This window comes from Chiloscyllium plagiosum, chromosome 2, assembly GCF_004010195.1.
Source record: "Chiloscyllium plagiosum isolate BGI_BamShark_2017 chromosome 2, ASM401019v2, whole genome shotgun sequence".
In the NCBI taxonomy this organism is placed as follows: Eukaryota; Metazoa; Chordata; class Chondrichthyes; order Orectolobiformes; family Hemiscylliidae; genus Chiloscyllium; species Chiloscyllium plagiosum.
The window spans coordinates 136,026,749-136,098,837 of NC_057711.1; positions in this window are offsets into that span (position 1 = coordinate 136,026,749).

Genomic DNA, 72,089 nt, shown 5'->3' on the forward strand with positions numbered 1-72,089 from the left:
ATCCATAGAATCTGGGGGTGTTGTTGCTTTCCGGTTTCATTCTTTGTAGGTCAGCTCTGGTTATCTGTCCGTTTTTTTGTAGATTCCTTAGTGTGTTGTTTATCCTATTATCACTACTCTTTGTTTCCTGTCAACCAACCAATTTTCAATCCATGTCAGTATTTTGCCCCTAATACCATGTGCCCTAATTTTGCTCACTAACCTTCTATGTGGGATTTTATCAAAGGCATTTCCTGCCTAATATAAATTCCCTTCAGTTCAGGTCCTTCAGCCACTATTACATCTGGGAGATTGCTCGTGTCTTCCCCAGTGAAGACAGATCTAAAGTACCAATTCAACTCTTCTGCCATTTCTTTGTTCCCCATAATAAATTCACCCAGTTCTGTCTTCAAGGGCCCAATTTTAGTCTTAACCATTTTTTTTTCTTTTTACATACCTAAAAAAGCCTTCACTATCCTCCTTTATTTTTTTGGCCAGTTTACCTTCGTACCTTATTTTTTCTTTGCGTATTTCTTTCTTAGTAATTCTCTGTTGTTCTTTAAAAGCTTCCCAATCCTCCGATTTCCCACTCATCTTTGCTATGTTATACTTTTCCCTTTTATCTTTATATGGTCCTTAACTTCCCTTGTCAGCCACGGCCACCCCTGCCTCCCTTAGGATCTTTCTTCCTTTTTGGAATGAACTGATCCTGCATCTTCTGCATTATACCCAGAAATATCTGCCATTGTTGTTCCACTGCCATCCCTGCTAGGGTATTGCACCATTGAACTTTGGCCAGCTCCTCCCTCATAGCTCCATAGTTCCCCTTATTCAACTGAAATATTGTCACTTCCGATTCTACCCTCTCCCTTTCAAACTGCAGATTAAAGCTTATTGTATTGTGGTCACTACCTCCTAGTGGCTCCTATACTTCGAGGTCCCTGATCAAATCCGGTTCGTTGCACAACACCAGATCCAGAATTGCCTTCTCCCTGGTAGGCTCCAGCACAAACTGTTTTAAGAATCCATCTCGGAGGCACTGCACAAACTCCCTTTCTTGGGGTCCAGTACCATCCTGATTCTCCCAGTCTACCTGCATGTTGAAGTCCCCCATAACAATTGTAGTAATATCTTTGTGACAGGCCTATTTCAGCTCCTTATTCAAGTTACACACTACATCTAGGCTACTGTTTGGGAGCCTGTAGATAATTCCCATTAGGGTCTTTCTACCCATAGAATTTCTCAGCTCTATCCATACTGACTCTACATCCCCTGATTTTAGGTCCCCCTACGCAAGGGACTGAATATCATTCCTTACCAACATGGCCACCCCACCCCCTCTGCCAGTCAGTCTGTCCTTACGATAGCACGTATAGACTTGAATATTCATTTCCCAGGCCCTGTCCACTTGAAGCCACATCTCAGTTATCCCCACAACATCGTAACTGCCAATTTCCAAATGAGCCTCAAGCTCATCCATCTTATTTCTAATGCTTCGTGCATTCATGTATAGTATTTTTAATTTGTTACTCCCCTCACCCTTCCCATTAATCCCTATTTCACTTATGACATGATCCTTTTTTGAGTTTTCTGCTCCATTGATTCCCTTGTCTTTCTTGACTTCCCTTGTTCTAACTTTCCCTTTAACTTCCTTCTTAAACTTCCAGTTTGTCCTCTCCCCCCCACTATTTAGTTTAAACGCAGCTGTGTTGCAGTGGCAAACCTACCTGCCAGAATGCTGGTCCCCCACCTATTAAGGTGCAACCCGTCCCTCTTGTATAATTTATCCTTACCGCTAAACATACCCCAGTGATCCAAGAATTTAAATCCTTGCTTCCTGCACCAGTTCCCCAGCCACACATTCAAGTCCATTATCTCCCTGTTCCTGTCCTCTCCTGTCCGATGAACTGGAAGCAAACCGGAAGCTAACCACCTTGGATGTCCTGCTTTTCAGCCTTCTTCCAAGTTCTCTGAAGTCCCGCGTAGAATGTCCCTCCTCTTCTTCCCCACGTCATTTGTGCCGACTTGCACCACCACATCTGGCTCTTCACCATCGCCCTCGAGGATTTCCTGCACTCTGTCTGTGATGTCCTTAATCCTGGCACCAGGAAGGCAACACACCTTCCTCAAATCCCGCCTGTTGCCACAGAAACCCCATTCAGTTCCTCTCACTATGGAGTCCCCTATTACCACGGCTCTGTGTGATGTCTGACTCCTCGGCTCTGCCTCCACGCCAATTTCTGATTGGCAAACCTGACCACCTCTCAGACTGGCAGTGATGTCTGTCTCTACGGTTTCCAAGAGATTCAACCTGTTCCTGACAGGTACTTCCCCCGGGGTCATTTGCACTTGTCTCATCTCTGCCTTCCTCATCGTTGTCTCCCTTCTACTCTCTTCTGGTATGCTCAGTGTAATAACCTCGCTGAAGGTCCTGTCCAGAAAGATCTTGTTCTCTCGGATGAGCCTGAGGTCATCTAGTTCTTTCTTCAGTGATGCAATATGCTCTGTCAGAAGCTGAACGAGTACACACTTTCCACAGTTATACAAGCCAGCTACACCAGAGTCCCTGACCTCCCACATCATGCACGCAGTATACTGAATCAGCTTGGCAGTCATGTCTTCACCCTCTTCCACTGTGGCGTAATCACACCTACTTAAATAACACTCACCCACCTTCCCAACAGCCTCTGAGCTCCGACTTCACTTCCGCCCAGCTCCCGCCGCTCTCTGCTGCAGCTTAACTGCTCACTAATATTTGAGTATAATAGCTAGCTACAATAAATATTTGCTGGATTCTTAAATATCCACATCCAGTTTCTTTTGTTACGAAGGATACTTTGCTGTATGACTTTTCACTTGACCATGTAGAAAATTGCGCAGGTATGTCCTGTATAGCAAAAATCAGGACAAATCCAACCAGGTCAATAACTGACTCATCAGTCTAATCTCGAACATTAGTAAATTGAAAGTTACTAGGAGATAACGAGGACTGCAGATGCTGGAAAAGTCAGTGTCATTAAAGCGTGGCTCTGGAAAAAGCAGGTCAGGCAGCATCCAAGGACCAATGAGTTGACATTTCAGACATCAACAGTGCTCATAAGTAATACTTGTTTAGCAATAACCTGATCACTGATGCCCAGTTTGGACTCCACCAGGGCCACACACCTTCTGATCTCATTTCCTCACCTGAATCCTTGGTTCAAACATGGAAACAAGAGCTTAATTCCAGACATGAGGCAAGAGACACACAGCCTTTGGTTTTGGTTGAACCATCAATGAGTCCTTGCAAAACTGGAATCATTGGGAATCAGGGCAAAAACTCTCTGCTGGTCAGTGTCACACCTGCACAAAGGAAGATGGTTGTGGTTGTTTGAGGTCAGTCAGCTTATCTCCATGACATCTCTGCAGGAGCTCATCAAAGTAACGTCCTAGGTCCAACCATCTTCAGCTGCTTCATCAATGATCTTCCCTCCATCATAATGTCAGAAGTGGGGATGTTTGTTGATGACTGCACAATGTTCAGCACCATTCACAACTCCTCAGATAATGAAGCAATTCATATTCAAATACAACAGCTTATGGACAATATCCAGACTTTTATTGAACAGTGATAAGTAATATTTGCTTGAAGCAAGTTCCAGGTTCTGATTATCTCCAGAAATAAAAATATCTAATGATTTCCCTTTGACATTGAATGGAATTACCATCACCGAACCTCTCACTATTAACGTTCTGAGGGTTGCTATTGACCAGAAACTGAAGTGGACTAGCTATATAAATACTGTAACATATCTTTGCAGCCAACATGAAAATTGGTGGAGTTGGCAATAGTGGGGAAGGTTGTCAAAGGATGCAGCAGGATGCAGATCAGTTGGAAAATTGAACAGAAATGGCAGATGGAGTTTTAAAGAAGGGTCACACGACCTGCAACATTAACTCTGATTTCTGTCACAGATGCTGCCAGGCCTGCTGAGGTTTTCCAGCAATTTCTATTTTTGTCAAGTGTGAGGTGATGTATTTTGAGAGGTCAAACGCATGAAGAAAGTATACAGAGCATTGCTATATGGAGGGATCTTGTGGTGTGAGTCCATAGCTCCCTGAAAGTGACAACAAAAGTTGCTAGTAAAGAAGGCGTACGGCATGCTTGCCTTGATTGGTTGGGGCACTGAGTATAAAAGTTGACAAGTCATGTTGCAGCTGTATAAAACGTCAGTCAGGCCACGTTTGGAAAATTGTGTGCAGTTCTGGTCGTTACATTCTAAGGAGGATATGCAGGCTTTTGTAGATGGTGCAAAAGAGGTTTACCAGGATGTTGCCTGGATTGGATGCAGAAGCTACAATGACAGGTTGGACAATCTTGGATTATTTTGGCTCGAGTGTTGGAGACTGAGGGGTGGCCTGATAGAAACATATAAAATTATGGGAGGCAGCAATAGGGTGGATGCTCAGAGTCAGTTTTCCAGGGTGGAAATATCAAATACTGGGGGCATAACTTTAAGGTGAGAGGGAGAAAGTTTAAAGGAGATGTGCGTAGGAAGTTTTTTTTATATATGGTGTGGTGATTGCCTGGAACATGCTGCCAGGGGAGGTGGTAGAAGTAGTTACAATAGCAATATGTAAGAGGCGTTTAGACAGGAAATAGAGGGATATGGACCATCTGTAGGTAGATGGGATCAGTTTAGAATTAAATCATGGTGCACACAGACATGGAGGGCCAATGGGCTTATTCCTGTGCTGCACCGTACTATGTTCCATGATGTAATACTTGCCACTTGCCTGGATGTGTGCTGTGTAATACATTGGTTTAGCCACAGTTTGGGTGCAACTCTGGAATCCACACGATAGGAGGGTTGTAAGCATACTGGAGAGGGGCAGAGAAAATTTACCGGGATGTTGCCTCTGCGAGAGAGTTTCAGTTAGGAAGAGTGATTGGATAGACTGGGGTTGTTTACTTTGGAGCAGAGACTGGATGAGGGGGATGTGATAGAGATATATAAAATTATGAGTGGCTGGGTAGACAGGAAGGAACTTTTCTCCTTGGTGAATTTATGTGTAGGAGCATATATTTAAAGTAAAGGGCAGGAAGTTTAGCTAGGGTGGTGGGAATCTGGAACTCATTGCCTCTGGGGTAATAGAGGCAGAAATCCTCATAACATTGAAGAAAAATTTAGATATGCCCCTGTAATGCTTGGGTGTGCAAGGCTATGGGCCAATTGCTGGGGAATAGGATTAGAGTTGCTAGATGGTTATTTTTGACTGGCACAGACTTGATGGGTTGAAGGGCCTTTTTCTGGCGCTGGGGACCACTCTGAGACTCTGTGACTCTGGGCAGTTAAGATTACTATTAACATCCCACACAGCCACCTCTGGGTTCTCAGAAGGCAAAGGATAGGAAGGGCAAGACTCGTGAACTGTGGATGACAGGAGAAATTGTACGACTAGCCAAGAGGAAAAGGGAAGCGTACATGAGGTCGAGGCAGCTAAGAACAGAACAGGCCCTGGAAGAATATCAGGAGAGTAGGACAAGTCTTAAACAAGGAATCAAGTGGACTAAAAGGGGTCATGAAATAGCTTTAGCAAGTGGAATTAAGGAGAGTCCCAAAGCATTTTATTCTTATATAAGAAGCTAACAGGTAACTAGAGAAAGGATTGGTCCAATAAAGGATAATGAAGGAAGGCTGTGTGTCGAACCTGAGAGAATGGGTGAGATCCTAAATGATTACTTTGCATCAGTGTTCACTGAGGAGAGGAACATGGTGAATGTTGAGATTAGGGATAGAAGTTTGATTAGTCTGGATCACGTTGACATAAGTAGGGAAGATGTGTTCGGTATGCTAGAGGTTATTAAGGTGGATAAATCCCCAGGACCGGATGGGATCTATCCCAGGTTGCTGAGGGAGGGGAGAGAGGATAGATATCTTTGACAGATATCTTTGTGGCATTCTTAAACACAGGTGAGGTGCCGGAGGACTGGAAAGTTGCTCATGTTGTCCCCCTGTACAAGAAGGGTAGTAGGGATATTCTGGGTAACTACAGACCAGTGAGCCTGACGTCGGTGGTGGGAAAGTTGCTGGAGAAGGTACTGAGGGATAGGATCTATTTATATTTAGAGAAGAATGGGCTTATCAGTGATAGGCAACATGGTTTTGTGCATGGGAGATTGTGCCTTACCAACTTATTAGAGTTCTTCGAGGAAGTTACCAAGCTGATAGATGAAGGAAGGGCTGTTGATATTTTATACATGGACTTTAGTAAGGCGTTTGGCAAGGTTCCCCATGGTAGACTAATAGAGAAAGTGAAGTCACATGGTGTGCAGGGTGTTCTAGCTAGGTGGATAAAGAACTGGTTGAGCAACAGGAGACAGAGAGTAGTAGTTCAAGGCAGTTTCTCGAAATGGAGAAAGGTGACCAGTGGTGTTCCACAGGGATCAGTGTTAGGGCCACTGTTGTTTGTGATATACATAAATGATCTGGAAGACGGCACTGTTGGTATGATCAGCAAGTTTGCAGATGACACGAAGATTGGTGGAGTAGCAGAAAGCATAAGGGACTGTCAAAGAATACAAGAGAATATAGATAGACTGGAGAGTTGGGCGGAAAAGTGGCAGGTGGTTTTCAATCCAGACAAATGTGAGGTGATGCATTTAGGCAAGACTAATTCTAGAGTGAATTATACAATGAACGGAAGAGCCTTGGGAAAAGTTGGTGGGCAGAGAGATCTGGGAGTGCAGGTCCATTGTACCCTGAAGGTTGCTGCACAGGTGGATAGAGTGGACAAGAAGGCATATAGTATGCTTGCCTGCATTGGATGGGATATAGAGTTTAAGAGCTGGCAAGTCATGTTAAAGTTGTACAAGACATTGGTTCGGCCGCATTTAGAATACCGTGTACAGTTCTGGTCGCTACATTACCAAAAGGATGTGGATGCTTTGGAGAGGGTGCAGAGAAGGTTTACGAGAATATTGCATGGTATGGAAGGTGCTAGCTATGAAGAGAGGTTGAGTAGGTTAGATTTATTTTCATTAGAAAAAAGGAGATTTAGGGGGGACCTGATTGAGGTTTAAAAGAATCATGAAGGATATGGATAGGGTGGATAGAGACAAGCTTTTTCCCAGGGTGAAGGATTCAATAACGAGAGGTCACATTTTCAAGGTGAGAAGTGGAAAGTTTAAGGGGGATACACGCGGCAAGTACTTCACACAGAGGGTGGTGGGCGTTTGGAACGTGTTGCCGGCAGAGATGGTAGAGGCAGGCACGGTGGATTCAGTTAAGATGCATCTGGAAAGATGCATGCGTAGGTGGGGAGCAGAGGGATACAGATGCTTAGGAATTGACCGACAGGTTTAGACAGTAGATTTGGATTGGCTTAGGCTTGGAGAGCCGAAGGGCCTGTTCCTGGGCTGTAAATTTTCTTTGTTCTTTGTACTGCAACTAAAGTAAATGTCTGGATCACAACCTAACTGGGAAAGTTCATTCCAGATGATCTGTACTGAGTAAATTGGGACTGACCCTTCCAAACCATACTTCCCACTTTTTTGTTTTCATTTATACTCAGAGATTATATGGTTTTAAGGGCTTAGATGGAGAGGAAATTGTTAAGTGTGTTCTAGAGAATTTTCTTCATTGTATCAACTAGAAAAGGAGCAAAACTTGACTTTCTCTTGGGAAATTAGGCAGGCCAACTAACTGAGGCATAGCAGGAGAGGACATTAGGACCAATGATCACAATTCTATTGGTTTTAAAACAATATTGGAAAAGGATAGGCCTTGTATAAAAGCTAAATTTCCAAATTGTAGGAAAGCTAATTTGGTGGTATTAGACAATAGCTTTCAAAATTTGTTTAGGGTAAGCTGATCACGGGTAAAGGAATGTTGAGGGAGTGGGAGGCTTTCAAACGTGAGGTAATGAGAGTTCAGAATCAGTATGTTCCTGTTAGAGTCAAAGGCAAGGCGTGTAGGAGTAGAGAATACTGGATAACTGGAGATATTGAGGCTTTAGTCAAGCAAAAAAAGGAGGGATGTGCCAGGTATAGCCAGCTGGGATCAATTTAATCTCTTAAGGAATGTAAGGGAGTAGGGGCATGGAAATCAGGAGGGCAAAAAAGGAGGTATATGAGATAGCTTTGGCAGATGAGGTGAAGGAGAATCCAAAGAGATTGTAAGTATATTAAGGGCAACAGAGTACTTAGGAAGAGAACGGGGCCCCTTAAAGATCAATGAAGACAGCTGGATGTGGAATCACAGAAGCTCGGGTGGATAATAAATGAATATTTTACAACAGTAATTACTGTGGAGAAGAATATGGAAGCTAAGGATCTTGGGGAAATAAACAGTGATATCTTGAAAAAGGATTCACATTACGAAAGAGGATATGCTAAAAGTCTTAAATTGCTTAAAAGTAGATAAATCCCTGGACCTGATCAAATGTATACTCGCACATTATGGGAAGCTAGGGAAGAAATTGAGGAGTCCCTAGAAGAGGTATTTAGGTCATTTACAGCCACAGGTGAGGTGCTGGAAAACTGGCAAGTGCCTTTATTTAAGAGAAGCCTGGGGACAATAGACTAGTTAGGTTGACATTGGTGGAGGATAAGTTGTTCGAGGGGATTCAGAGGGTTGGGACTTATATGCATTTGGAGAGGCAAAGACTGATTAGGGATAGTCAGCATGTTTTGTGCATAGGTTATCATGTCTCAAATTTGATTGAATATTTTGATGTTGTTACCAAGAAGATAGATGAAGGTAGAGTGGACAGCAATCTTTAGACTTTAGCAAGGCCTTCGGCAAGGTTCAGCATAATAGACTGGTTAATAAAGTTAGATCACTGGGATCCAGGGAGAGCGAGCCAATTGAATACAAAATTTGCTTGATGGTAGGAGACAGAGGGTGGTGGTAGAGGTTTATTTTTCAGACCAGAGGCCTGTGACCAGTGGTGTGCAGCAAGGATCAGTGCTAGATCCACTGTTGTTTATCATTTACATAAACAACTTGGATGAGAATATAGGAGGTTTAGTTAGTAAGTTTGCAGATGACATCAAAATTGGTGGTATAGTGGACAATGAAGAAGGTTATGGATCAGTGGTGCTGGAAGAGCACAGCAATTCAGGCAGCATCCGAGGACAGGCAAAATCGACGTTTCGGGCAAAAGCCCTTCATCAGGAATAAAGGCAGAGAGCCTGAAGCGTGGAGAGATAAGCTAGATGAGGTCAGGATTGGTCCGCTGGCTTGATGGTGAGGTCAGGATTGGAGCAGAGGGATTGGAGGGCTCCGCTGGCTTGATGGTGAGGTCAGGATTGGTCCGCTGGCTTGATGGTGAGGTCAGGATTGGGTTTATTAGAGTACAATGGGATCTTGGCCAAGTGGACTAATGGGCTGAGGAGTGGCAGGTGGAGTTTAATTTAGTGAATTGGGAGGCGCTGCACTTTGGTAAGGCAAATTGGGCAGGACTTATACACTTAATAGTAAGGTCCTGGGGAAGGTTGTTGAACTTAACAACACTTGGGGTTTAGGTACATAGCTCCTTGAAAGTGGCATCACAGGTAGTTAGAGTGGTAAAGAAGGCATTTGGCACGCTTGCCTTCATTGGTCAGAGCACATTGAGTATAGGATTTTGGACATCATTTTGATGTTATACAGGACATCGGTGAGGTCATTTTTGGAGCACTGGGAACAGTTCTGGTCACACTGTTATAAAAATGATATTACTAAATTGTGAAAGGAACAAAAAAGATTTAAAAGGATGTTAGCAGGACTGGCGAGTTTGAGTTAGAAAGAGAGGCTGGATAGGCTGGGACTTTTTTCCCTGAAGCACAGGAGGTTGCAGGGTGATCTTATAGAGGTTTATAAAATCACGAGGGGCATAGATAAAGTGAATAGCAAAGATCTTTTCCCACGGGTAGTGGAGTCCAAAACTAGAAGCTACAGGTTTAAGGTGAGAGGGGAAAAATTTCAAAGTGACCTGAGGGGCAAGTATTTTACACAGAGGGTGGTTTACATCTGGAATGAACTGACAGAGGAAGTGGTGGATGCAGGAACAATTTGATTTAAAATACACTTGGGGACAGATACATGAATAGGGAGGGTTTGGAGGGTAATGGGCAAAACAGAGACAAATAGGATGTGTTTTAGTTGGGGAAATGTGGTCAGCATGGATTAGTTGGACTGAATGGTCTGCTGACATGCTGTATGACTCTATGACGACTGAATGCATACAAGCTGTATGACCTGTGTTCAGTTTTCTCTTATGTTCTTTCTGTGTAATATACTGATATCTCATCCTTTTGAACATCTCCAGCTACATCTGTTGATTTAATGCCTTCTTCAAAAGAAAGCAACTGAGAATAAAGTTCAACTAATTTGCATGTTTCCCTCTAACTGATGTTTATAAAGCACTTATCAAGTAAAACCACCTTTAATCTATGGACTGTATTAAAGATACATCACATTTGAGTACGAGCAAATTGTGGACTGCAGACAAAAATTACTCCCAAACAATTTGCTCAATTTCTCTCATTAGCACACACTTTTGACTGAACTTACATTTAACCTGAATATGCTTTCTTGTTCACAAACAGTATATTAACCTGAGAATAAACTAATCTTCTTATTTTCAGTTATTTGATACTCTACCTTTGATCAGATTTTGAGGCCATGAACTTTAATGTGAATTTAAATAAATTGAATTAGCTTTATTAGAACATAGAACACAAAACATAGAATAATGCAGTGCAGAACAGACCCTTCGGCCCTCAATGTTGCGCCAATCTGTGAACTATTCTAAGCTGATCCCCCTACACTATCCCAAAATCATCCATGTGCTTATCCAAGGACTATTTAAATGCCCCTACTGTAGCTGAGTTAACTACATTGGCAGACAGGACATTCCACGCCCTTACCACTCTCTGAGTAAAGAACCTGCCTCTGACATTTGTCTTAAATCTGTCACCCCTCAATTTGTAGTTATGCCCCCTTGTACAAGCTGACGTCTTCATCCTAGGAAAAAGACTTTCACTGTCTACCCTATCAATCCTCTGAATATCTTGTATGTCTCTATCAAATCCCCTCCTAGCCTTCTTCTTTCCAATGAGAACAGACTCAAGTTCCTCAGCCTTTCCTCATAATACCTTCACTCCAGGCAACATCCTGGTAAATGTCCTCTGCACCTTTTCCAATGCTTCCACATCCTTCCTAAATATGGCAACCAGAACTGTACACAGTACTCCAAGTACAGCCGCAATAGCGTTTTGTATAGTTGCAGCATGAGATTGCGGCTCCGGAACTCAATCCCTCTACCAATAAAACCTAACACACCGTATGCCTTCTTAACAACACTATCAACCTGGGTGGCAACTTTCAGGGATCCCTCTGCATATCCACACTACCAAGAATCTTTCCATTGACCAAGTACTCTGACTTCCTGTTTTTCTTCCCAAAGTGAATCACCTCACATTTAGCTGCATTGAACTCCATTTGCCACCTCTTTCACTACCTGCCTCAGGAAAGAGTGGAGGGCTCCGAAAGCTTGCTGTTTCAAATAAACCTGTTGGACTATAATCTGCTTTCGTGTGAATTTTGACTTTGTCCAAGTGAAAAGGTTCAATAAAAAGAACTGTGGATACTGTAAATCAGAAACAGAAACAGAAATTGCTGGAAAAGCTCAGCAGGTCTTGCAGCATCTGGGAAGAGAATTCAGCATTAATGTTTCAGGTCTGAGGACCCTTCCAGTTCTGAGGGAGGATCACCAAACCCAAACATTAACTTTGATTTTGCCTTCACAGAAGCTGCTGAGCTTTTCCAGTAATTCCTGTTTTTGTTCCAGATTTACAGCATCCGTAGTTCTTCCAGTTTTTTGTCTAGAATTTTTTTTATTCTTGTTTGACAGATTGTGGGGTTCACTAGCACGATCAGCATTTGCTGCTTATCTCTCCTGGAGAAGGTGATAGTGAAGTACCTTCAAGAACTGTTTTACTCTGCATGGAATGGGTACAAGCACATGGCTGTTATGAAAGAAGTTCAAGGATATTATGCTGGTGACAGTGAAATAGGATACTTTGAATACTAGAAATCTGAAATCGAGATAAAGTTGGTATAGTTCCAATTCAAAATGATGTGTGGCTTTGAGGGAAATTTGCAAATAATGCTGACCTTGTCCTTCGAGGTGATAGAAATTGTGAGTCTTAGAGGTTCTGAAAAAGAATGCTTTGTGAGTTACTGAAGTGCATCTTTTGATAGTACATACTGCTGCCATGGTACTTCATTGGTGAAGGACGAGAACATGAAAGAGAACATGGACAGAGCACCAGTCAAGTGGAGTGCATTATCCAAATGGTGTCAAGTGCCTTGAATATTGTTGGGGCTGCATTTACACAGGCAAGTGGAGAATAAGGTATCACTTGTCTGGTTAGCATGCAAAACCTTTTAGCGCATTTTGGTACACGCGACAATAATAAATCAAATCGAATCAAAATCAAATCTGCATTGCATCACATTCCTGTGTTGTGTCTTGTCAATGGTGGATGGGTTCTGCGGAGTATGGAGATGTGTTCCTTGCCAATGAAATGCCAGTTTCTGACCTGCTCTTGTTAGTCACAGTATTTATATGACTGTTCCAATTCCTTGTCTGGTCCTGGGGTGGGGAACCTGCAGCCTTAAGGCCGCATCCGGCCTTCTAGGACATTGTGTGTGGCCTTTTGAATGAATCCAAATTTTGCAGAACAAATCTTTTATTTGTTATTAATATGTTTTTTTTCATCCTTTATTATTTTTATTTTAATCTGCAGGAATGTAGATTTGAGGTTACAAATAGGTCAGCCATCTAGAGGATTAGCTAAAACTGCAGATCTCCATGCTGCAACCAAATATTCAAATACTTTCCTACAAAAAGCAGGTAAAAACAATGACTGCAGATGCTGGAAACCAGTGTCTAGATTAGAGTGGTGCTGGAAAAACACAGCAGTTCAGGCAGCATCCAAAGAGCAGTAAAATCGACGTTTCGGGCAAAGGCCCTTCATGTATTCCGGATGAAAGGCTTTTGCCCCAAAACATCGATTTTACTGCTCCTCGGATGCTGCCTGAACTGCTGTGCTTTTCCAGCACCACTCTAATCTACAAAAAGCAGTCACAACAAAGTCATTAAAAGGTTAGTTAACTTTAGAATTAATATTTTTTTTCTTTATTTTAGTTAGTACATAGTAGTTAGACTTTTACAAAATAATGTGAATCTTGAAGAATATATAATTGAAGTTTTTTTGGATGCAGCCTTATTAGATTACAACTAACATAATGCGGCCTTCCAACATGCAAAGGTTCTCCACCTCTGGTCTAGTCATTTATAATCCCAAGGTGTTCATATCGTGGGAGGTTTAGAAAGTCAAGGGGAGATGGAGACTTTCACGTTTGTTGGAGACACTCATTTCCTGGCACTTTTGCGATGTAAATATTACTGGCCTCTCATCAGTTCAAATCTGAGTGTTGTCTAAGTGGTCTTCTTAAGGACACTGACTGCCTCAGCAGCTGAAGAATCTGTGATCTTCATGGTACTAAGATCTGGTATTATCATTCACACATGAGAACTTTCACACATCTGACCGTATGATTGCACTGAATGTCATTGTTGAAGACAGGGTGTTTCAGTATAGTTCAGCATAAGTTAATAGAACAGCATCCCATTTATTTTGGAAGATGTGGGTTACTTTCAGCACTGACAGCACACTTTCACTTACTTTGAATGAGGAGTCTGGTGGAGTAGAAGAAAGAACAAAGGGAACCTCCTTACTGTTCTGAGATCATGGGTAAGGAGTGAGGACAGACGTGTGGGAATTGAGTTGGGTACAGCTATGGGCTCCAAGAGCATGGTGGGGGAGGTAATGCTTGGGTTGCAGAGAAAGGAGAACATGTTGAAGGAACCCTGGACGAAAGTGGGTTTCATCGGAACAGGTGGGACAGAGAAAGTGGAAAAAAATGGAACAAAGTCCTTGCATAAAGCACGGTGTGAGAAAGCCCAGTGGAGGCTTGGTTTTTGTCATCTGGCAGGAGTTTAATGCCATGTTAGAAGATAGCCAAGTGGCAATGGAAGACCTATTTCAATAGCTAAATGTACTTGTGAATTGGAAGGGATTCCATTGCTTCAATGTATAGCTTGTATGCACAATGGGATACTCCATGTATCTTCAGAGTTCCCATTGACCTGCCATGTCACAGTCATCATTCATCATTCAGAGGTTTCACAACTCTCCTCTCAGACAACCTGTGTGCTTGGTTCCTGCAGGAGATGGAGTATCCACTCAAGACCTCATTGTTGACCTCAGTGTACCACAAAGAACATAGTAGAGGTACAATCACAGTCACTTTACAACCATTGGCACAACCTTAAATGATCTGGGGTACCCTTCAATACGAACCAGTAAATATCTATCAGATAGTGGTGGTGCACAGTGCCCTGCATAACTCCATTAAAATGCTGCAGAAGGCACCAGGACTGGCACCACCGGAAATGCCAGTATCCTTGGATGAGGAGGATGAAGAGGCGAAAAGACTGACATAAAATGTCCATTCCTGCTGCTATAGAACTACATATCAGAGAAGTCTATGAGGCATGAGGACAATGAGAGAAATAGGTCGAGCCCATTAGCATCTAATGTGGCAACATGTATGTGGAATTGAAACGCATAGCTGAGATTTCAAATGAGAACTTTACATCTTTATTCTCTATAGAGAAGGGGGATATAGATACAGAAATCAGGGCAAGAATTGTCATATAGTTGAACAAATTATAATTAAAAAGGGGGAATGTTGCCGGGCTGGAGTGATTCTGAACTGGGAAGAGAGACAAAGTGTAGCCTGGGGTTGTTTTCCTTAGAGCTGAGACAATCAAGAGAGCATCTGATCAGGTTTACAAAATTAGGACACTATAGAATGGCTAGATAGAGTGGACCATTTACCTACTACAGGGGGCAATGGCCAGATGGCATCAATTTAAAGTAAGAATAAGAAGCTTAGATGTGTTTGGAGAAAAATATTTTTCACTTTGAATATTGGATGGGGGTTATTGGAAACATATTTCCTGAAAGGGAGATAGTGGCAGGAACTCTCATAACATTTAGGAAGGGCTTGAATAATTAATTGAAATGCCATAACATGCAAAACCTCTGGCCAAGTGCTGGAAAATGGAATAGAATAGATAGGAGCTTGATAACCTGAATGAACATAATGGGTCAAAAGACTCATTGACTCTATCTTCTTTCAGAAAGATTTCCACTGATCAAGTTCATGATAGCTGTACCATCAGATGTCTATGGTGGATAATATTGCCGTATCCATTACTCCCTCTTAACAAACTGCTAAATATTGATGCCCATTACATTTTGGCGATGTATCAGTATAGAAGAGTCTCATACCACTCTCTCTGGTAAATGTGGAATCATATAGAAACAGCATTAAGATATTTACCATGGGACAAAAACACGTACCTCATTGAAATGTATATTATCATTGTGACATTCACATTGAAATGGGCAAATGATTCTTTGGCTCATTAAGACCACTTCTTTGTCCTCTTTCACTCACTTTTGCACGGCTTTCCCCTATGACTTCAACAGAGCTGGAACCCAGGTTGATCAGACCCCTGCTCTGACAGATGAAATATCTGTGACAGATGTCCTTTGGGTTCTGGAGCCTGTGCAAGTCCAACCAAAGATTACCCAAGTGGACCTGCGCAGAGATCTCCTCAGTAATGCAAGTAGGATACAGCATGGGTAAGGACTATGAAGCACTGGCACCTTCAGAAGAGTTCCCACTGTCACCAGTCTTACTTCCTTTTTCCCCGATCAAGTCCTACCTGTGTTACTTTGCTAAGTAAGAGAGAGCGAGCACTGGGTTGCATCTGAGTGTAATGCTTAGATATTTTATGGGGACTGGTCAGTACTTTGCGTATTCACTGCCACTGTGTGAAGGCCATTGCTGTAAGTCTGCAGTCGCATATTATGCTGCGCAAATGACTGTTTATGATGTTGGCGACTTTGAGCCCACAAAAAAATCCTGCAGATTATGTAATGCCATCATGGAAGAAACCTGTCCTTTGAAAATTATGTGAAGTCTGAGAGACTACTGGAGAATAAACAATGATAATTTAAATAAAAAGCAGTTCCATATTTGTGGGCATGTTCCTGTATACTCGTCTCATGAATTTTCAATACCCTCCTGAGAAAACCAAAAAATACCCAATGGTCTATTGGCCTTAGGCTACTCTCCTCTCACGCAGACTACTGATGCCTTGATTGTTCGGCCAGACAAAATTAATCTTTATTTCCCTATCCGTAGCTCAAAGGAGAAATGGCACGGCAGCATATAACAGAATCTCTAAAACATACAGGAAAATATGAAAACTGTGTGAAGGAGAAGTTAAAAATGAGAAATTATGCAGCAACTTCATTTGATCGTTTTAATGTTTAAGCTATGGAAATGTTTTTGGTTTATAAAAAGAGTGATTCATTATTCTTCAAGGCCTGATAGTAGTTGGCATAAAATATCAATAATTCGTATAACATTAGAATTGCTCAGTATTATTTTGTTATTTCTATTCAGGACGCATTAGCAATAGTAAGGATAAAATATTCATAATGACAAATAAAACTTTGTGAATAAGGCTCTGGCAAATAATAAGAAAATAGAGTTATTTTCTTCAGTGGACAACAAACCATTTTACTTTAATTACAATTACCAGCATTGTAAATGTATTCCGGCATAAAATGCTATTACACAAAAATACAATTTCAATCTGATAGAAAAACTTAAATTCACTGAAATGATTACAGGAATAAAAGTTATAATTGGAAGAATTGGTTTTATTTTCATGCAAATGGACGTTGGTAGAATATCCATTAAATCAACTCATCAGTATAGTTAAGAAGTTCAAAATCAAGAGACTTGCTCAACATGACAAACATACACTCTCTCCCTTAGTTGCACACATTATATGACGGAGCCCAGAAAGCTTAACTAAAACACGGTAGAGCCAAGTGTGAGCAGCCAAAAGTGAATGAATGAATGATTTATTTATGAATGATTTATTTGTTGTTACATATATCGAGGGAGATATAGTGAAAAGTGTTCTGTCATCGCAGTCCACCACCCCAAATATGTAAAGGGATTTGTTGAAATTTAACCAACTAAAATGAACTGCTTCGTTACACTTTCTATGTTCTCCCTCAGCTTCGTCTGGTTTGCAAAATTGATGTCCTTTGGATTGAAACGTCAGTAGTTATAAGGTTCTGATTGTGGCTAAGACAGAAAGCAGTGAGTGGTTATAAAGGTGCAATACACTGGAAATTGTGTATAGTGTTGGAGTCACAATGTGTTAGATTCAAGTCTAACTCCGGGATGGAGCACGAAGCTCAAGGCTGACACTCCAGTGCGGTACTGAGGGAGCACTGCACCACCGGATCAGCTAATATTTGAATGGTATCCAGACTGCCCTTTCAGGTTGATGTAAAAAATCCTACAGTAATAAGAAAGGCAAAGGAAGCATCCAAGATGCTGCAGTCCATATTTTTCCTATCCATTAAAATTACAAATGCAGATTATGTGGTTGTCATCACATTGTTCTTCATGGAGTCTTCTCGTTTTCAAGTTTAAAGTCATCATAATTCCACTTGTGGCTCCCACATTCTTCAACTCAGTCATGGGAGATAATGGCCTAATGGTATGATGAACCAGATACCCAACTAATGCTCTTAGGACCTGAATTTAAATCCCACCACGGCAAATGGTTGAATTTGAATTCAATTTTAAAAAAAATCAAAATCTACTATGAAGAGTCTAACAATGATTGTTATTGACTGCTGAAAAAGCCTATCTGGTTCACTAATGTTCCTCAGGGAAGGAAACTGCCAGCCTTACCTGGTCTGGACTAAATGCGACTCCAGATCCACAGCAATGTGATTGACTCCGTCTAAGATAGGCAATACGTGATGGCCTAGCCAGTGACAACCTTATCCTGTAAATGAAGTTTTCAAAAAGTAGCATCTTAAATAGATAATTATATCCACAATGTGTGATGGGAAACAAAACAAAATTGAATTGTACACACTTCTTCAGTTTACTAATGAAACCAATGGATGTTAACCCTGGGTAGCTGAAAACAGGCTGAAAACAGGCTGAAAACAGACCTGGTGTTGTTACATTCCTACCTGATGAAGCAGGTTAAAATTAACCATCTGTCCACCTCTCAAGCCTCATGTGATTATTAATATGTAGATATTTTCACAATTCTTAACGTTACTGTAGTTTAGACATAACATTGGTTGCTCTGACGTTTTTCTAAGCACATTGTGTGCAATATATCCCCTGCAGAGAATGTGAACAAACGATGGAAAACAGACATTAATTCTAGTCAGCAGCAAGGCAGTTCAGTTCTATAGAATTGTGGCTGAATCCCCAAAATAAACAGGTCCTTATTTGACAGAATGCATTGTGCATTATGCTTTATTGTGTTTATCAGAATAAAACAATTAACAGACTACAGTAATTGTGGTTCATAAGTTACAAGATAGTAATATGATTGGGGCAAATTGAGGACACAAATGAAATCATCTGACATTGTGTGAGTCAATCAGGGAGCAATATATATTTCATGTTAAATATGAAATATCATATTTCATACTGATTCCTCCAGAAAGTTGCTGTGAAAGGCCTTTAAGAAATTAATAGTACCTAGTTGTAGTGGGTAGGTCCTTTCAGGACAATCAAATGTGAACATTGACAACTATAAAAAGACTAGGCCAGATAGCAAGAATGATAACAAAGACTGGAGTACAGTGAGAAGTATGATCAAATTACTTACAGTGTGGAAACAGGCCCTTCAGCCCAACAAATCCACACCAACCCTCCGAAGAGCAACCCACCCAGACCCATTCTCCAACATTTACCCCTTCATCTAACACTACGGGTAATTTAGCATGACCAATTCACCTGACCTGGACATCTTTGGACTGTGGGAGGAAACCGGAGCATCCCCTGGAGGAAACCTACGCAGACAAGGGGAGAATGTGTAAACCCCACACAGACAGTTACCTGAGGCAGGAATTGAACCAAGGTCTCTGGCACTGTGAGGCAGCAGTGTTAACCACTGTGCCACTGTGTCACCTGTAAGTAATAAGAAATAAGAGGAGACAGTTTTCCACTTCCTAGTTCAGGAGTGTGACCCATGATGGTGCATTGATCTTGCATGTCATTTTGCAAGTTGTGTATCAGCTCAGACAAATTCTTGCTCATTCATATCCATAGGCTTAAGATGTCAGCTGTGGTTCACTGGGTGAGCCTAAGTCCAAAGGTTATGGATTGAGGCTTGACTCCAGAGATGTGGATTGCCATGGGAAATTGCCCCATAGTGTCCAAGGATGTGCAAGCTAGGTGGCTTAGCCATGAGAAATGCAGGGTTACAAGAACGGGGTATCGGGTGAGTCTGGGTTGGATGACAGTGGAGGGTCAGAATAGACTTGATGGGCCAAATCGTCTGTTTCCACATTGTTGGGATTCTATGATTCTAACTGGTAGCCATTGTAGAGACATGGATGTAGGATAACACAGATTGACACCTGAATCATGAAGGACACAAGACATTTAGGAAGGAAAAGAAACTAGAAAATTGTGCTCTGTTAGTTAATGATTAGCACAGTTAGTGTACTAGCACAATCGAAGGGAATAACCTAAATTCAGGAAACCAAAAATGGAAACGTTTTGGTTAGAGATTAGAAATGATATTGCCAAGAAGTCATTTTTCGAAGTAGTGTACAAGTTCCCCTACAATAGGAACATAGCAGAATGGAGCATCATGGAGATAATTATGAATGCTTTCCAGAAAGGCATGGTGGTAATCATGGGAGATTTTGACTTGCACATTGACTGCACAATTCATGCAAAAAAGCCAGCCCAGATAAGAAGATCATAGAATCTTTTTTGAGATAATTTCCTAGAACAGCAGTTCGGGAGCTGACCAGAGAGCAAGCTGTGGTAGATCAGCTATTGTGCAAGGTTATGCTTTTTAAATTTAATTAAAAGGAATTGTGTGGGCATGAAACAGAACGGGTTAAAGTGGATTGGCAAATTAAGATAAGCCAATCGATGCACAGTGGCAAGCATTTAAGGGTATATTTCAGAATACGGATTGCAAATGCAAGAAAAACATTTTTTGGGATGGTCCGTGATTTGTTAGAAATGTTAAATTTAGCATCAAACTAAAAGAAAAAAACAAAGAAAGTGTGCAAAGACTGGGCAAAATAAGTAAAAGGAACAAAAAGTGACAAAGAAAATTAATGAGTGAGAAAAAGAGTATAAGAGGAAGCTAGCAAGAAATATACAAATGGATAGTAGGATTTTCTGAAGAGACATCAAGATCTACAGCATAGAAAAATGCCTTCAGCCCATCATGTCCGCACTGGTCAAAAACCCAACCAATTAACTATTTAATTCTAAATAATCGTAAATATTTAATAAAAGAGGAGTTAATGAATGGGTGTTAGTTATAGAGTCATAAAGATATAAAGCATGGAAACAGACCCTTCGGTCCAACTCATCCATGCCGACTAGATATTCTAACTTAATCTAGTCCCATTTGTCAGCATTTGGCCCATATCCCTCTAAACCCTTCTTATTCATATACCCATCCAGATGCCTTTTATATGTTGTAATTGTATCAGCCTCCACCACTTCCTCTGCCTGCTCATTCCACACATACACCACCCTTTGTATGAAAAGACTGCTCTTAGGTCCCTTATAAATCTTTCCCCTCTCACCCTAAACCTACGTCCCCCAGTTCTGGACTCCCCCATCCCAAGGAAAAGAAATTGTCAGTTCATCCTACCCATGCCTCTCATGATTTTATAAATTTCTATAATGTCTTCCCTCAGCCTCTAACATTCCAGGGAAAATAACTCTCCCTATAGCTCAAACCCTCCAACCCCGGTAACATATTTGGTCAGTTAGTCTTATGAAAGATGAGACTAGAGAATTACTAATGGAAACTAAGGAGAGGACAGATGAATTGAACTTGCATTATTTCTCAAAATAGAAGATGCAAGTGTTATCCTAGAAGTAGCAATAAATCAGGAAATGGAAGAGACAAAGAAATTCCTGAGATTCACAAGCATTAAAGAAGTTGTACTGCGGAGATTGATGGAGCTGCAGGCTGACCAGTTCTGGAATCTTCATAGACTTTGCCCCAGAGTCTTAAAGGAATTGACCAATGAAATAATTGATGCATTGGTTTTAATTTTCCACAACTCCCTTTTTTTCAGGGATATTGTAGGTAGATTGGAAGATCATGACTGTCCAAAAAGCAAGGGAGACAGAAATCAGGAATCTAGAGGCCAGCTAGCTTAACATCTCTCCAAGGGAATCTGTTAGAAGTTTTTATGAAATAATTTATAGTGGAGTGTCCAGGAATCTGGCAGACACCACGTGGTTTTGTGAAACAGAGATCATAGTTGACTGATGTATTAGAGTCATTTGTGGAGGTAATACATACTGCAAATAAAGGGGAAACAGTGAATGTGAAGGGTAAGTCATGCCTCACAAACCTTATTGTGTTCTTTGAGAAGGTGACCAAACAGGTAGATGAGGATAAAGCGGTTGATGTGGTGTATATGGATTTCAGTAAAACATTTGATAAAGTTCCCCACAGTAGGCTATTGCACACATTACGGAGGCATGGGATTGAGGGTGTTTTAGTGGTTTAGATCAGAAATTGTCTAGCTGAAAGAAGACAGAGGGTGGTGGTTGATGGGAAATGTTCACCTTGGAGTTCAGTTACTAATAGTGTACCGCAAGGATCTATTTGGGTCCACTGTTGTTTGTCATTTATATAAATGACCGGAATGAGGATATAGAAGGATGGGTTAGTAAATTTGCAGATGACACTAAGGTTGGTAAAGTTGTGGATAGTGACGAAGGATGTTGTAGGTGAGAGAGAGACATCTTTCAGAACCATGAGATCATGCTGCAGCTGTACAAAACTCTGGTGCGCCACATTTGGAGTATTGCGTACAGTTCTGGTCACTACATTAGATGAAGGATGTGGAAGCTTTGGAAAGGGTTCAGAGGAGATTTACTTGGATGTTGTCTGCTATGGAGGGAAGGTCTTATGAGGAAAGGCTGAGGGGCTTGAGGCTATTTTCGTTAGAGAGAAGAAGGTTGAGAGGTGACTTAAATGAGACATACAAGATAATCAGAGGATTAGATAAGTTGGACAGTGAGAGCCTTTTTTTCTTGGATGGTGATGGCTAGCATGAGGGGACATAGCTTTAAATTGAGGGGTGATAGATATAGGAAAGATGTCAGAGGTAGTTTCTTTACTCAGAGAGTAATAGGAGCATGGAATGCCAACTTTAGTAGTAGACTTGCCAACTTTAAGAGCATTTAAATGGTCATTGGATAGGCATATGGACGAGAATGGAATAGGGAAGGTTAGATGGGCTTCAGATTGTTTTCACAGGTCGGCGCAACATCGAGGGCCAAAGGGCCTGTACTGCGCTGTAATGTTCTATGTTCTGTGTTCTATGTACTATATGTAGATTTCCAGAAGGCATTTCATTAGGTGCCACATCAAAAGTTATTGCAGGAAATAAAAGCTCCTTGTTTTGGGGAAGGGGTGGGGGCAAGGGTAGCATATTATCATGGGCAAAAGATTGGTGGCTTAACAGGAAGCAATGAGCAGGATTAAATGTGTCTTTTTCAGGTTGGCAAGATGTACAGAGTGGAAAAAGTAAGGACTGCAGATGCTGGAGACCAGAGTTGAAAAGTGTGGTGCTAAAAAAGCACAGCAGGCCAGGCAGCATCCGAGGAGCAGGAGAATCGACGTTTCGGGCATAAGCCCTTCTTCAGGAATGAGGTTGGTGTGCCAAGCAGGCTGAGATAAAAGGTAGGGGGAGGGAATTTACGGAAGGGGCACTGGGAAAACGATAGGGGAAAGGAGGTGAGGGTGAGGCTGATAGGCCTGAGAGGGGGTGGGGGCGGAGAGGTCAGGAAGAAGATTGCAGGTCAAGAGGGCGGTGCTGAATCCGGGGGTTAAAGTGTTGGGCTACGGGGTGGTTGGGTTGGTTGGTCCGGATGTCCCAGAGGTGTTCTCTGAAACGTTCCGCAAATAGGTGGCCTGTCTCCCAATATAGTGGAGGCCACATCGGGTGCAGCGGATGCAATAGATGATGTGTGTGGAGGTGCAGGTGAATATTTGGCGGATATGGAAGTGTCCCGTGGGGCCTTGGAGTGAAGTAAGTGGGGAGGTGTGGGCGCAAGTTTTGCATTTCTTGCGGTTGCAGGGAAAGGTGCTGAGAGTGGAGGTTGGGTTGGTGGGGGGTGTGGAATTGACGAGGGAGTCACGGAGGGGGTGGTCTCTCCGGAACGCTGATAGGGGTGGGGAGCGAAAAGATGTACAGAGTTGCATGCTGCAGGGAGCTGTGCGAGGATGACTGCTATGTGTCTAATTGTTTTAGATTTGATTTGTTGTTGTCACATGTACCTAAGTACAATGAAAAGTCTTGTTTTCTGTGTAGTATATAACATACAAGGACAAATGATTTGTTTGAAGGGATGGAAAATATTATTGACAAATTTGCTTATGACACAAAGACCTGTCGGAAGGTAAATTTTGAAAGGGACATTAGGAAGCGTGTGAGTGAGCAAATCAAGTAAAATCCATCTCTGTGGGAAAATATAAAATTGTCTATTCTGGCGTGAAGAATAATAAGAAAACATTTTCCAAATAGTGAAAGATTGCAAAGTTTTGAGAGAGAGAGATTTGGGTGTCCCCATGCATATATCACAAAATGTCACTGTGTACGTATGGTGAGAACTTAGGAAAGTTAATAGAATTTCAAATTTATCATGAACAGAACTGAATATAAAAATAAGAACGTTATGCTTCAGTTATACAGGGCACTATTGAGACTCTATCTGGAGTGCTGTGCATAGTCCTGTTCACCTTATTTAAAGAAAAATGTAAATGCTTTGGAAGCAGTACAGAGAAGACTTACTAAGGAAGTACTTGGAATGGAAGGGTTATCTTCTGAGGAAAGGCTGGACAGATTCCGTTTGTATCTGGTGGAATTTGGAAGAGCAAGAGATGACTTAGAGTCATACAGCACAAAAGCAGACCCTTTGGCCCAGCGTGTTCATGCCCAACCACATTGATTGAAACACATCTGATCTGAGCAATCTTGACAAAGTGGATGTAGAAAACACGTTTCCACTTGTGGGAGAATCTGGAAGTAAGGATCACTGATTAAAAGTGTAAAAACAGATGAGGTGATGCCTGTTTTTCTCAGAAGGTCATAAGCCTTTGAAATTCTCTGCCTGAAAATGATGGTGGAAACTGAGACTTTGAATGTTTTTTTTAATGCAGAGCAATTTAGATTCTTGTTAGGCAAGGGGTGGTGGGGGTGGCGGTGATATGTACCATAGGTTGGAGGGAATATGATTTTGAGCTTAAAATCAGATCATCTATGGAGGAGCTGACTTGAAGAGCTGAATTCTTTATTCCTGCTCTGAAGTCATACTTATGTATGTTTGTCTGTCAGTGGTACCTGATGCGCCAGGAGGACAGGTTAAATCGAACCACATAATTTTCCTTTACCTTCAAACAAAATAGGCAATCCAGCAACAGCAGAATTGGAGTAACGTCCTTCTCATAACCATGTAATTATAATATTATATATTTTATAAAGGTTAATTTGGACCCGGGTTCGATTCCAGTCTCGGGTGACTGTCTGTATGGAGTTTGCACATCCGCCCCATGTCTGTGTGGGTTTTCTCCAGGTCTCTGGTTTCCTTCCACAGTCCAAAGATGTGCGGGTTAGGTGAATTGGTCATGCTAAATTGCCCATAGAGTTAGGTGCATTAGTTAAGGGGAATGGGTCTGGATGGGTTACTCTTTGGGGGGTCGGTGTGGACTAGTTGGGCTGAAGGGCCTGTTTCCACACTGTAGGGAATCTAATCCAATCTAATCTAAATAATAGACACAGCATATAAAAATGGCTGTCAGAAGGAATATTCTTGTTATAGAATTAGTAAAAGACCAGTATACTGTGGGTTTTTGAACCATTAGATAAAACTTGCTGTGACACCAGTAATATGGGCCCTGCCATCAGTAAAACTGTTCTTCTATTTTTCCAATCAACCTGTTCAGAGATGTTATAACATACTCCTGGAGCTGTTGGGACTTTAACTTGGTCCTTCCAATTCAGGGGGAGAGACACTACACCACATCACAAGATATGCACCAGTTATATTGGTCTTGCAGCCAGTACTGATAATGGGACCACTAAATACTGGAGAAAGCAAACAGACCTCAATATCTCAATAGCAAACACAAAGGAATCATTTTACCCCTTTGGACATTACAGTGGGTCCTTAAACATGTGATAATTCAGAGGGACCTAAGAGATTAGAAGAAATTTCCAGAGGGAATTCCAACATAACTGCTTTTCAAAGCAAAGGTTTGTGAAAAGTAAACCCAGGAGCCACCTCAGGCTTGGTTTGTTAAAGCTGTAAGATACCATTTTAAACAGAACGCTTAAGGAAGATCTGAGGAAACATCTCAGCAGAGGAGAAAGATTTGAATCAGAACTGAACCATAGCTCTGCCAGAGGAGCCAATGCAATCAGCAAATGCGATAATTGCAGAACTAATTCAAGAAACACCTCACTCTCTTTCTCTCTCTCAAAGCTTGCCTTATTTAGCAAGTCTACCTGCAGAAACAATCACCAACTATTCCACAACACAAGCCATTCCAGTTGATGAATTCTGACATTAACGTTTTAATCTCTTTACCACAGTAAGAAAAATCTTTGTATACGTGATCGACCTGCACCATTAATAAGATGAACTGACTTTAATCCTTGTAAGTATCTTTTTATGCATTTCTACTTTTAATCTCTGAATCCATATTTTATCTAATAATTGTATCACATTTTTCCTTAGGAATTTTCAGCAATAGTTATGAAGTAAAGAAATTGTATTTAGAGCTTACGCTTTGCTGCAGGCAATTTTAAAATTGGAACAGTGAAAACACTAAAAGGGGATATTAAATAAGCTATGTAATTTATAGTTCACAGATTAAACTTAGACATGCCTGGTAGTTGTGACAACATGCCATAATTTTGGAATACCGCATTCAGTTCTGGTCTCCCTGCTATAGGGAATATATTATTAATCTTGAAAGGGTGCAGAAAAGATTTACAAAGATGTTAGAGTGTTACAGGGAAAAGCTGAATAGGCTGGGGTCATTTTCCATGCAGTATCGGAGGCTGAGTGGTGATCTTATAGAGGCTTATAAAGTCATGAGGGGCATGGATAGGGTGAATAGTCAAGGTCTTTTTCCCAGAGTAGGGGAGTTCACAACAAGAAGGCACAGGTTTAAGATGAGTGGGAAAAGATAGAAAAGGGACCTAAGGGGCAACATTTTCACACAGAGGGTGATGCATCTATGCAATAAGCTGCCAGAGAAAGTCATACAATTACAACATTTAAAAGGCATCTTGATGGGTGCATGAATAGGAAGTGTTTTGAGGGATATGGGCCAAATATTGGCAAATGGGACTAAATTATCTGGTTGGCATGAATGAGTTGGATAGAAGGGTCTGTTTCCATGCTGTACATTTCTATGACACTACGACTCTAATTATGATCATGAATATGTGGCAAAGTTAAGGGGTTAGATCAAGCAGAAACCCTATCTTACTAAAACAACCTAAACAAGATGAAAATGAGATCTGCTCATTTAAAATAAATCGATCACATTTACCATTATGTCACTTAAATTATTTATCTTAGCATATAATGTTTTAGTGATGTCAACTGTGGCATCTCCCAGAAGGTGATAGGTAGCACAGTGGCTCAGTGGTTAGCACTGCTGCCTCACAGCTTCAGAGACCCAGGTTCGATTCCAGCCTTGGGTGACTGTCTGTGTTGGAGTTTGTACATTCTCCCTGTGTCTGTTTGGGTTTCCTCCCAAAGATGTGCAGGTTAGGTGAATTGTTCATGCTAAATTTCCCCATAGTGTTCAGGGATGTGTAGGTTAGGTGCATTAGTCAGGGGTAAATAAAATAATAGGTTACTCTTCAGAGGGTTAGTATGGACTTGTTGGGCTGAAGGGCCTTTTTCCACCCTGTAGGGATTCTATGAAGGTGGTGGAAATCCTGAACTCACTGCCTGTAAAGCCTCATGACATTTAAGAAGTGTGATGTCAAGGCATCCAAGTGTTGGGGCAAGTGTTGGAAAAGGGACTAGATTAATTAAGTGTTGTTTTTGACCAGCATAGAATGATGGGCCAAAGGGCTGTTATATGTGCTGTAGATCTCTATGAGTCCATGAGTCTGATTCATCATCAAGAAGGCTAACGGACCTTTCACCTTTGCCTCAAGGGAACAGGAAAACAAGAAGGAAAATGTCATGCTTCACATACTCAAAGATTCGGTCAGACTCCATCTTAAATATAGTGTTCAACTTCCGACAGCAGATCTCAGGATAGATATATTAACCTTTGAAATGATACAGCACAGATTATTCTATCAAGGCATAGAAGGGGTAGTGTAGGTTGCTTAAAGCTGGATTGTAATTCCTTGAATCAAAAGATTGAGAGATGAATGAGTCACTGTCTTTAAAACAAAGAATGGGGTTCGCTGCTTTAGAGACATAGCAAACATTTCTTCTGACATGGGAATCGAAAATGACTCTTAAAAAACATAGCCAGGCCGTTTTGGAGAAAGGGATACTTTTTCACAGAGGGTAGTGGATATCTGGAAGTCTGTTTCCTAAATCTCTGTTGAGTGCTGGGTTAACTGAAATTTTCAACATTCAGATCATAAGAGCATATGAAATCCTGAAGGTCAAAATTAAACTTTACAGGAAGAACCCAAGCTGTATTAATAGGAAATAGTTTGAGACAGTAACTAGAACATCAGGTTGACCAATGCTTAAAAAAATGACTGGAATCAAGAAAATTGGAGAACAGTTAAAGTGTTTTCAAAATAATATTAAAAATATCAGAACTGTTGCAATGTTACAACACTGAGGAGTATAAAGTGCTTTTTCATGAAAATAATAAGAAAGGAAGAGCAAACATAAAAAGACTAACAAACAGTCTGATAAACAGTAAAGTTGTTTCAGTACAATTCATACAGTATTTTAAAAAAAAACAGTGCATGTGTATTTATACACAGGTTTATAGTTCCTTGAAAGTAGAGTCCCAGAAAGACAGGTTAGTGAAGTCAGTGTTTGGCATGCTTGCTTTCATTGGTTGGTGAATTGAGTGTAGGAGTTGTAAGGACATGTAATAGCTGTACAGGACATTGGTTAGGCCATTTTTGAATAACTGCACTCAGTTCTGGTCTCCCTGCTATAAGAAAGCTGCTGTGAAACTTGAAAGTGTTCAGAAAATATTGACAATGATGTTGCTGGGTTTGGAGTGTTTGCGCTTGAGGGACAGGCTGACTAGGTTAGGGCTAATTTCCCTGGAGGGGAAAATACAAAATCATGAGGGGCATGGATAGGCTAAATAGTCAAGGTCTTTTCACTGATGTAGGGGAGTTCAAAACTAGAGGACATAGGTTTAAGGTGAGAGGGGCAAGTTTTAAAAGGGACCTTAGGGGCAATTTTTTCACACTGAGGGTGGTGCATGTGTGGAATGAACTGCCAGAGGAAATGGTGGAGGCTGATACAATAACAACATTTAAAAGACATCTTGATGGGTACATGAACAGGAACAGTTTAGAGGGATATGGGCCAAATGTTAGCAAATGGGATTAGATTAATTAAGGACATTTGGTCAGCATGGCCGAGTTGGACCAAAGTGTCTGTTTCTGTGTTGTACATCCCTATGACTCTATGTATTACAGTATTGTAAACATTGTGATCGAATTCTTTCTTTCAAGTTGTTAAAGATTATTCATTTTAATCAGTAATTTCTTATTGCACCAATGGAAGATGCTGTGCTTTTTTAAGAAGTTGAGATTAATAAACTGGAAATAATTGTGTCGGCATAAAAACTATAATAAGACTTTCATTTTAACAATTTGCATTTTCATCTCAATGAATTGGAAAAAAAATCACAATTCTAAATCAGATAAGGAGATATTTGTTCAAACAAACCCAAACGTCATCAAACTGTTTAAACCCTGAGATAAAAACATACAATGCTGGAAATTCAGTGCAAATCTATTCAAAATCTGTAAAGTGAAAAGATTGGTTGCTGCAGGAATGTTTTGCAGGAGCTTGATACATAAAAGGATTGAACACAAAGCTAGTACAAACTAGTACAACTTTATTGTCTCAGAATAGTAGATCACGGCTTCACCAGCAGTTTCTACGAACAGATCTCTGTCCCAAGTGATCTGCTCTCATCATGACATGACTCTCTATGCATATGTTATGTAGCTATTAATAGAATATGCAAACTGCTAACCTTTTACTCCATATGTTAAAGGCATTGTGGATCTACCTACAGCCTGTGCATGGAGCGATTTAAGAAAGTAGCTCACCATCACCTTCTCAAGAGCAACGAGAGACAGGCAAGAAATGCTGGCCAGTCTCATCCACATCCCATGAATGAATGAAAGAAAAAATACCCCAAACTCTTTATTGGATTTTTAAAATCACCATTCACTATTTACATTTCCTCTGCTCCTTCTTCAAAAGATTTTACTATGACAGGGATAATATTCTGGGTGGTTTCACCAATCTTCCCAAATATATAAGAAGTTCCTTTAGTGGTTGCATATGGTCTGTGTGTTCCATACTCATTCTTTGTGTATCTTCATTACTAGTCTTGAATGTTAACAGTTGTTTGGTGATGGTTTCCTCCTGAGGGATTCTGCTGTAGTGAATCAAGGCACTCCTGTTACTTTGGATGATGCTATTTCCTGTTTGGACAAGGTAGAATCTTGGTTATTGCAGACTCGCAATCACAGTATTCTCTCATTGATGGTCCCATCATTTCTCTGCCTTCCCAATATGACGAGGTTGTGAGCCCTCTGGTTTTGGTTGAAGATGTGGGGGCTTGACATGTTCAGTAACATTCTTCCTTCTGTTGCACCTCTTTGTGAAGCTGTCTGGTCCATTCGGTGTCACAAAAGCTGAAGTTGTCATTGTTCCTTTGGATAAAGCTATTTGCCAGTATCCTCTAATAAGTCCAACGTAGAGTTGCTTGTCCCACCTTCTCAATACAGTTTTCCAAATATGGAATCAATATGCTTCGGACTTTATGACTGCAATGACTTTGCGATAGCCCACACATATTTGTTGAGTATCATCTAGTTTTGCCACCATTACAATGGGTGAGCTCCAGTCACTGCAACTCACTTCAATTGTGTTGTTTTTAAGCATGCGTTCAATCTCTTATTGAATGTGCGTCAACTTTGGAGGGTTATATCAATAAGAATGTTGCTTAATTGGAACAGCATTTCCTATCCAGTTGGTTCTGATATAATGTGTGTTTCTTCAACACGAATTAGCTTTAATGTGACTGAAGATCTAGACTGTTATTTGTAGAACACAAACTTTCCTTACCTGTATTGGCTATAATGTGATTCCGGTCCCATTAGTTTAAATTGTACGAGAATGGAACTATCATGTTTTATCAGAACCAACTATATCTATATTATACACAATTAGATTAGGATTTCCCAGATCATTCCCACATATCTCCCCATATGATAGTAATGATTCTTTCAGGTCATTTCCATATTCCATTGGAAGGTAACTCAATAATTTATCCCAATTTTTGAGAACTTCCTCATTGTCCAATTTAATCTGAGGAATACCCAATTCAGAGTCCTCTGAACTTGGCTCATCACTCTGTGTTGTAACCAGTAACACATTCTCCTTTAGCTTTCCTTCCCTATAAAAATACCCTTTGACAATATTCACCTGCTGTCACATTCCATGAGAGTTCCTTCTCTGTGGTGTTCTTATCTAATAATTCACCTCACACAATCTCCTTTCATTTTGATAAGGTCCACTAAACCTTATTTTTAAAGGTTCAACTGTCACTGAAAGTAACACTAACATGTTATCTCCACTCTGCCTTGTAAATGGTGGATAGGATTTGATGGAGTCAGGGGTGAATTATTTGCTGCAATACTCCTAGCTCTGATTTTTCTTGTAGCCATTGCATTTATATGGCAAGTCCAAGCCATGATCATGTTAGTCTGGGATTCACTGATCTTAATTCCACATAATGTCAAGGGGCAATGGTTAAATAATCTCTTATTGGAGATTATCATTGCCTCACATTTGTGTGGTGCAAATATTACTTGTCACTTGTCAACCTAGGGCTAGATATTGTCCAGATCTTGCTATATTTGGATATGGACTGCTTCAGTATCTGAGGAGTCACAAACATTGTGCAAGCATGGTGTACATACCCACATCTGATCTTATGATGGATGGAAGGTCATTGATGAAGTAACTGAAGATGTTTGGGCCTATGACACTACCCTGAGGAGCTCCTATTGAGATGTCATGCAACTGAGATGGCTGACCTCCAACAACCATGGTGACTGCATTCACAACTTGCTGTAATTTTTTGCAGTCTTGGGCAGAGCGGTTGCCATAGCACGCTGCGACACATGAAGATAGGTTGTACCACTTCAGATTGCAGCACCTCTGGCTAACTAAGACAATTAACACCAGTATTAAATTGAAAGAAAGAAGTACTGATACTACAAAGATTAATGGCGCGTCAAAATATTGGGAAAACACAAGAAACCAGCAAAGAATGACTGAAATAAAACTCAGAACTTAGGCCACTTTTGGAATACTGTGTGCAATTCTGGTCTCTTTCCAATTGGAAGGATGTTGTGAAACTTGAAAGGGTTCAGAAAAGATTTACAAGGATGTGGCCAGCATTGGAGGGTTTGAGCTATAGGGAGAGGTTGAATAGGCTGGGGCTGTTTTCCCTGGAACATCAGAGGTTGAAGGGTGACTTTATGGAGGTTTATAAAATCATGAGGGGCATGGATAAGGTCGTTTCACGGGGTTGGGAGAGTCCAGAACTGGAGGGCACAAGTTTATGGTGAGAGGGGAAAGATATATAAGGGATCTAGGAGCAACTTTTTCACACAGAGGGTGGTACGTGTATGGAATGAACTGCCAGAGAAAGTGGTGGAGGCTGGTACAATTGCAACATTTAAAAGGCACCTGGATGGGTAAATGAATAGAAGGTATTTAGAAGGATGTGGGCCATGTGCTGGCAAATGGGACTAGATTTATTTAGGTTATCTGGCTGGCATGGACGAGTTGGACGAAGGGTCTATTTCCGTATTGTACATTTCTATGGCTCTTTGACTCTATGACTCTATATGTGAATAACTTAACATGAAATGTAAGGATGAATTGTATGTCCAAAAAGCACATAAAGGAATAGGAGGAGCTGATATAAATGTTTTAAATGCCTTAGAGGGTGAGATTGAAGAATTACCAATTGGAAATAGATGGCAGTGACTTTAAACAAATATTTTCTGTCTGTCTTCATGCTGGAAGACATAGAAACATTTCAAGAATAGTAAAGATGCAAAATGGAGGAAGAACTCAAAATGATTATATTGGAATTAAAAATGCTTTGGGAAAATTGATGGAATTAAAAGCTGACAAGTCCCTTGGACCCAATGGCCTGCTAACTATTATCTTAAAATATGTGGTGGCAAAGATGCATTGATTTTAGTCTTCCAAAATTCCCAGATTTTGGAAAGGTTTCAGTGGATTGGAAAACAGCGAGCTGTCAGATAAAAGAGCAATATGCCATAGACCAGTGAAACTAACATTTGTAATTGGGAAAATGATGGAATCTATTAATTGGGAACTGATCAATACAATCAAGATGAGTCAGCATGGATTTGCAAAGCAGAAACTGTGTTTGTGAAACATAGACTAGTAGTTATTTGGACTTTCGAGTCTGCTCTACCAATCAATATGATCATGACTGATCCTCTACCTCAAATCTATATTCCCTCTTTCTTTCCATACTCATTGATGCCTTTAAAATATAAACATTTATCTATTTCTTTCTTGACTTTATTCAGTGACTTGGCCCCCTAGCCTTCTGTGGCAGACAAGGACATAGGGGAGTTCAGTCCCTAAACTTATTGAACTTGATATTGAGTCTGGAGGGCTGCAGTTTCTGGTGGGATGGTATGCTGGGACAAGGGGAACCCTATCGCTGTTGAGGAGTGAAGAGAAGGGGTGAGGGCGGAAGTGTGGGAGGTGGGTTGGACTTGGTTGAGGGCCCCGTTGGCAATGGTACTGAAGAATCTGGTTGAGGATGAAGGTGGACATTTCGGAAGCTCCCTTGTTGAAATTGGCCTTATTGGAACATATGTGACGGAGACAGAGGAACTGGGCGAATGAAATGGAGTCTTTTCTGGAAATGGTGTGAGGATGTATAGTCCACGTAGCTGTGGGAATCGATTAGTTTATAGTAGATATTAGTGGCTAGTCTATCTCCAGAAATGGAAACGGATGTCAAGGAAGGGAGGAGTCAGAGATGGACCAGGTGAAAGTGAGGGTGGGGTGCAAATTGGAAGCAAAATCAATTCTTTTCCAATTCCGGATGAGAGAGAGAGAAGCAGCACCGATGATGTCATCGATATATCAGAGAAAGAGTTATGGGTGGGAGCCAGAGTAGGACTGGAACAAGGAATGTTCCATGTGCCCCACAAAGAGACAGGAAAAACTGGGGCCTATGCAGCTACTCATGACCACCCCTCTGACCTGAAGAAAATGAGAGGAGTTAAAAGTTGTTGAAGTTGAGGACGAACCTGGCCAAGTGGAGGAGGGTGGTGGAGGGTGGGAACAGTTCAGGACTTTGTTCCACGAAGAAGCGGAGAACCCTGAGACCATCCTGATTGGGCGATGCACGTCCATGTTAGAGGAGGCAGCTCGAGCCCTCAAACTGGAAATTCCTAAACTGGTGCAAAGGGTCAGAGGAATCACGGATGTACTTTGGCTGGGACTGGACCAGGGGAGAAAAGACTGTGTCAAGGTAGGAAGAGGTGAGTTCTGTGTGGCAAGAGCAGGCAGAAACAATGGGTCTGCCCTGGCAGTCCTGTTTGTGGATTTTGGAAGGTGGTAGAAGTGAGTTGTGTGGGGCTGGGGGACTATCAGTTTGGAGACTGTGGATTGGTGGTGGGGAGATCATCAAATGAAATAAGGTCAGTGACCATAGTTGATACAACAGCCTGATATTCCACGGTGGGGTCATGCTCCGGGGGAAGATAGGAGACATCTGAGAGCTGGTGCTCAGCCTCAGTAATGTAGAGGTCAGTACGCCAAACTACAACAGTACCACTTTCCTCATTCCTGAAGAAGGGCTAATGCCCGAAACGTCGATTCTCCTGTTCCCTAGATGCTGCCTGACCTGCTGCGCTTCTCCAGCAACACATTTCCATCTCTGATCTCCAGCATCTGCAGACCTCATTTTCTCTACAACAGTACCACCCCCATTGGCAGGCTTATTAACAGTCAAAGTATGATCTAAGCGCATAGAATGCAGTCGGTTTGGAGGGAATTGGATTCAACTGGGTGCGGAAGGCAAAGAAATTGAGGCGACCATTGTCATGTCGATAGTTTTCAATGAACAGATTGAGTGCAGGTAAAAGGCTGGAGGGCAGGGTCCAGCTGGAGGGTAGAGTATTGGAGCTGGGCGAAGGGGTGTCTGTGTGGAGGAGAGGACACTTGCCCAACAGGGTATGGAAGCAAAGACGACAGAAGAAGAGTTTGATGTCATGTTGTGCCTGAAATTCATTAAAGGAGGGGATGTAGAAGGATAAAACTGAGACCGTTGCTGAGTACAGAGCATTCAGCATCAGAGAGCAGAATGTTAGGAGAATTGGTGAACAGGAGGTGGGGTTGGGGAGGGGTTGGAATCAGAGAGAAGGGGAGGGGAAGGAAGGTTCCAGAAGACCACGGTATCTCTGAGTTGTTGCATCTTATGGCCTTGATTCCTGAAAGGAAAAGGAAATGTTTCTGGTGAGTGTAGCTAATGATCCAAAGGATGAAGTGGAACTGTAGAGTGGTACAGCCCTGCGCTAGCGTGATGTGATGCTGATAGAGACAGAGAGGTCAAGAGTGTGTATATGATACCTCATGGCATTGAGTGTGAACCTCAGGATAGTAGTTGTCTGCGGAATGTTCAAGATCATGATGATACCTGTGGTTTTGGGTGGATTCAAAGCATGAGGGATGAAACTTTCGTTTGAATCCACCTGAATTGAGTCTGCAATGGAGATAGCCACTGAGGAATGCGATGTGGCTGTGGAAGCAAGTTTTAGCAGACACCTGGTCAAACACCAAGAGTGAGACAAAAAAAACTGCAGATGCTGGAATCAAAAATAGACAAGCAGGTGGCTAGAAGAACACATCAAGCCAGGCAGCATTGGAAGGTAGAGGAGCCAACATTTCAGGTGTAATCTTTTTTCAGGATTGGGGATGGGTGTGGGGAGAACTGCAGATAAAAGGGGGTGGTGGGGGCAGGGTGGTGACGTGGGGATAGGTGAAGACAGGTAGAGGGTACAACCTGGTTGGTCAGTGGGAGGAATGAATCCGGTTGAAGGCAGGGATCAGTGACAGGTAGGGGGAGGGGCTGGAAAGGGAGTTGGGGGATGGGAAGAGAGGTAATTTGAAATTGGAGAACTCAGTGTTGAGTCCTCCGGGCTGTAGGATGCCCAGACAGAAGATGAGGTGGTGCTCCTCCAATAGGCGCTGTGGTTTGGTTTGGCAATGGAGGAGGCTAAGGATGGTCATGCCAGCAAGGCAATGGTTGGGGGAATTGAATTGGGCAATGACTGGGAGGTCCAGATGGTCTCTGCAGGCCCAGCTGAGTTGCTCAGTCCACCAGTCCCTAAGTTTATGTTCGGTAGAGAAGACCACACCGGAAGCACCTGACACAGTAAATTAGGTTGGAAAAGAGGCAGGTGAACCTCTGTCTCACCTGGAAGGACTGTTTGAGTCCCTGGATGGAGGTGAAGGGAGTTCTGTACTGGTAGGTTTTGCATCTTTTCTGGTTGCGGAGAAGCTACCTGAAGGTTCAGTGGTGGGGGTGGTATGAACCAAGGACTGTCTGAGGGAACAGTCCTTGCGCAAGGCTGAGAGGAGTTGGGGAGGGGAAGATGTCCTTGGTGGTGGGGTCTGTTTTGAGTAGGTAGAAGTGTTTGAGGATGATGCATTGGATGCAAAGACAAGTGGGGTGGTAGATGATGAAAAGGAAATCTCTGTCCTTATTGCGTTGGAAGTGGGAGGGGGTTAGAGTGATGGAACGGAGAATGGAGGTGTTGCAGAGGGGAATGGAGGGCTGTATAGATGACTGAGGGAGGAAAAGTGCGTTGCTCAAAATAGGTGGACACCTGGAATGTGAAATGTCTCCTCATCCGAGCAAGTGTGGCAGAGGCAGAGGAATTGGGAGAATGGGATGGAGTCTTTGCAGGATAATGGATGGGCGGAGGTGTAGTCCAGGTAGTTATGGGAGTCTGTAGGTTTGTAGTAGATGTCCATCTGCAGACCGTCACCAGAGATGGAAATGGTGAGGTCAAGAAAGGGGAGGGAGGTGTCCGAGATGGACCAAGTTAATTTAAGGGTGGGATGGAAGTTGTGGGCCAAGTCGATGAACTGCTGCAGTTCAGCCTGCGTGCAGTATGCTACACTGATTGCTGTCATCAATGTAACGGTGGAAGAGTTGGGGTACAGTGCCTGTGTAGGTACTGAAGAGGGACAAACACCAGGGATGACAGTGAAATTAATATTGGTGGATATGAAAAAAGATTGCAATGGAAATTTCGTCAGAGAGAGGAGCAGAACTTCAAGATGTGCATGCCTGGAAGAGATGTGGCAGTGGGTTAAATATTAAATAAAAACCAAAAGAATTGCAGATGCTGTAAATCAAAAAGGAAAACTAATCTTCCTGGTACCTGGCTTATAACTCACTTCAAAGACATGTCCATGCAGGACAATATTTAATTGTGTCACATGTGGTCTGTACTGCCACAGCGGATATAGTTTGAACTGCGCTTATACTGAGGACTATGTACGGTGATATACATGCACTGCTGGACTGTTGATATCTCCCTGGTAAATGATTTTGGGAAACCAAGGTGAGGTGCTACTGCAGTGTGAATCTGCCAATGCAAGGGATTAGTGATCAGTTACGTGTTAAATAGTGTCTCATATGTTGTACCATGGACTGCTACTTGATGAGGTAATAACTTTCAGTATGGGTAGTAGTGATATGCTGTCACTAGCTCCAATGTTGATTTTAGTTTTTATGTTGAGTTGTCCCGTCTTTTGAGGAGGTGTGATATTAATAGATTTAAAAGCTTATGATAAAAACTGTTCATCTGGTATATGCGCTTAACATAATAATATGAAAGTTTGGTCATTTATGAAAGTTGCCAATTGACTGGTTCTGAACCTCACTGCCTTTTGTATTTTGTGCACCTTCTTAACACTTTTGCCTATTGCAAGTGTTGTGGTTTTGTATCTATGTTTTATTCTGGGGTCTGGCTTGTCATGTGGACATGCAGGTGCGTCAAGTCCAGTTCCCTAGTCTTTTGGCGCCACATGCTTTACTGATATCGATAAGCTTGGACAACCTTTGGATACGTGTGACAAATTATATCTGTTGCAAAGTTTGGTAGTTTTGTATGCTCGGCTGACTGTAGCAGTAGGCGGAAATGGGTACTGCAGATGCTGGAGATTAGAGTCAGGATTGGAGTGGTGCTGGAGGTGCATGGCGGGTTGGGTGGCATCTGGGGACCGGGGGTTGTTCGACGTTTCCAGCATAAGCCCTTCAGGAATCCTGATGGGGGTCTTTTGCCCGAGACATCGATTTTCCAGCTCCTCGGATGCTGCCTGGCCTACAGTGCCTTTCCAGCACCACTCTATATCTTGACTGTAGCATCAGGATGCTCTCAGGATTCTCCACTTCTTCCTGGAACAAAGGCCTGAATAGTTCGAGGTCCCGTTTTCATGTCATATATACCTGGAGGTTGGAAAGCACAAAAATATGAACATTTCAGTAGCTCAGGACAAAGAAAATTTCTTCAGCAATGCCAGGAATTTCATATTCATACGACAATGAGTCAGTGCTTGGGATGAGTGGAATACTAGAGAAAAATCATTGAAGGCAGTTAAGGGGCAGTTGGATGCTATGATGTCAGTATTTTGTGATGCATGAACTTTCTTATCAATATTCAACTTGTGATCTAGTCTTGTTTGAAGTGGCAATATTTTAATTAGAGATTTTCAGTGAAAATATTAGAACTAATATTATTTTGCTATTTTAATGGATATAATACGATTTTAAAATTGCAGGAGTGTGAAGCATATTAGCTTCAAAACGCAAATGACAATTTCACTCACAAAATGCAGCTGATCAATTTGTTTACATAGATCTTTTCTAAGGATTGCATGAAAGCACACTGTTTGGGCAGCAAAACAGATATTACTTTGCATCTGACCTTCTACTACTTCATGTGGGAGTACGTGACGTTAATGTTAATGCAAATCCCGGAGACGAATTACAGAATTGTGACAGTGACAGTCCAGAAGGAGGCCATCCCACCCGTTAGGCCTGTGCTAGCTCCCTGAATGATCATCTCAGCCAGTGTTATTCTCCTCTCTTCTCCCCAGAGCTCCACACTTTGCTCCTTTGCAAATAAACATAATTTCCTTTCAAATGCCTTGATTGAGCATGCCTCAACCAGATTTATGCACTGCTATCCAGAGCTTAAGCTCGCTCTGCATGAAAACATTCTCCCTTATATCACGATTTTTTCATGAATTAGTTTTAATCTGTGCCATTTTGTTCTTAAACTTTTCACAAATGGGAAGATTGTTTCCATTTTTATTCTATCCAGATTACTTTCTAGCTTTGAATATTTCCATCGGATTGCCTCTAAGCTTCAGCTTCTCCAAGAAAAACAGTCCCAAATTCAATACTCTGTTTTCATAATTGAACTTTTTCATTTCTGAAATCATTCCTTTAAACCTTTCCTGTGCTTCCTCCAATGCCTTCACGTGCACCCTAAAATACAGTCAGTTCTGTGATATTGCATCTTTCATTAACGCAAATTGGCAATAAAGTGATCGGTTGAATAGGGAATTCTGTTTCTAAAATGCAAACATTGTAAAATGTGTTTTGGTTGTAACATGATTACATTGCCCACATGTTAACTGGTACTTTTATTGCGTGATTTTTGTATAGTTCAGGGTTGCACAGGAATGTGACTATCACATTATAGAAGAAATTACTGTACAATACTCAGAACTAGATGCAAGACTCCAGTTGAGGCTAAACTAGCTTATTGTATAAGATCAACATCCCTCCTTATTCTTGTTTTTCACCCCTCTTAATAAAGCTGAGAATATTGTAAGTTTTATAAATTATTGTCTCAATCTGTCCTGCCACCTTTAATGTCCTGTCATCTGTTCATTTCCTTCGGTATCCTCAGAAGTTTCACATCCTAGTTCATTGTTGACTTTAGATACAGACAGCCTGTCTAATGGTATCTTATCAATTTTTAAATTCTTGCAGTAACTTGATGTCCTCCTCTTTCAATTGGCCTGAATAATAGCTTCTTCCTTCGTAAATACTGATTTTAAAGTGTTCATATAAAACTTCATCCATGTCTTCTTGTTCCATGTGTAAATCCCTTTATCAGTTCCACTCCTCCTTTTGACACTTATTATTTACATACCTGTCGAAAACTTTAGGAATTCCCTTTATGTTCATTTCCAGCCTCTGTTCATATCTTCTTTCTGCCTCTCGTATTTGCTCTTTAATTACTAAGGTACATATACACCAGGGTTCCAAATCTCTGACATCCTTAGTGTTTGGTATTGTCTTTCCATGTTCCTACCAAAATGCATCACCTCACACTTTGCTGTGTCAAAAATTACCTGCCACCTAACCACTTACTCCACCAACTTCTCAATGACCTTTTGACATTCTAGACTATCTTCCTCATAATCTTACAATGCTTCAAAGTTTTGTATCATCTGCAAGTTTTGAAATTGTTCCCTGGTACTCCAACATCATAAAATGAAATCGTAGAATCCCTACTGTGTGGAAACAGGCCATTTGTCCCATCGAGTTCACACCAACCCTCCGAAAATCCTCCCATCCAGACAGCATCCCCCACTTCCCTATCAACCTGCATTTCCCATGGCTAACCCATCTATGCCTGGACACTATGGGCAATGTGGCATGGCCAATCCACTTAACTTGCACATCTTTGGACTGTGGGAGGAAACCAGAACATTCTGAGGAAGTCCTTGCAGACGCAGGGAGAATGGGCAAAGTCCACACCTGCAGTCACCTGAGGGTGGAATCAAAGCTGGGTTCCTGGTGCTGTGAGGCAGCAGTGCTAACCACTGAGCCACCATGTCATCCTGATATAGATCTAGATCATTAACATCTATTAGAAAAAAAACAATGGTTCAAATGAAGGTTTTGTCTCCAGCAGATTATACTGACTGATGTGGCGATGATTGTTATCCCATATTATATAAGAAACAATATTTTGCTAATATGATATTGAAAGATCCAACAGGAGTTTATTACAGCATTAATGCTTACAAATATTACATTCACAGGCAAACCTGTGTCTGGGCTATTATTAGGTTGTTTGCTTACAGCAGAAAAATACACCTCCAACAGCATGTCACATTTCAAGTGCTCCTAGTTAAGACTGTGTTAGTGACATTTACGCTCTCAGATCACATGTTTCAAGTTAGTGATGATATCATAAGTATGTCTCTTAACAATATACTGACATTCAATGTCTCTTAAAGGTATACTGACTATAAGATGGAACACAACAGGTCCCAGCACTTGGGGAATCCACAACAAACCATTCCCCAGCCCAAAAACCATCAATTAACCATTACACTCTGTTTCATGTCACTCAGCCTTCTTGTATGCGTGTTGTTACTGCCTCTTTTATACCATGAGCTGACAAGTCTGGAAACCCTCATTTACCATATCAATCGCATTGCATGATCCAGCATGTCCATTTGGCCAACAAAAGGCTTTAGTGAGTTAGTTAAACATGACTTTTACTTATGAAGTCCTTATTTAGTCTCCTTAATCAACCCACATTTGTCCATGTTGCTATTCATTTTGATCTGATTTCTTGTTTCGAGAAGTTCCCACTTTTAGCATTTATACACCTACAGAAGACTTTGGAATACTCCTTTATGTTTGTTATCAACATTTTTTCATACATCTTCTTTGCCTCTCTTATTTGCTCTTCCTTTGCTCTGCTGAACATTTTCCTTCCTAAAATTTAGAGTTTTAATTGTTTACTAAATAATGTTTCAGTGCAATTGATTTTAATTTGTTTCTTCCAGTAAAAGTCTTAAAACTTTGATCTGCCTGTATTGCTCGCAAGACAAGGTTTTTTCACTGTGCCTCGGTACACGTGACAATAAATTCAATTCAATGCAATTCAAAATATATTCTTTGATTCCTTTAATTTGGTTCATGGGAATGCAAATCACTTTAAATTATCATAACAGATAATTCGTCCCCTCTCTTGTCACAGGCTCAGTTTGAACCTGACTGTTTTGTTAATTACACATTCATAGGATGTGGCATCACTGGCTTAGTCAGCATTTATTACCCTTCACAGCTGTCTCTGAGAAGGTGAAGGTGAGCAGCCGTCCTGAACGGCTGCAGTCATTTGCTGTAAATAGACCCACAATATCTTAGTAAGGGAGTTCAGACTCAAGAGCCTCAAAGTGCTATTTGGCTCTAAACTGATTTCTAGCCCCAGAGAATTTCCATTGACAAAATACGCATAGTCCCAAACATTGTCCATTTCTGCCTCACTCCATTTGCTATCAATCCCTATCTATATCTTTGTCACCTCCAGACTTAACTATTCCAATACTCTCCCACCAAACAACTGATCTTCTTATAAATTTCAGCTCATTTCAAAGCTCTGTTGTATGCATTCTGTACTAAGCTAGAACAGTCCCAGTCACCCATTACCCTCAGGATCGCTGGGTTGAATTATTCTGTTTACAGCTTAAAATTCTCATTCTCATGCTCAAGTTCCTTCATAGTCTTTACTCTCCCAATACTATCACAACCTGCAACTCTTAATTATTCAACATTGACGATCATGCATTTAAGCACCAAGTCTAGGATTTCATCCCTTACTCTGCCTCTGCACATTCGTTATTTAGCTCTCATGAAGTAAACTCCTTTAACCTTTATGCAATAGTGTAAAATCTGTAACCTAAATGGAAATAAAGGAATGAGAGAAAATCAAACAAACTTCTCCTTCTATACTATTACACAAAGTCAAGACTGCCAAAGGGGAAAGATTTGGGGAAAGGAAAGTATTAGGTGGGAGGATGGATGTTTTACTGAGTCCTTGAAGACAGAGGGAGCAGACCAAAAGGGAGTTATTACACTGTTCTTGGGGATTTCAATAGCCAGGTTGTATTATGGCCCACAATTCAAAGATGTAACTTGTTCATTTTTAATGGATTCTTGATCTAATGTGTTGTGACAGATGAGATCTATGTAAGCAGCTGAAGGGGGTTGATGGTTGCCTTTGGGGAAGAAAATGGTTATAATCTTACTCTTGGTATTGCCCTTGGACCTTGCAGCTTAAGTGCATCAATCAGTTGACACTAGACAGTTATGAATGTGCTGCTGGTAAATACTGATTACTGAAGACTTGACAGTTGTTAAAATGTCCATTGGCATTTTAATGCAACTGATTTTTTCAGCAAAAATGAGAAATTGACAAGAAGGAAGAAGAACATATATTATTTGAAAGCAAAATATCTGAAAAAAAATTGAAATGAGCAGAAAATAACTTGATAAATAATTATTGCTTCAGAAATGTCCATTGAAGAGCACCCTGAAGCCCAGACTCTGGTTATTCTGAATGAACATTGCTAATGCTGAATAAAAGTGTATATTTATTAACTGGGAAATTTCCATATATTTGACAAATGTCAGATAATTGGAATAAACACATGTGTATTGGAAATGGAATTGATAGAGTATGGTTGAGATTAACTTGCTGAAACCCTCTTCCTTACTGAGGAGAGGTACAGGTGAATAACAGGTGTTAATGGTCAGGTGCTAATAACAGAAACTATGTCAGCTCTGCTAAGAGCAAACCCATGCAAACAAGACACAAAATGGAGGTCGGTGTTCATGATCTGAAATAGTTAATACATAGAAAAATAATATATAGGAGCAAGAGGAGACCATTCAGCCCTTCAGCCTGTTCTGCAATTCATTATGATTAGGACAGATCATTCAGCTCAATTTTTTATGTTGCCCACTGATCCTTTAATCTCTTTCACCTCAAGTGCTAGATCTAACTCTTTCCATACAATGTTTAGGCTTCAACAGCTTTCCGTGGTACCACAGGTTCACCATTCCCTGGGAGAAGAAATGTATCCTTATGTCATTTTTAAATGGTTTACCATATCCTTAGAATGTGACTCTGGTTCTGGACCTCTCCAACCTTCCACCATTCAGAACATTCTTCTAACCTGCCTAATCCTGTTAGAATTTTACATGTTTCTATGAGAGCTGTATCATTCTTCTGAACTCCAGTGAATATAATCCTGACTGATTGAACCTCGATTCATATGTTACTCTGGCCATCCCAAGAATCAAAAATCTTTGCTGCACTCCGTCCACATCAAGACCATCCTTTCACAGATAACTGCACACAATAACCCAGGTCTGGTCTCACCAAGGCCCTGTACAATTGCAGCAAGATACCCCTGCTCTTGTATTCAAATCCTCTCACTGTGAAGGCCAACTTACCATTTGCCTTCTTCATCACCACTGCACATGGAGTGACTTCAGTGACTGGTTTACAGCAATACCCAGGTCTTATTGCGCATCCCTCTCTCCCAATTTGCATAATAATCTGCCACACTGTTTTTGCTCCCAAACACCATAACCTGTCATTTATTTGCATTATATTGCATCACTCATTCAGGTCATCCAAATCACACTGAAACATTCTGCATTTTCCTCTCACCCAACCCTCCCACCCAGTTTTGTGACACCTGCACATCATGAGATATTGCATTTAGTTACATCATTTAAATCATTGACATATATTGTGAACAGTTGGGGTTCTAGCACTGATCCCCACTGGTCACTTCCTGCCATTTGAAAAAGGATCCGTTTATTCTACTCTTTGTCTGCCAGTTAGTTTTTTCACGTATAACCCATACATCTCAATACATTATTCCCAATCCTAAGTGCTTTAATTTTACATACTAGTCTCTTATGTGGGATTTTGTCAAAAACTTTCTGAAAGTCAAAATAAACAACATCCACTGGCTCCTCCTCATCAGCTCTACTGGTGACATTGTGTCTTGGAGTCATATAGCTTGGGAGTCATAAGGTCTTGGAGTCACAGATTCTTGGAGTCACAGAGTTTTGGAGTCATAGAGTCTTGGAGTCATAGAGTCTTGGACTCACAGAGCCTTGGAATCACACAGCACAGAAACAGATCATTCAGTCAAACCAGTTCATGCCGACCATAATCCCAAACTAAACTAGTCCCATCTACTTGCACTTGAAGAATTGAATTCTTGAAAAATTCCAGTAGTTTGTCAAGCTTGATTTTCTTTTTGTAAATCCATGTTAAAATTGTCTAATCCTGCCACTGCTTTCAATGCTGAGTCCTGAGGCTAGAAAGTGAAGTGAGGTGCTGATCCTTTAGTTTGCATTGGGCTTTGCTGGACCACTATAGCAAGCCTTGGGCAAAAACAAAATGTCAGTGCAGTGCATTGAAAAGGCCGCCAACTGGAAGATTGGTGTCATTCTGACAGATAGAGCAGAGGTGTCTGCAAAGTGTTCAGCGAATCTGCGTTTGGTTTCATGTATGTAGGGAAGATTGCATTGGAAACAATGGGTATTGTAGATCAGGTTGAAAGAAGTACAAGAAAATCACTTCTTCACTTGAAAATTGTGTTTGGGATACTGGACAGTGTGGAGGGAAAAAGCAAAAGGGAATTTGTTATACTTCCTGAAATTACTTGAGAAGGTGCCATGGGATATGACAAATTGTTAAGAGTGGCAGAAGAGTGGACCAGGGATTTTGTGGAGGGATTAGTCCCTGGAATACTGTTAAGGCAAAGAAGGGGAGGATGTGTTTGGTTGTTACAGCTTGCTGGATGTATTAGAAATGGTGCAGAAGGATCCTTTAACTAAAGGCAATGATAAAGGAGGAGAAAGGGTGAGTACAGAAGTGCAGGAAATGAGTTGAAAACAGCAGTAGGGCCTGTCAACCACATTAGGGGTGAATCCTTGAGTGGGGAGAAACAAGGACAATCAGATCTCATTTAATGGTGGAGCAGGCTCAATAAGCTGAATGGCCTACTTCTGTTCCTACATCTCATGGTCTACATCAGAGACACCCCTCTGGAATGTGGCATCACTGGATCAGGTGGAACAAAGATGAAGAAACTTGAAAAACGAAGTTGGCATCCTTGCATGTCAGCATGATAACAAAAGGTAGAAGTTAGATTGGCTAGTTAAATATAGTAAGTAAGTCAATGGGGAGGCAATGATGAAACATCTGTCTCAACTACTCCCTTCCCTACCCAGCACTGTAAGACTTTAGCAGATTGGGAGAAGCTTAATGCAGTCTCCAATATTAATCCTTCCAGAAACATTGCATTATACAACAGGACCTGCCTGAAACAAGTGTTGGACCTTCAACATGTGCAAAACAGCATTTCTGATTGTTAATTGAAAGTGCCCATGGACAAAACATTCTGTTTGTTGGCTTCCCAAAAGGTGAATTTTATTTCATTGCATAAAGCCACCAAATGCACAAAGTTGTGGCATGGAATAATGTTGCATTCAACATAGCAAACCCGAAAGGAGAAAACGTAATCATTCATAATGGACAAAGATGAATGAAAAGTGAGTCAATATGTGATCAGGGTTGATAGACAGGAGAGCCGACCAACACAATATGTTGATTAATTATGGAGAAGATATGATATGCTAAATACATATATCAAAGTAAATGTATACATTTATAGCAGTTTTAAAGCAGCTGTTTCCCCTTAATTGAGGGATCAATGACAAGGGGGCATTATTTTAAAGTGAAAGACAGGAGGTTTAGGCAGGATCTTAGGAAAACAGAGGGTGGGAGGTTCTGCCTGGGAGGGGAATTGAGGCAGAAAACCTCACAACTTTAAAAAAAGTATTTGGATGAGCTTAAAGTGTCATCACCTTCAAAATTATGGGCCTAGTGCAGGAAAGTGGGACTATTGTACCTGGTAGTATAGGAGTGAATCATTGTAGATGCTGGAGATCGCAGCATGTCAGGCAGCATCAATATAGAGAAAGCACAAGTAACATACTTTTAGTGTTACAGACTCAATGGGCTGAAGGTTCTCCACTGTGTGACTCTATGCTTCATGAAGCTGTTTACTCTGTCTATTAATTGCTAAGTAAGCTCCTTGAACAATCCAATTGTTCAGTAGCATACATCTGACAATTCCAACTATTTCTGAAAGATTGATGGGAAGAATGTGACTGAAAAATCTGCCAACATTGATCTGTGGTCATTACTGTTTGTTGGTTCCTGTAGTCATGAGTTGGTATCATGGAATGATGACAAATGGAAAAGTAACAGTTCCAAGTCATCTTCAGTTTTAATTGGCTATGAAAATAAATCACTTCTAAGAATATAAATTGAAATGGAGTTTTGACATTTATTCTCATCTACTTTAAAAATAATAAAATCTATATGATACATGTAAACAGTAGAACAGTATACATTAGCAATACAGTAACTATGCCATTTATTTTGTGCTTATCAGTGAGCAAATGTAAAAGATCAAATCATTCTTTTAAGATTTTAATCTCGCCTGGATTAGCTTCCAGAAATACTGCTGTAATCAAAAGTCTATCTTCTGCTCAATGACTCAAGTCTTCTAGGATCTGCCTCCTTCAGGCATCAATTTCCAATTAGCTCTGCAGTCAGTTTTGCGTGGTGGATGCTCATAGGACCTCACTTCTGACTTGCCAAGATATATAGCTCTGATCATTATAAATGTTTGATGATTTAATGTTTTAATGTACTGCCAGTGGTTAGTTTGAAAATGGATTTGAATATTTTATATCAGCAGATTTTAATACTATGTCCACAAGTCCACAAGTGGTTCATCGGTGCACAGAGAGTTAAACACGCTTGATTCTTATTAACATGTTTGCATTTCTTTATTGAATACAATAGAGTGACATTTATTTTCTCCAGAAAGTAACAGTAATATTAATTCATTATTAAAATTTGCTGTTTTCGATGTAACAATGCTTCTGTTACACCTTTCATAATAAAAGGCTATAGGCTAAAACTTTATCCCATTTGTTATCAATGCCCATCATTGCAGTGTGAAATTATCAGTGAGTGATGTTCCCTGTTTCTAATAATTATGTTTCATTTGTACCTTGCTCCAAAGATTTAAAATATATTCTGTGCAAAATAATTGAAGAATATCTGTCATTAAACTGTACTCACTGGACATGTCAGCTCAAAGTTATGCTTTCATTTTGTGATTATAATAAATTGAGCCATTTAGAATGATCGTGTTTCATTTAAGATTTGGTCATTTAGCAGAAAAGAACAGTAATTGGACAAACTTTTAATTTTATGAACACTTACCTGTCGCACCAATTCTCACTTTCAAATTCTGACAACTTTGGCCAAATGAACCTAGTTTATGTCTGTCCCTGATAAGAGGGAAAATAAAGATGATCACGAATTACTTAGCCTCTTTAAAAAGTAAGGGCTATTTATCTGTTACTAAAGTGGTTCGTTCAAGTTGCGAAATTACAAACCCTGCCTCTGCTTAAAAGGTCTGATTAACCTATTCAATATATTTAAATTTCAAGTGTTTAATCTATTTCAAAGGAATTTACACACTTCTATTCAGTAACCATGTTTAAGACAACTAAGACTTAATTATTCTGTTAGACAATCAATCTGCTTCTTCAGTTTTGAAACTCAGCCAAACTTTCATTATTATGTATAATAGCCCTGAGAAATTAGTAAGAAAAACTCGATTGAAACTGTTGAACAGGAGGGATTTAAAAAGACAACTACAACAGATTACCCATCAACTGAAGTAGTAAAAGTGATTTTTGTCAAAAGTTGTACTGAGAACTTATAAAAATAGGGAAACTTTAAAAATTCTTCAGATCAAGACACTTAAGTCGACTTTATTTGTCCTTCAAAGGTCTATCAATTTGTCATTCCCGGACAACAGGCTAAAGACTTTGGAACAGCAAAGATAGGGTCTGTAGAAAAATAATTCGATATAATCCTACAGAGTTCCAGGTTCCTGTGTTTGTTATTCACACGAGGATGCCTTCACCCTGATAACAAGAATTGGTGCTCTATTGAATAAAAAAACCCGAAGTGCACAGCCTCAGGATAAAGGGATTGAGATGACGTGATATTTCTTTACTCAAAGGGTTAGGAAGTTAGTTGCAGATGCTTCTTTATTGAATATATTTAAGGCAAGAATTCCACATCTGAGTCATGTTTAAATGTCTGTGGAAATCTGACATCAAATGAATAGGCAGCTCAATGTATTTCCTTTCTCACCCATTCTTCTTCCCTCATTTCTCCTGTAGGTTTTGTTTGGTGTTTGGATCCACAGCCACTGATACTTCTGTTCCCTCTCACACAATTTTACCAGTGTAACCTGAAACAATGCTTAGTCTTAGGCAATTTAACCATGAAAGGCATTGCATCTCAGTTTGGGCCTGGTCTTCACCCAGTGTAGATTGCTAACCCTCATGGCTTACACAAGAACTTCTCCGGACTGGGCAAGAATCTGCTGAACACAGCTAATAACAACCTTAGAAATTGCTACCATTGACTGTGCTCACTACAACAGCACTCCTAACTTACAGTCCCTACTCCCTGACATCACCAGCCGCTGTTAAAGAACAACATCTGGTTTAATGATATTACTCTCTGCCACTACAGGAGTATTGGCTCCTTATTAGTGAAACAGATCTGGCGGGCAGAGGAAGCCAGGAACCTGTACTCGTTCTTGAGATTTTAATGATTGATTTACTTAGAGCCCCCAAAGTCTCTTTACACCTGAACTTTCAGAGCTTCCTAACATCTTTAAGTACTCTGTTCTGTCCTTTCCTTGAATCAATTTACCAACATTTAAACCCGTTCTCAAGAATTTTGTTGATTCATTTAATCTATTAACACCACTGTAATTTTATGCTTCCAACTGAGTAAAGAAATAAGATACAAGCAGAAGCAGACTGTAAACGTCATCAAACCTGCTGTGCCATTCAAAACAATCAAGCCTGATCTTGGGTTTTAACTCCATTTTCCTCCCAACTCCCCATGATCCTCGGATTGTCTGAGCGACTACAACTTGGCCTATCCTCGCCTTAAATATGTTCAACAATGAAGCCTCTGCAACTAGCTTCCTAACCTATTGAGTACAGAAATGTCACCTCATCTCAACCCCTTTATCCTGAGGTTGTGCACTTTGGTTTGTTTGTTCAGTCATAGGATGAGGGCATCGCTGGCTAGGCCGGAATTCATCCCTAATTGCTCAGAGAGCAGTAAAGAGTCAACCATGTTGTTGTGGGCCTGGAGTCACATGTAGGCCAGACCAGGTAAAGATTTTCTTTCATAGAGTCATACAGCTCAGAATCAGTCCCCTTAGTCCAACCAGTCCATGCTGAACATAATCCCAAACTAAACTCATCCCAGCTGCCTGCTCCTGGCCCATATCCCTCCAAACCTTTCCTATTCGTGTACTTATCCAAATTACTTTTAAATGTTATAATTGTACCCACAGCCACCACTTCCTCAGGAAGTTTATTCCACACTCTAGGAAGGGAGTGTGGAACCACAGCCTCTTTGTAAAACAATAACCTCTCATGTCTTTTTTAAATCTCTCTCCTCTCACCTTAAAAATGTGACCCCTGGTTTTGAAATTCCTCAGCATGGGGAAAAGGCAACGACCATCAACTCTATCTATTCATCTCATTATTTTATAAACCTCCATCAGGCCACCTCTCAACCTCCTATGATCCAGTGAAAAACAATCCCATCCTTTCTTTATAACTCAAACCTTCTATACCTGGCAACATCCTGGTAATCTCTTCTAAACCCTTTCCAACTTGATAACATCCTTCCTACAGCAGGGCAACCTGAGCTGGACTGAGTACTCCAGAAGGGGCCTCACCAATGTCGTGTCCAACCTCAACACAACATCCCAACTCCTATACTCAAAAATCTGTGCAATGAAAGCAAGTGTGTCAAATGGCTTTTTAACCATCTTCTCTCTATGTGAAGCAAACTTTAAAAAAATTATGTACTTGCACCCCTAGATCCCTACGTTCTACAACAGTACCCAAGACCCTACTATTAATTGGGCTTGTTGGGCCGAAGGGCCTGTTTCCACACTGTAAGTAATCTAATCTAATTGTATAAACATTACTCTTGTTAGTTGTACCAAAATCCAAAACCTCACATTTACCAAATTGAACTTCATCTTTCCTAAAGAGCATTAGTGAACCAGAAGCGTTTTTTCCAAAAACTGACAATGGCTTCAATGTCATCATTAAACTCTTAATTACAGATATTTTTGTTGATTTCAAATTTCACCATCTGCCATGACAGGATTCAAACTCAGGTTTCCAGAACATTACCTAGATCTTCTGCATTAACAGTCTAGTAATAATATCACCAGGTCACTGCCTCTCCACTTTGGTTCAGATTTCCTAGCCAGGGACGCAAACTCTTGATTTGACCCTGTCCCTTCAGAATCTTATATGTATCAATCAGATCCATCGCCAAAGAGAAAAATGGCACAATTTACTCAGTATCTCATCCTATGGCAACCCTCTCACCCCAGCGACCAATCTAGGGAACCTTCCCTAAACATCATTTCTAATCTCCCAGCACAAATCCTTGTGAGAAATTGTGTACCACACCCTGTCAACTGAGTGTCATCCCATTATCCACACACCATGTCTCCTGCTGCTGGTTCTCTTACACAAAACCAGATTCAATACTGGAGGTGTATGGACAACATCATGAAACACACCTTAGAGTGCTGCAAGGGTATTTGGTGCCAACTACTTACTGCTAGCTGACACATATAGGTGCACCACTCCATCTAACTGTGCTACTGTGCAGATCCGTCACATATGATAATCACCTGCAAACCCCAGCACTACATGCATGGTGTGCACTGAAGGGATCACATTCAGCTTATTCTGTCAAACCTACATCAGTTCTGGGGCAGTATATTTCCTAACCACACTTTGTGAAAGGCTTAGGTGCTGTGAAGGCTATAAATGCTCATGGAGTATTCACGCTGCCATCACACTCAATCCTCTTCCTTTGTTTGGCCACAATAGGAGAGTTTGGGCCCAGATTGGAGGAGGGTTGTTCAATATATACTCACCAGAAAGCTTTGTGCAGTTGGGAAAGAAAGCTGACATCTGGAGTGAGACACGGCCTGAGTGAGACTATAGTTTGGGATTTTGGAGCAGTGTGGGAATTCAGTGCCGAGGGGAAGCCTTTGCTGGCTTTTTGGTTCATCGTCTGTCAGGTCTTTATATCCAGGATAAAGTGATGCCCAGAATCAGGAACCCCACACAAAAGAAAAACTGACATCATAGGTAAATCATTAGCTCATTGGTTGGTAATAGCTGCCAATTTGACTATCTATTGTGGGTTACTTTCAGATTGAAAGTAAATAGAAAAAATACTTACAGGTTACAAATTAAAAGACGAGTAGGACATGTTTGAAAGAAAAACAAATTAAGAGCTAAGTAAACAAAACGGAGATGCAGGGTCAGGCAATGTCTTACCCCAGTATGATGTGGGAGCTGGTGGCCTCCATTTTGGTTCATAATGAGCACATCTGGATGAGGTGTTGGTTGTTTGTAGAACTCTGGCACAGAGTTGATGATATGGAGTCTGAGTACTGCAATACATCAGGGAGAGGGTGAGTTCCTGGATGCTATGTTTCAGGAGGTAATCACACTCCTGAGATAAACTACCTCTAATTTGGTCTGTGGTCAGAGATGGGAGGGTGTGGCTATGAGTGATGTAGGTAGAGAGGTCCAGAAGATAGTGCTGAGGGAGTGTGAGCCCTTGAGTGTGTCTAACAGATTTTAGATTCTTGCTCCCTGTGTGGATGAGAGTGGGGTCTGTGGGAAGAATAAGCAAACTGAGCATAGCACTGTGGTATTGGGAACCATTGAAGAGGAGGGGAGAAAAGAGAAATGCAGTTATATTCAGGGAAAAGACTGTTTTCTGTTGTCTAGATCGGGAGTCCGACAGACTGTGTCGCCTGACTGGTGCCCGGGTTCAGGATATCTCAAATGGGCTGCAGAGGAACCTGGAGTGTGAGGGTAAAGTTCCAGTTGTCAGATCCACATGGCTACCAATGATATAGGCAGAAAGAGGTTCTGCTAAGGGAATATGAGTAGCTAGGGGCCAGATTGTAAAGCAGCACCAAAAAGGCAGTAATCTTTGGATTACTACCTGAGCTAACTGGTACAGGGTCAACAATATTAAAGAGGTAAACATGTAGCTCAAAGATTGGTTTGGGAGAAACAGGTTTGAGGTCATTGTGGACATTGGCATCAGTCCTGAGGAAGGACAGAGCTGTTCCGATGGGACAGGCTCCACCTGAATCATGCTGGGGCTAGAGTCCCGGCAAATTGCATGACTATGGCTATGAATAGAGCTTCAAACTAAACGGGCATGGGTTGAATTGCATTAAAGTCAAAGATAAAGCCAAAGGTAGGATTGCACATGAATTATGGGATTGATTGTTACCAGAAAATAAAAGGATACGACAGAATGTGTGAATGTTCATAATGTACCAAGAAACCATAAAAGTGTAGGGAAATTTGTAGGCTTTGTATCTTAATACACAAAACATTCAGAATAAGGTAGATGAACTGATGGCGCAAATCGAGATAAATGATTGTGACCTTATACCCATTATCGAAACATGGTTTCAAGGCAATCTAAACTAAGAACTTAACAGGGATATTTGACCTTTTGGAGTGACAGTGGTGGACTAACATTGTTAATGAGAGATAAAATGATGTAGCTGTGAGAGATGATCTAGGCTCCGATAACATAGAGTTGAAAAATGTGGTGCTAGAAAAACACAGCAGGCCAGGCAGCATCCGAGGAGCAGGAGAATCGACGTTTCGGGCATAAGCCCTTCTTCAGGAAATAAGCCATTTTTCAACTCTGGTCTCCAGCATCTGCAGTCCTCACTTTTTCCCTGCGATAACATATAGTCCCTTTGGTAGAGGTTAGCAAAACAACATGGGGAAGAAGACATTGTTAGGCGCATTGTACAGATCTCCAAACAGTAGCCATTTTGTGAGAAAGGCTACAAATCAGCAAATAATGTGAACATGTAAAAAAGAATAAAGCAAAAGCTATTATGACTTTAATCTTCATCACGATTGGGCTAAGCAAATTGGAAAGGGTAGCTATGACAACAAATTCCCAGAATGCATTGTGGAGAGTTTCCCAGAGCAATATCTTATGATGCCAACCAGGAAGCAAGCTGTCTTGGATCGGCTAATGGAGAATGAGGCAGATTTGATCAATGACCTTAAAATAAAAGATTCTCTTGGAAATAGTGATCATGACAGAATTTAATATTCACTTTGAGAATTTAACTTAAATAAAAGGGATTACAATGAAATGAGGATTGTGTTAGCTAAAGTAAACTGGATGGATAGATTAGCAGGAGTGACAGTAAGCAAACAGTGCCAGGATTTAATTCATGGCGCTCATCAAAAATGTATCCTGGTAAGGAGGAAGAATTCTAAGAGAGAGACAAAGTGATCATGGCTAACCAATGTTAAAAATCACCTAACACCAGGTTATAGTCAAACAGGTTTATTTTGAAGCACTAGTTTTCAGAGCGCTACTCCTTCATCAGGTGGTTGTACAGGATCTTATACTCCACAAGCACCTGATGAAGGGGCAGCGCTCGAAAAGCTAGTGCTTCCAAATAAACCTGTTGGACTATAACCTGGTGTTGTATGCTTTTCCAGCAACACATTTTCAGCTCTGATCTCCAGCATCTGCAGTCCTCACTTTCTCCTAGAAGGCATTCTGCTACACTAGCTTTATCTGATCATTTGGAAATGAGGACACAGGACATGGTGCAGTGATATTGCAGACACTGCACAGACAATGTGGGAGGGAAGCAGTAGGACCAAGATCAGCATAGTCCAGGGAGGAAAGTTCTTGGCTGAGATATCCATAGCTAGGACCTATAGTCTCAAATTCAATTAATAAATAATTTGGGAACTGAAATCTGGTCTCCACATGGTGAGCATGCAAATATTATGAATATTGATTTTGGTTTATTAATGGCCTTTAGGAAAGGAAATCTATCACTGTTTTCAGCTTGTAATTCAAGATCAACACAACTTAGTTGATATTTACCTGCTCTCTGAAATGCCCTAACCTATGCCTCAGTTCAAAGACATTTAGGGAAAAGCAAAATATGCTGCATTGCCTTGCCAACAGTGCCCATTTTTCATGTAGAAGATATTTTTCAAAAATCTATCTTCCCTGCCTCAGAATGACCCTGCTGTAATTGTGGTGCCCTACATGCTTAGAGAAATGAGGCTTGAGATGAATATAAGCACAGAGTTATAGAGTCATAGAGATGTACAGCACAGAAAAAGACTCTTTGGTCCAACTTGTCCATGTCAAACATATCCTATATAAATCTAGTCCCAATTGCCAGCATTTGGCCCTCTAAATCTTTCCTGTTCATATACCCATCCAGATACCTTTTAAGTGTTGTAATTGTACCAACCTCCACCACTTCCTCTGGCAGCTTATTCCATACACACACCATCTTTTGCATGAAAAAAAATTGCCCCTTAGATTCTTTTTATATCTTTCCCTGCTCACCTTAAACCATACCTCTAGTTTTGGACTCCTCCACCCCAGGACAAAGACCTTGTCTATTTACCCTACCAATGCCTCTCATGATCTTATAAATCTCTATAAGGTAACCCCTCAGCCTCCAATGCTCCAGAGAAAACAACCCCAACCTATTCATCCTCTCCCTATAACTCAAACCCTCCAACCCTGGCAACATCCTCATAAATACTTTCTGAACCCATTCAAGTTTCACAACACCTTTCTTATAGCAGGGAGACCAGAATTGCATGTGATACTCCAAAAGTGGCCTAACTAACATCCTATACAACTCCAACATGTCCTATATGTCAATGCACTGACCAATGAAAGCAAGCATACCAAACACCTTCTTCAATATCCTATCCATCTGCGACTCCACCTTCAAGGAGATCTGAACCTGCACTCCAAGGTCTCTTTGTTCATCAACACTCCCCAGGATCTTACCATTTAGTGTATAAGTCCTACCGTGATTTGCCTTTCTCCTTACAAGGGAAGGTCTTGGTCAGGACCAAAGTGGTCAGGACCAAAGTGGTTAGGATCATTTTCTAAATTTCAGTAATTTTCTTTCATCCTGTCATGCATGCGACAAAGGGGGACAGAGATGAAGTCTTTGGAACAGAGGAGCTCCCGTGCTAGCAGAAAAGTTTTTACAACCACATGACCTGTAGAAAGTTTGAGTTGAACTTGGAGGAGGCTCCTGTGCTTGCCTAGCACCTACAAGGAGGGACTGTCACCATGAGCTGAGTCTGGTAGTTTGACCACCAGCATCCAACCCAGCATTTTAAAGCTTCCTATATAAACTACCATTTTTGTGAACAATGAAGAAATCTCAAGCGAAATATCAATCCATGGAAAATTCATGTCCACATGGAAAGTAACAAATGAATAAAGTGGAAAGAATGCTAACTGTTCATACAATGGGAAAAAAAAACTCTCCAATCAGTTATGGGATTAATGGAGCTTGGTGTTTGCTGGTTGGCATAGGTATGGTGGGCCGAAGGGCCTGTTTCTACTCTTTTAAACTGAAAGTAAAACTCACTCAAATTGTCCCCATCAAATGGTCCCAGGACAGATTGTAGGTACAGAGTAAGCTCCCTCTACATTGTTCACATAAAACTGTCCCGGGACAGATACAGCTTGGGGTTAGATACAGAGTAAAGCATCCTCTGCACTGACCCCTATCAAACATTCCCAGGACGGGTAGAACATGGGGTTAAATACACAGTGGAGCTCCCTCTATCCCTTTGAACTGAGAGTAAAGCTTCCTGAATGCTGTCACAATCAAGTACTTCAAAGGGATGTACAGAACTGGGTTGGTATTGAGTAAACCTCCCCTTACAGTTTTTAATTAAAAATGAAGCTCCCTCTATTCTTTTAAGACTGAATGTAAAATTCTCCCTACTCTTTTCAAGTTGAAAGTAATGCCTCCTTAATACTGTCCCCATCAAACACATGCCAGGGTAGGGAAGGAACCTGTTTCTGTGCTGTATGACTCTATGACTATAATAATCTCACGATATTTTTAGGGTTCAAAAGGCTTGCTTTTCTCCAAGTGATTAGAACTCCTACTCCCTGCATTTGGTTTCAATATTTTTTTTTGAAATGCAGGATCTAAACCAAATCTATGTTAAAAAGTCACTATTATTCATTGTTATCAGCAAGCTTCTGAACTACTAATAAGGCTTGGCATTTCTGGATATCTTAAAAGGTACTGATTAAAGTCTGAATCTTTAAGATTACAAATCAGATAGTTCCATTTTGCTGTGATTAGCATTATCTTAGTGACAAATCAGACTTGACTCCATTGCACTATACACACACACAGATCAGTGGTTAGCACTGCTGCCTCACAGCTCCAGGGACCCGGGTTTGATTCCCACCTCGGGCGACTGTGTGTGGAGCTTGCACATTCTCCCTGTGTCTGTACAGGTTTTCTCCGGGCTTGGTTTGTGGGAGGAAACCTGAGCTACGTTGCCCATTAACATGCCCCTCCTTTCAACCTCATTACTCTAAATATGTACACACACAGATACTCCTACACACACACACACACTCTCACACACACAGGCACTCCTATACACACATACACACGGACACACATATACACACACACAGATACTCCTACACACACACACACACTCTCACACACACACAGGCACTCTTATACACACATACACACGGACACACATACACACACCCTTACAGACACCCACACACACTTTTACAGACACACACACTCCCACATGCAGACTTAAGACACTCTGCACTCACTCCACACAGACACATACACTTTCTCACACACACAACCCCCAACCCAGACAGATACACACACACAGATGGACAAAAACCCACATGCACACATATATTTTGTGGGGTGAATTTGTACTTGCAGGGTTACATTGTACTTTGCTCAAAAACTGCATGCATTCATGTAGAACTCTGAGCTCAAAAACTGCATGAATTCATGTAAAACTCCGTTATCTCACTTTTTAGATTAGAGTCTAAACATCATGGCATAGACAGTGAATACAGGGGGCTAACACCTTCAACATATTGTCTAGCTATCACCATTGTTAACAGCTAACCTGAGAATGAAACTTTTTAAAAAAAAGGTTTTGTGATTTACACATGAATGAAGTGAAACTATCACTGTATTCTAACAGATGAAAGGTTTAACAGATAATCAATTTTTCAATGTATAATTTCAGTTACATCACACTGTAAATTTTTGCTATAAATTCTGTGTTAGGATTGAGCCCTCCACTACCACCTGATGAAGGAGTGATGCTCTGAAAGCTAGTGCTTCCAATTAAACCTGTTGGACTGTAACCTGGTGTTGTGTGATTTTTAACTTTGACTACAAAAGTATTGAAGCTATACTAAGATTTACAAGAATCACCAGATTACTTGAATGCTTAACTTGGATTTGACTTCTAAACTGGGTAGCAGAGATCAAGATATTAATATTCAGCTCTACAATGCACAAAGATTTGTTACTACAGTTGCACTTTTTAAACCAAAAAGTCATTGTTTCATATTTCTGGTTTAGCTCCAGTCTGGTGATGATCTCAATGTAGCCATTAGGAACTTACTTCAGAACTATTCAGTAATGGCCAGTCCATACCATAAGTCAGTGTGTGATGGTTATTTGGCTTCAGTTTACATCTTAACCACATACAGATTAAGTTATTTTCAGCTGTGTGAAAGAACAACACCCTCTACCATTACCCAATCTGGCAAAAGTGAGGACTGTAGATGCTGGAAATCAGCCTCCTCCATTGCCACTCCCTCACCACCCGACGCCTGGAGGAGGAACGCCTCATCTTCTGCCTTGGAACACTTCAACCCCAAGGCATCAATGTGGACTTCACCAGTTTCCTCATTTCCCCTCCCCTCACCTTACCCCAGTTCCAACATTTCAGCTCAACACCATCCTCATGACCCGTCCTACCTGCCAATCTCCCTTCTCCACTATCCGCTCCACCCTCCTCTCTTACCCATCACCTTCATCCCCACCTCTATCCACCTATTGTGCTCTTTGCTACCTTCTCCCCAGCCCCATCCCCCCTCCCATTTACCTCTCGTCCTTGGAGGCTCCCTGCCTTCATTTCTGATGAAGGGCTTTTGCCCAAAACGTCGATTTTCCTGCTCTTCGGATGTTACTTGACCTGCTGTGCTTTTCCAGCATTATTTTAATCTAGCCTCACTACCCAATCTGCACTACTTTAAGTGGATAAGAATAATTTGCTATTTAGTTGTTGATAAAGCTCTACTGGCTTTGATATTTTGTTATGGAGGTTGTTATGAAGTTGTGTGTAAGGTTAGTGAAACCTGCAGGGAGTGATGCTCCATGTAGAGAAGGCCTTGTTTGTGCCTACAAGGGCAGTAATCAAATCATCTGCTCTCAATCATGGGCGTTGAAGATTCTTCTCTTTTCCTCGAGGTAAGAGCCTAGTGGAGCAGAACAGCAACCACGTGGAGGACAAAAGAAGGAAGAGGAAGTGTGGGCTTTCAGCAGGAGGCCTTTTCCACTTAGAATTTTCCAGAAGCATTGCTCTTACATTCACTCAATCCAGGAATAGTGCATTGTTTGTGCTTTATTAAGAATGTGCTCAAGGAATTCTTGCAGCTAAATCTGTAGCTCCTGAGTAAGGCAAAGATAGTCATGGTTATGAAGATGGCCGTGGCCTTGGATTTCTTGATGCTGAGTTATCTTTAAGCTGGAAAAGGCAGAATATGTAGCTTCTCACAGTTTGTCATCCATTGCTGTGGCAAGGAGGTGATAGCTGCGCTTTATGTTTGGAGAAGGGAGTCCAGTGTGTACATTCTGGAAAGAGAAAAGCAGACAGAGCATGTGCTTTGCCATTGTAATGTCCATGATACAGGATGCTATCAATTGTACTCATGAGGGTTCTGCATTTAAATACTGAAATGTAAAAGAACTACAAAGGTTAACACTCATTTAATGTGTAGTTGTTGTCTAAACGTGCTGAGTATATCAGGAAAAGTGAGGGATTTTGATGATGCTAGTATCAGTGGAGCTATCTATTTTCAGAAATTGTAACAAGAGAACATCAGTCCTGTATCTAACCTGTCCAGTGCTGTTAGGTTTTATAGATTTCTATGATATTCTGACCCTTATTCTTCTAAACTCCGGTGAGTGAAATCCTAACCAACTCAATCTCTCCTCATTCATCTGTCCTGCCATCTCAGGAGTCAATCTACAATACCTTTGCTGCACTCCCTCTACAGCAAGAACATCTCTTCTCAGGTAAGGAGACTAAAACTGCACAGAATATTCCAAGTGCAGTCTCACCAGTGCCTTGTATTATTACAGAGAGGCATCCTTGTTCCTGCACTCAACATACTGTTGGTCTTCTTTACTGCCTGCTGGACCTGCTAGCTTGCTTACTTACTTTCAGCTGCTGGCATTCCCACATCAGAAAGATCAAACTGAGAGAGCGTAGCTCAGCTCCCTTGAATTTGCTTAATTTGTGCCCATATCCATTGCATTATCAGAGGTTTTTTTTTAAATTAGCACAAATGGAACTCAGAACTTGAATCCATGTCCTCAGTAATACTTGTAACTATAATGTATACATTGCTTTTGAGATACTACACTGCACATAAGAATTAATTTTTAAGTATAGCTGGGAGAGATTCCACATTAGCAATGTACTTCCAGATAGCAAGTACAGAACTGACTACCATTTTGTTCGCAATACTGGTTGAGGGAGGAAAAGTAGTCTTTTATCTGATCCAATACAAAAGCTATATGAGACCTCTCTTTAATATCCTACCTAAAGGGAAACCTCGAGAGCTAAAAATGACTAGTCAAACTGCTGAGCCTACAACACAGGACTACATGCATCTAAACAGTGAAATCAGCATATGACAGACAGACCAAAAATATCTTACGGCAACCAAGCAGATTGAAGAACTGTATTCCTACCACGTTTAGACATGAATGATGATGGATAACCTTAATAATATGTGATACTTAAGTGTAAAGGAAAAGACTGAAGTGTTTTCAACCATCTTCAGTTTGAGGTGCCCGAAGGTTAATCTGTCAAAGTCTTTTCATGAGGTACCCAGCATCCCAGATGCTAAACCTTCATGAACCCTTAGATACTGAGCAGTGTGTGTGCAAATGCAGCCAGAACTGGACATCATTTACATTTGGCTAATAACTGGCAAGTAACATTCATATTACGCAAGTGCCAAGCAATGGCTGTCTACCAAAAAAATCTCATCATCTCCCATCTGAATTCCCCGCCATCAACTCGGGCTTAGCATTGACAAGAAACTTAGTTGGATCAATCATATAGCTACTGTGGCTACAAGAGCAGCTCAGAGGCTGAATTTCTTTAGTGAGTAATACATCCCCTGACTCTCTGAACCATTTATGTCACAAGTCTGGAGTATAAATGAATAATATATAATTGAATAATATATAATTGAATAATACTTGGATGAGTACAACTCCAGCAACACTCAGGAAGCTTGACACCATCCAATATAAAGTATTTGAGCAGCATACCAATCACCACATTTAAAACAAAAACAGAAATTGTTGGATAATCTCAATCGGTCTGGCAGCATCTGTGGAGAGAAAACAGCTTTGAAAAAGAAGTGCTGGATGGGAGAGAATCATGGCTATGAGAGCTGTTCTTGGTCTTGAGTTTTTTTCCGTACTCAGCTGGATTTATTCACTTCCTTGGGGCAGTATTTGGTGCTTTTATAAGTTTTGCGTTGTTTTAGGAACTTTTTAAAAAAAAGATCAAACACAAAGATACAACATTTAAAAGGCATCTGGATGGATATATGAATAGAAAGGGCTTAGATTGATGTAGACCAAATAATGGCAAATGGGACTAGGTCAGACTGAAATATCTGGTTGGTTTGGACAATTTGGACCAATAGGTCTGTTTCCGTGCTGTATGACTTTATGGCTCTATGTTCCTTGTTTCACAGATGCTGCTGGACCTCTGATTTTCTCCAGCAATTTCTGCTTTCTCCCGCACCTCCAGGCCTTCGTTTTATTTTACCAAATCACTTTCTCCATTTGATGTGCAGAGAGACAGCAGTGTGTACCATTTACAAGATGCACTGCAACAATTTGCTAAGGCTTCTCTGATAGCATTTTCTATACCCACAACTGCTACAACTGTCAGATCAAGGACAGCAGAAATGAGAGACCAGCAAATTCCGCAAGTCACACTCCATCCTGACTGGGAGCAATGACGTCGGTCCTGCACTATCACCGGATCAAATCATGCGACTACCTTCCAAACAATGTTGTGGATGTCCCTTTGTCACATGGACTGCAATGGGCAGGAATCGCCAAATGATTAAAGTAATTTAAGAATGTGGAAGAAACGCTGCCCTTGTCAATGGTGCTCACAACTGAAGAATGAATAAAAGAAAATGTTCAAGGATCATTATTGACTGTGGTGGCTGTCCCTCAGTCTGAGAATGATATCTAATCGTGGTCAGGAAGGTCATGGGTTTTCATGTGACTGAACAGGCCAATTTGAACCCATAGGGCAGGGTGTGGCATGAAGTATCAGGATTTGCTTCCTTTTCTTTCCTACACTACTGAGGACCACGTTTTATTGTAGTACCTTCCCCCTAACCTTGATGTCATAAGTACCACGTAGCTCCCAATGGCATCAATCAAGGCATCATCCAAATGCACCAAATGGACGATGGTTAAAATGTCCACTCAGTCCACCTGGTGTACACTTTCCTTCCTAACTTTGCCCAACTTGGGTCCAAACAAACAGATGTCATTTTGACATTTAAAGCAAAATATTATTTTTGTACAGCACTTTCTTGAAAAGAAAAGTTTCCTTGAAAAATAAATAAAATTTACCCTTAGAATTCATAATGAAGTGATCTCTATCTGCCCGAGAACAGTCTATCTGAGAAACAACAAATGCTTCTTGTCGGTGCAGCATGAACTGATATGTCATTGCCCAAAGCTTCTCCACTTAGAAGTATCAGTTATTTTTGTTGTTGTCTTTCATATTTATGTGGAAAGTACAATTATTTTGGTCTGTACAGAATTATTTAAGTTATGAACACATCAGGGAGAAAATAGGTTTCCAAACACTTAACTGTAAAACAGTGTGTACTGTTTTAAACATGAAAATGGCTGGTTGAATTCAATTTATTCATTTCATATAGTTATGTTTAGCTTATGTTAAATACATTGTATAATTGGTAAGTATTAACTGAACTTTGAGTTTAATCTGTTAAGATTTAGGAACCTGGCAAAAATACACAAAGAGTAATGTTTCACTATAAGTCTAAGCTGAGAATTTGCAACTAATTAATGTTAGAAGCCTTTTTTTAATATCCTTCTTGATTCAGAAACATATGTTGTAATATCATGAAATGTAGAAAGTTATTAGAAAAATTGGCCTGAAAATTGTACCATACGGGAATATCAATAGCATTCGTATGAAATTCATTTGCCCTCTGTTTTAAAGATGAGTTCAATCTTTTATTTTAAGTTGATTAATGTACTCACTAAAACAACAGAGAAAAAAACGTGATGCAAACACACAAAAACTTGGATTTACAAGTGATGATTACTTCTAAACATTATTTAATGGAACTTGAGCATTGATGGCATATTCATTGTCACCCGTCCCGAATCAGCCTTGACAAAGTGGTGGTGAGATGTCTTCATGAACTTCTGCAGTCCATAAAGTGTAGGTGTACTCAGGCGTTGAGCACCTCGAGACTTACCGTTGGAAAAATACAGAAGTCTGGGGAAAATAGCGAAAGAGGTTGCTATCCCAGCACTCCACCTACCCCTTCCCGCAACCACCTTCTGCCCCAAGAGTATCAGAGCCTGTGGTAACCACAACAGTCTGTACAGCCATCTATGGACTCACCCTGAGAGTAGAAGAGAGTCATCCTTGTGTGTGGGAAACCACCAATGTTGATGATGATGGTATGCACACAGTACTGATCAAGAAAGAGTTTCAGAACCCAGCATCACCATTACAGTTTTAAGTGACAATGGTGTGTAGAGTGAATTCAAGCATGCATATAGTGGTATTTAGCCCCATCTGACAGCCATGGGGAATTTCAAGCACATTGATTGGCATATGAGACATTGGCTTTTGGCTCTGGAAGCCACCATTGTGGATGGACTTCGGAGGTCAGCACATTGGAAAAAAGAATTAGAGGGAATATTGGTGGTGTTTCCATACATTGGCTGCTCTTGTCATTCTAGGAGTTAGGGTTCACAGATTTGAAAGATACTATGAAGGCAACATTGGTGCGTTGCAGTAGTTTTATTTTGTACATGGCAGTTTGCCACGCTTCATGGGTGGAGGGAATGAATGTTTAAGGAGTTCTGTTTTTCTCCTGGACATCTTGAGTGTGTTTGTGCTGCATTCACCACTTACGTGGGGAGTGACCTTATAGATGTTGAGCAGGATTTGGGGAATCAGGGATGAGTTACTCGATGCCAAATTCCTAACATTTGATTGGTTCTTCCAGTCATAGTAATCATATAGCTGGTCCAGTTAAGTCTTTAATTGATTGCAGCTTGAGGTATATGGATGGGAGTGATGGTAATGCCATTGAATGTCAAGGAGAAATAGGTAGATTCTCTTTTGTGGGAGATGACAAGCTTAATTTCAAAGAAATCATGATCTGGAAATGTTGCCATAAGGTCAGCTTCCTAACTAGTCTGAGAAGACAAGCAATGTCCATTCCAGCTGAATTGACAAATATCACTCTCAGAAAGGTGCAAGTGGAGGAAAACTAATTGGTACAAACTGCAGCAGATGAGAAAAAGGCAGCTACTCACAATATCTCCCAACTAAGAACAATGTTCATACTTTATTCAGACCCCAACACTCGAAAAGCTCGAGAATAAGGCAGCCTTGCCTGGTAGACCAACAAAGGATTTGTCACACCTTGCCTGGAAAATCAAGATGTGGAGGTACTGCTGTTGGACTGGGTTGGACAAAGTCAGGAGTCACACACACCCCAGTTATAGTCCAGTAGACTTATTTGAAATCACAAGCTTTTGGAGCATTGCTCCTTCATGCTGACTTTACCTGATGAAGGAGCAGTGCTCCGAAAGCTTGTGATCTTGAATAAACCTGTTGGGCTATAACCTGGTGTCATGTGGCTTCAGACTTGGAAGGTCAAGGGCATTGAAGGTGAGCATACACTTATATAAGGGAATTGTCAGCTGAGATTTGAACTAAGGAGACTAAATGAAGCACAGTATAGCTGCATTAAATTTGAAATAATTTGTTCTAAATCTTGCTTCAGCAATTCTACCAATAGGAACATAGGAACAGGATTAAGCCAGTCTGTCCCTCGTGCTTGTTCAACCCACCATTGAATGCGATCATGGCTGATCTGTGGTCAATTAGTTTTCCTCCACCTGCACCTTTCTGAGAGACCTGCCTTTGGCCCATAACGCTCAAGGGGAGGGGCAAAATGGTTTCACAGGAAATGGGAAGAATTTAGAGGGAATTCTGGGACTAATTGAAGCATATGGTCATAATGAGTGCCATTTGTAAACTTTGAGAGAATTAGGATCCAAATGCAGGCATTTGATTAACCTAAAACAGAGAACTGTTGATGCTGTAGATCTGAAACAAAAGCAGAAATTGCTGGAGTAACTCAGCAGGTCTCGCAGCATCTGTGAGGAACAAAAAACAGTGTTAACGTTCTAGTCCACTGACTCTTCATCAAAAGTGGTCTTGAAACTTAACTCTGTTTTCTTCCCTACATATCTTGCCAAATCTGCTGCATTTCTTCAGCAATTTCTGTTTATATTGCAGACATTTGATACTCTCTTGCAAAAGTAGGTGGCATGGTGGCTCAGTAGTTAGTACTGCTACCTTACAGGCTACCTGCCTGGGTTCGATACCAGCCTGAGGCGATTTCCTTCCACAATCCAAAAGATGTGTTGGTTAGGGTGAATTGGCCAGGCTAAATTGCCCATAGTGTTCAGGGATGTGCAGGTTAGGCGCGTTAGTCAGGGGGAAATGTAGAGTAATAAGGTAGGGACATGGGTCTAGATGGGTTACTCTTCGAAGTGTTGGTGTGGACTTGTTGGGCCAAATGGCCTGTTCCCACACTGTAGGGGAATCTATGTCATGAATGATTTATTATCACATATATCTTGTAGACGCAGTGAAAAGTGTTTTGTCACCACAATCTGTGCAATTTCAAGTTACAAAGAGGATAAAAAAAATTACTTAAATTCACCTTCTGTTCAAATTGGAATCTCAAACACATTTTCAGGGCTTCTGTAAAATCTCTGCAAAGTGTTCTGATCCGCTGACAAGGTCAAGGAAGCTGAATAAAACTGATAATATTCCTCACAACAACTCAATTTTCATTTCAAGAGAATGCCAATCAGTGTTGTTACAGGTAAAATTTGTGGGAATTGCAGCAGATACGTTCTTATTACTGAGATTGATAATGACAATCAACACCATGATTAAAGTTTTAGAAAACAACTGATACAGTTATTCTGGCAGTTACTTTTTAATTGGCAATAGTTTACCTGCTGAGGTATCTTCAGGAAGTTGAGCAACTCTCAAAATATTTTTCGTTTTCTTCTGCTCTGAAGAGAGTTCTATTTTGGAAATGTCATCATATCCACTTCTTTAATCAAGCTTGGAATATTTGTTTGCCTAATAACACATTTACAGAAATTTAAACTTACTCAAAGTATTTAAGTAGTCTGAAGTACTGACTGCAAAAGACATAAGGGTGATATGAGCTTTGTTTTTTTCATACAGTGAGCTGTTAGAGTTTGGAATGCATTGCTGGAAGTGTGGTGAAGGCAGGTTCAATTGAACTCAAGAGGGAACTGATATTGTTTCTGAACAGTAATGATATCCAGGGATACAGGGAAAAGGCAACAGAATTACACTAGGTAGTAGAGCTGGATGAGACAGTATATCCTATAAAGACAGGATGGGCCAAATGGCCTCCTTCTGCGCTGTAATAAAACTGAGGCCTGAAACTGGGGAATAACTGGCATTGTTTTTTTAAATAATGTAAGAAGAAGTCAAGAAAATCTCAACAAAAGTGTTTTTCTACAATCCCTTTCTACAATGCAGGACACATTGCGGCACGGTGGCACAGTGGTTAGCACTGTTGCCTCACAGCGCCAGAGACCCGGGTTCAATTCCTGCCTCAGGCGACTGACTATGTGGAGTTTGCACATTCTCCCCGTGTCTGTGTGGGTTTCCTCCGGGTGCTCCAGTTTCCTCCTACAGTCTAAAAATGTGCAGGTTAGGTGAATTGGCCATACTAAATTGCCCGTAGTGTTAGGTGAAGGGGTGAAATGTAAGCAAATGGGTCTGGGTTGGTTGCGCTTCGGCAGGCCGGTGTGGACTTGGTGGGCCGAAGGGCCTGTTTCCACACTGTAAGTAATCTAATCTAATGACTACCAGAGACATCCATATGAAGATCAGAACTTGAAGTTTCTGGTGAAGACTAAACAAAAGTGAATAAGGATGGTGCAATTTAATTCAGGCAGGTTGAGACCTTTCAGATGACTGCACTAATACATTATAGATGAGTTATTGTCTATTGTTAATTAGATGGAAGATTCACTGCTCCTTGGATGCTGCCTGAACTGCTGTGCTCTTCCAGCACCACTAATCCAGAATCTGGTTTCCAGCATCTGCAGTCATTGTTTTTACCTTACCAAATACCAAGTGTGACGATGGCTTTAAGGGGTGAATTTAGTCCTTTTATTTTTGAAGAGGTTTTAAGACAAAGGTGATAACCTGTCTATTTGAATCTCTCAGCTCTGACCCACAAGCCTCATTCCCGATGAAGGGCTTATGCCCAAAATACTGATTCTCCTGCTCCTTCGATGCTGCCTGACCTGCTGTGCTTTTCTAGCACCACTCTCTCGACTCTGAGCTCCAGCATCTGCAGTCCTCACTCTCTCCTATTTGAATCCAATAAAGTCAACAGTTCGTGAGACCCTTGCATTTTTTTTTGAAGTTGGAACAATAGAAGCAGCCTGAATGGGTGGGGTCAAGCTCCCATAGAATAGGATTTTTAGTTTTAGTTTTCAGTAATTGTTGGGGTCTTGAAGCTATGTTTGGATATACAATATAGGTCTCCCTGTTACTCTCTCTCTCAGAATGTTCTATTGATGTTTTTTCCTCCTAGACTGGAGATTTGCATGTGAGACAATCTATTTTATTGAATTTCCCTTTGCCGAGGGAGTGTTTATGGGGTGTTACTAGATTGGGTCAGTTACTCCTTCGTAGCTAAATGTTAAGTTGTGTTATTGTTTCCAATAGAGCTAAGTTATTCCAATTTATTCTTTGTTTTGTTATATAACTAAAGTGCATGAATAAAGTGTGTTTTGTTTCTAGTGTGGTAGGTTGACCAATTAATTTGCATCCAGAACGCAATGCCTGGCAATTGCCTTTAAAATAAAAAAAAAAGTTAGGTTCTAGGCTATTTTCTTAGTATAATTTGAGGGGGTTTGGTCTAGTCCAGAACACTGAGTATGCCTTGAACACAACAATTGTACAGATGTATGCTGGTGTTTTCCAGCTCCACTCCACTACAAATTTTCTCAACCTCCCAACTGCATCTGATTGGATACATTGCTTGTCCAATGTACAGTACTGGAGAGCAGAAATCACCTCTAACTAAATATTGGGCAATTAAAGCCAAAGGGCTGATATTTTAATGCACTGGGAGCAGTGATGGGCGGGGTGCTGATAACATATAGGCCTCTTCAAGGTTCAGCTGCTGTACCTTGGGTATCATTGTTGAAGAGGAGACCCCTTGAGTAGCAACAGAGTATAGACATTGGGCTGATAATCATTGTTAACCACTGTATTGGAGAGAAGTTGGAGGAGATCATTTCAATCATGAGTAGCATATCCCCAGCATTTGTAATGATATCTTCTTCAATGGATTACAGTGACCAGCTGCATGGAGCATCAAATACGGCAATCACTTCATTATTGGTAGTCCTTCAACAATGCCTTGTACATTCTGAATGTCAAATTAAATTGCAAGAGTGATACTTCAGCCTTGATCACTCAGCACCCACTAGTTTTGAAAGATTCAGAATAAGTACAGCTGGTCTGTCAGCATTTCTTTTTAGCTCAGTCACTTCATCATTATTTTCCTTCCGGGCTTTTTATCCACTTAGCATCAACAGGTACATGATCGTGACTGTAGTATTCAAGGTAACAATCGAAGATTGGATGTTGAGCTTGTCGAAGTTGAGACAGACGCAAAAGTGAGTCCTGAAGACAAGATGAGCAAAGGCTGTACCCTGCTTCAGTGATAGCTCCTCAGTTATGCCTTAGGACTGTCCTGGCCTGCATTACTGTCCCTGCACCATCCCACCTAGCAAAGCATCCACCTCCCTGGTTTCTCCCTTCTGTGTGCCATGTCTGTGGAAAGTGTCAGAAACCACACAGGACCACTCTGGCCTGAGAGTACGTGTCCCACTGCACAATGGACATATAAAGGGCACAGATACAAAGGATGCTGGTTAACTCTGTCACCATGGTGAGTTGTTCTGGGAATGATGCCTTGTAAGGTTGTGCATTAGGGACACCATTAGAGTGGGGTAGGGAGCTTATGAGGTGAGTTTGTTAAGATATGGTGAAATAACATGTTAGGCTTACAACCCTCCAAAACAAAACTCAATGTAACTCACACATAGCCAACAAATGTAAGATTCAACCCACAATATCAGAAGTTTTAGACTGAAGGAATTGGGAGAGGCAATGGTTTAGGCATTGACCTATTCCCTCTCATGTTTTGAACCAACGTTCAAATCTTGACTGGAGACATATCTCTTCTTGTTTATTGATGACAAACATTCAACAATAAGTGAATTTTGGTAACAGCTTCAGTCCAATTCACATTAATACAAACATATAGTAGAAAACTGTCTCAAATATACAGTAGCTTTATTTTTAACATTCACCTGGTTGTCCTATGTTTGACCTGTTAGTTCTTAGAGCAAATATAATGACGTCTTGAAATGGAAAGCTGCATTCCCCAGCAGTTACTTTATGAACACAAAACGGAAAAAAAAATACTCATATGAATTCAATACTCTGAACATTTGGCTACATTCAAAGAGATCAAAACTCGTATGAAAAGGGCAACGATGTTGAGCTTCCATCTTACACTTGTGCCTCCTTTGAGTTTGGCTCAACACTTCCAGAACATTGACTTTATGTTGGGGAAGTAAATGTTTCATCTAACAGGCTATTGCTGTTTATAGCAATAATTCATGAGTACGACATACCTTTATTAGCAAGTCAGAAATCCGATTTAAACCAGTTTAGGAAAACCATGCATAAGAGAGAAGGTGCCAAAATAAGTTGAAAACATACAAATTGAATTTTGCCCAAGAATTTCACACTAAGAGCTATTTATTCTGTTATTCCTTAATTTTCTGTTCCACAGTTCACAATACTTCGGGATATTTACAAAATGCTTTTATTTCTAGATTAGATTAGATTACTTACAGTGTGGAAACAGGCCCTTCGGCCCAACAAGTCCACACCGCCCCGCCGAAGCGCAACCCACCCATACCCCTACATTTACCCCTTACCTAACACTACGGGCAATTTAACATGGCCAATTCACCTGACCTGCACATTTTTGGACTGTGGGAGGAAACCGGAGCACCCGGAGGAAACCCACGCAGACACGGGGAGAACGTGCAAACTCCACACAGTCAGTCGCCTGAGGCGGGAATTGAACCCGGGTCTCTGGCGCTGTGAGGCAGCAGTGCTAACCACTGTGCCACCGTGCCACCCATACTTCTGTATGAATTTGAAATGTTGATCAATGTTGACATTTATGTTATGTAATAAAGAACAATCAACAAAGCCGAGGGAACCAGCAAACTCTGGTTTATGAATTTTATGAATCAAGCATTCCTCAAGCAAAATACTGAAAATCTGAAATGAAAACATAAAGTGCTGGAGAAACCCAACAGGTTTGGCAACATCTATGGAGAAAGAAACAACAGTGTTAATATCTTGAGCCTGCAATGACCCTTCTCTAGAACTTATAGATTCTTCAACCCTGAAGTCATGTCGGATTTGAAACTCTGTTTCTCTCTCCGCAGACGCTGCCAGATCTTCTGAGTTTCTCCAGCACCTTCTGTTTTTAATCCATCAACTGTCCATCCATTAAAGTTGCTCCGAAAGCCAAACCTGAACAGATGGAGTTAATGGTGGTACTTTGTAAGAAACTTAAACACTTACTGAGGCTGACAGTAAAATCATTTCCAACTAAATCCTCCTCTGCTTAATTGTACGTTTCAGTACTCTAAATAATTCAGTGCTGAGTTTTTTTGCCTTAAATTAACAGCATACTTACACCAAATTATGGTGCTTTAAATAGATTTGCCTTGTCAATCAAGTTCTGTTAGTAATGCACCAAGGTTCTTAAAATCTTTACTTTTATTTTATCAAGGACATGACAACCAGACAGGTTTGTAAAAAGCTCAGCTGGAATTTTACAAGACTGGCTGCACATGGAATCTCCTCACAAAAGTGCAGTTCATTAATCCAGAAATTATGACCAATGACATAACAACAGAAATCTAAACTCGGAAATAATAATCAGATAGAATTTAGGTATCCAGAGGCATATTATATGAATCTCTAACATACTCTTTGGTAACTGTAGCAAAGTCAAATCCTGACGATGTATTAACATTGGGCTATTTTGTTTTGCTACAGTTGACCAGTTTGATCCCTGCTCTTCAAAATAAGGTGATAGCTGAGCCTCCTGATCAGTCTTAATCTGAAAGCAAAATTGATCAGGAACTTGCTCATTGTTTTGTTTAGTATAATGGTTTTAATCATGGAAATTGTATCCATGATGAGCAACTTCAGGAAATCACTAAGGAAACATTTAAAGCAGAACTTGATAGTGCAGACAGAATTTCAGAACTTATGAAACATCTATGATATCGCCAGATATTTCAGAGTACAATGGGATCTTGATCAGATCGACTGATTGGCCAAGGAGTGGCGCATGGAGTTTAATTTAGATAAATGTGACATATTGCATTTTGCTAACCATGGTGTGGAGGTGCTGGTGTTGGACTGAGGTGGACAAAGTTAAAAATCACACAACACCAGGTTATAGTCCAACAGGTCTATTTGAAAGTACAAGCTTTCGGAGCACTGCTCCTTCATCAGGTAGCTAGTGGGACAGGATACATGGGACACAGAATTTATAAGAGAAAGATGAATGTGTCATACAACCGATGAAGTATATTAGACAAACCTAGATGGCTGTTAAGTCTGTAATCACTTAGAATGGAGATGCAGGTTTTGATTGATTAATACGTAAATCCCAGAATTTACTGCCCCGAGGTAATTTAATGTTTTATCAGTTTATAAAACAATGTGAAATCTCAGCTCAGACAATGAATTAAAGGTGTGAGGTTACAGTGGCCGTGCTCCAAAAGCTTGTATTTTCAAAAAAACCTGTTGCACTATAACCTAGTGTCATGTGATTTTTAGCATTTTGGTAAGAGAAACCAAGGCAGGGCTTATACACTTAATGGTAAGGT